Below are 72,089 nucleotides of genomic sequence, written 5' to 3'. Positions count from 1 at the left end.
CCTTGGTCCAGTCTCCAGAACAAAACGTAGCGTTTTTTTTTTCTACTTCGATCCAGGGGGTGTCTCAAGGGGATGTTTACCTTGACATGTAAAAGTAATGGAAAAAAACCGATATTATCAAATCCATAGTTTTCGCTGTTGCTGATATCAATGGTGAAACGCTGATTGCATTAACTTCCAAAATTCACACCATTCGGCTGCGGGCCGGGGTTCACGGGAGGGATGCCGAGACATGTAAAAAGAATCCAAAATGACCGATATTAATATCTAACTGTTTTCGCGGTCGCTGATATCAATGATGGAACTTCCATTAGTGATGACTTTCAAATTCAGCTACCATTGTATGCGGGGCGGCGTCACATGCGGAGGTTACGGAGACATCTAAAAATAATCGAAAATGACTCATATTAGTGACAAATCCATAGTTTTCGCGGTTGCGGAAATGAATGGTGAAATTCCCAATGCCGTTGACTTCCAAATACAGCCCCCATCGGCTGGGGGCCAGAGGCGTTTTTTTTTTTTTTTTTCAAAATTCGAACTAGGAGGTCTCAGGGTGCGTTTACCAGGATATGTAAAAGTAGAAGAAAATGACCGATATTTTTTTCGTTGTTCAGTTTGTTTACATGGATATTTCATGTGACCTACCTTTTTTCAAATACACATTGACATTCTACGTACTGGTGGTGTATTTCAAAGCAATTAAATTTTGTAAATTATGTCTCCAATTCCGGTTCGTTCAATAACAAACAGTCCGTTGGGGATGTTGTGAACACTCCATGCAATCACAAATGTTACAAAGTAGAGCTCGATGATTAAATTTTAATAAATATAAATTTAGTTGGTTTCTTTATCTATCGGGGCAGTGGTGGCTCAGTGGTAGAGCGTTCACCTTAGGTGCATGAGGTCCCTGGTTCGACGCCAAGTGGACTTTCTGGTGGACAACAGTACCGTGCCGTGAGGGGGCGAGCGGGACAACAGTCTTGGGCGCGAAAGTAAGTGGGCGCAAAATTCGGTTGAAAAAGCAAAAAGAAAGGAAAAATTATTTGGAACATATGTATGGGGGCGCCATCTTATACTCTTGCCCCGAGCGCTGATTTTCCACGGCACGGTAGGTCTACTGGTGGACAAACACTGTGCGTGGATTTTCTCAGGTTTTTCCTGTTTCCTCCCACTTGCTTCATTCCACCACTTTATTCGTTTCTCATCATTACAGTCTCCTTTAGTTAGGACCGGATTAACCCATAAGGAGGCCAGGGCTAGAAAAAAATATGGCTCCTGTTGGCTTCACCTAATACATTTCTGTGGAAGTACAGTAGCAAAGATGATATGTTTAATATTTTTGGTCATTTTTATTTTGTGATGATTTATGTTTGATTCTTTTTAGATAGTCAGCTGAGATTTTGATCAGAGTGGAAGCCCCTGTCCACCTGGAAACCCGGGGCTGCAGCTCCCCTAAGCCACTCCCTTAATCCCCTTCCTTTAGCTAGCCACCATAATCGTGGGACGTAAAATTTAGATTTCGTTTGTTTTATGTCTATCGTGAATATCTCGCTTTCAAACTAAATTGTAGTGAAAATTTATGAATATAGTGGTCCTGTCGGTACGAGAATATCAGTTAATGATGATCGAGCAAGTGTAATGTAAATGTTTTTTTCTCACTAACTTTATCATGAAATTGTACGCATGCACAAAGAGGGTTAAAGTATTTCCATAAAAAGGTAACACTACTCCCAACATAATGCCCTAGCCCATGACAAATTTTGACTCACCCACTATATTTTTACTCACCCAGAAAATTTTGACCCACCCACTATATTTCTATTCTAACCCAGGATCTCTACTGTCTGTATGTACAACAGGGCAGGGCTCTGAGCAACACTTGGTCTTCACCTCATTAACAAACGCTTCCAATTTCCATTTTCTGAATAATACTTCACAACATGTGTTTCTGCATCAAAATAAAATTTTCATAATTAAAAGAAAAACTTCTTGCGGCCCATCAAAACACGGGCCGGGACCTACCAATGTGTTGCGACACAGTATGAGAAACACTGAGTCATTACTCGGCACCCTGTATATTATATCGTGTGTATTATTATATTATTAACAAAGTTTACTTTAGACAAGACCAGAAGCATTTTGTGACTCTTATTAAAACGTTTGGGTTGCGAGCGGAGTGAGCATGAAAATTTTTAACAAATCTATTTCTTTGCAAACCGACAATAATATTGATTTAATAGTTGCGCCAATACTTTTTTCGGGATGACGGGTCGTTTACTGATTTCCAACACTTTTCGTTTCTGCTCGCTTGTTCGGTGTCCTCTTGCTTTCAGCGCAGAGTGCAACCGTCCCGCTCGCCAACCTACAGTCCTCTTGTATGTCTGTTCTTGTAGTAGTTACATAGGGCTCACTAGATGGCAGGACATCAGCAGAATTATTTTTCGTTGTGTATTTGTTACTGAAAGAAAGATAATAACGGCTTTTCATGAAGATTCTTAAAAAGATTATTCGGCGACTTAAAAGAAGTAAGATATTTTAAATCTAATGTACAATATATACAATTAATTTTATTGCATATGACAATGCTTGTGAGAAGAACGTTTGTAATTCAAGGTTATACACTCTGTGCGGCGCTAACAATACATCTACATGTAACTATATATTACCTCTTTTTTGAGGTTTACTTTTTGGTAGGAGCATTGGTTGTAGTCATTTCGGTGATTCCTAATTGCTCTAAGGTACATGACATATTCAAAACATAAAAGATTATCGAGAGTTTACATCATATTAGTTGCGTTTTGGAAAGCAGATTATCAAAACACAATTTCAACTTTAGACTAATACAGATTATAATAAACAGTGACAAGTATACTGTTCTGTGAGTTGAACGACTTGGCAAACATGGTAGTAAGCGCAACTTCAGTGAAATTGAGTTATTGTTACGGTTGTGATTGAACCACAGAAGAGTAAGCTGGGCAAAGAGAGGTGGCAATTATAGTCAGGGTTGCCAACTTTTCTTAAGAAAAAATCGAGACGGGACAACCGGCGTTGGAGCCCTCGGGAGACGACTATACATACGGCGAGTTGTTGAAAACAATGTAAATGATGCGCTGAATATCACGAACCTGAATGAATGCGGCACCTCATTTTGTTCTCACCTATTGCAATGGGCGCCCGAAGGGGAGTGGAGAGTGGGGCCTGGCCCCTGGCTCATTAAAATATACACGTAATATAGCAAATCAGGTATGTTAAATACCAGATGTAATATAGCAACAATGGAGACTCCCCTCCTAGAAAATTTTCTTCGGGCGCCCCTGCCTACTGCTCATCACCATCCAAAACAAAACAATTGCAATTTATTTGATATAAACAAAGTTTAGAGAGAAAACTACAGTGGAGTCTCGTTAATTCGAACTTGGATAATTCGAAATATTGGATAATTCGAACAGAAGTCCATTCCCCTTGAAAACTGTATTGAAAACAATAGTAAAAAATCGTGGATAAATCGAACTTTTGAACCTAAGTTTTGGATAAATCGAAGTAAATACAGTTGAAATTTTTTAATGTTGGACAGATGTAAACAGAGAAATACAGTTTTAACGTGTTTTCAGTTATCCAGATGCAGCCATAGGGAAGCGTAATACAAATGATAAATAGAAAATTTATGTAATGATAAAGATGAAGGTGAGTTGGGGAAGAAATAAAGATAGAGAACGTGTGCCAATCTCATCTTGTTTCAGAATTGGTTGAAAATTTAAGATGAATTATTGATAAAGTTAACCAAATGTTATTAATATCCTATTCCACGCAATGCATGAAATTCAAGATTTATTGACCGTACAAAAACAATCAAATTTAAGCAAATGAGGTTTACGACTTCTTAAAAGTGAGAAAAAAATATTCAATTGTTACTGGTATTTAATTGTTTGAGGTATTCAATGTATGTTGTAGTATTCTACGTAAACATATTTTCCATTATACACGTAGTTTGTATTATGTGGAGTCAATGTCGTTTGTTATTTTGCGGTATTCGATCACGCAAATAATAAGCTGCTTTAAAGGTAAAGTCTACACCATATGAATATGTTTATGATGCACAGTACTTTGGTTTGTTTGTTGTTATATATGTGAAAATGAATGTTGTTGAATAATTCGAATTTTGGATAATTCGAAGTTTTTTCGTGTCCCCTTGGACTTCGAATTAAAAAGAGTCCACTGTATATAGAATTTATTTTTATCACAAATGAATGCGTAACATTAAGGAATTATTGACGAAAAGTATTACTAAAATCAAGTCTCATTCTTTGGTGATGATCATACAACAAATTGAAACCCAAACAATTGGAATTTATTTAACATAAGAAAACTACCGTATGTGGATTGTTTGGTTTTCATCACGTACAAATGAATTCCTTTAAAGGATGACTGTAACAGATTATCAACCAAACAAGTACTTTCCTTGGCTATTCCCTTTGGGAATAACTATAAATTAAAGACTAGCTGCTATTTTTTCACGAGTCAAATTAAAATAGGAATTTACCAAATAGATTCTACACATAACACTGTGCGTGTGAAAGAGTAAGTTATTTCTTTGTCAAAAGGGCTCAGTAAAATATTAATTAACTTTGAAAATCGATAAGTTGGGACAATATGCGTCCCGACGAGTGTCCGGTCGGGACACGGGACAAGTCAGTCAGCAATCCGTATAGTCCCGACTGAATCGGGACGTTTGGCAAAACTAATTATAATCTTAAAATTTCCATATCACGGAATCTTTTGATGTTCGACAAATGAAATATGGTCTGCTCTTTTTAAAATAATTAGACACGTCTTTCAGCATATTTTGACATTTGACCTAGAAGGATTGAAAATGGAATAAGGTAAAACGAGGTGTGAACTACAATTATTATTATTATTATTATTATTATTATTATTATTATTATTAAATGTCAATATCTCAGAATCTCTCAACGTTTGAAATATGGAAATGCAGTATTTAGACTTCACATTTGAAATAATTCAATACGTATTTTACTGTTTAATTATATTTGCTCTTGGAAGGAAGAGAAAAGGCTGGAAAAAATAAATGAAGGTGCTACAATTGTTATATATAATTGTATGACTATATCTCGAAATTCGCCAAGGTTAAAGACTTGAAATTTGGTATTTAGAGTTTTCATTATAATAATTAAAGACCTATTTCAGCGTTTCTTTTACATATATATACCCTATATTTTCTACAAGAGGAGTAAAAAGGAAGAAGAAAAAGGGTATGAGTTATAATTTTTATTATAAGCAGTCTAGGAGAGTAACATAACGGAAGTAACGCGTTACTTGTAACATCTTACCTTTTAAGTAACGTTTCCTAGTAGCCCGTTACTTTTTTTCAAACTAATAGTAACTGTAACGCGTTACAAATTTTTTCGTAACATATCTAGTTCGTGTTACTTTTTTTAGTTTCATTTCGGATGAATAACTACAATATATACATTTTTTTTTCGGAAACAAGTGTTTATTTCTTGTAAGTAAATTTCTCAGAATGAAGGAATGGAGCATGAACTATATCAGTGACCAACAGCCAGTTAAGAACACACAGAGAAACTGATAAGATCTTAGTGCCACTTGCTGTTTTGGAAAGTGAGTAAAGCCTCAGGGAAATGATGTGTCTTGATTACAAGCACGTATCGATTTTAGAGTTACTGGTAAGTTTTAATTCACTTCCAGTTCACGTATTCTCATTTTATTAGTTGTAGTGTTATGCTCCTCTGTATTATATATTTGAATTCTACATATTATTATTATTATTATTATTATTATTATTATTATTATTATTATTATTATTATTATTATATAAATATTTTAGCAGAATAATAATAAGCAGCCACTTTTTTTCTAACTCAGTGTGGCATTTTAGTCAGTATTACATTATAAGAAAATGTTCATATAGGTGTTAAGAATTTGTTCTCGCATCTACATAAAGCGATTCAGAACGTAAAATATTGCGTTTATAAAGTCAGGAAAGCACATCAAATATCCAATAAAGAAACTGTCCGCATGAAAGGATATAGCAGCGCCACTATTTTATCAACCTTGAGTTCTACATATTTACGATGTTTGAGGAATATGTGCAACTCAAGGTTGATAAAATAGTGGCGCTGCTATATCCTTTCATGCGGACAGTTTCTTTATTGGATATTTGATGTGCTTTCCTGACTTTATAAACGCAATATTTTACGTTCTGAATTGCTTTATGTAGATGCGAGAACAAATCCATAACACCTATATGAACATTTTCTTATAATGTAATACTGACTAAAATGCCACACTGAGTTAGAAAAAAGTGGCTGCTTATTATTATTCTGCTAAAATATTTATATAATAATAATAATAATAATAATGGTGGTGGTGGTGGTAGTAGTAGTAGTAGTACGGAAAATTGAAGTAATAAGAATATTTTTCTTACATATTCAAAATTTCGGACCTTAAAGTAATGCGTTACTTCCGAAGTAGGATAACAGTTACTTTTCTTGGGCAAGTATCGCCTTACATTTTAATAGTAAGTAAAATAATTTGTAACGTGTTACACTTTTACAAGTAATTTACCCAACACTGAAGATAAGCTATACATTGAATTACCTTAAGATTAGAGATATCATAGGGATATGAGCTAGCCGTAGGTCCAACTGTTCTCTTTCGTTTTGATCATTGTGAATGAAATTCCGCATCTTACATTTCAAAACCTGCATCATGCCTATTACTTTTCTGACACGATATTTTTTTTCTTTTAGTTGAAAGTGTTCGAGTCGTTTTAGTCTCCTTCCTACAGCTGTTCGTGGAAAAGATTAATTCTACACTCAGTCCTTTGAGCTTTCTCGTGGTCGCAAGAAACAACTAGCGTGTAACACTTCGCAAGTGTAACACTCCGATTTAGATAAAATTTGGCATATAGATACTACACATAAAATAAACGAATACGTGTTTTTATTTTCTGCGGAAATACTGTTTTGGGGAGTGGGCAAAAGCCCTACTAAAAATTTTGCAAGTTGAAGCCCAAAAGGCAAGAAGATGTGGACTGAAGTGAATGAAATTGTGCACAGGTATGGTAGACGTAAAATGAAAGAATCTGTTTCGTATTTTTCTGAAAAAAAAAAAATGGTTGGGTGGGGCACGGACCCCTCCAAACCTTTGATCACGAAATGTCAAAAGTGCTAATAATAGTATGTCAGAAGTGCCTGAAGGACATGAAGAAATGCAACGAAATTTTGTGTAGGGACAAGACGCAAAAATATATATATATACACACACACACACACACACATATATATATATATATATATATATATATATATATATATATATATATATATTCATTCAAATTTGGCACATCAACAGTAAACAGAAAATAAATCGATGCGTGTGTGTGTTTATGCAGAAAAACACTTTAAGCGCCTCCAGGAATACAATAAAAAACACTATACCGTTTCTGTTTGCAGATGAAAAAAAACTGTCCCTGGTCTTGACGCGACTCAGTAAGCAAAAAATTTGGATGGCCCGGTGTCAATGACCTAGAGATGTGGCCCCATGTGAACAGCCCAGGGGCACTTAAAACACCCCTTTATATTTTCCCAGGGGTACATTACCTTAACCACTAAATTTTGGCAGCGGTATCTAGGACCACCCCCTAAAATTTTGGAAATTGTCAAATTTTGAAATTTCGTATGGTGGCATAGAACCGGAATATATGCTTCTGTAAGTTTTGGTGGTTCATTTTGTTTCCTTTTCTTGTGTAAAAAGATTCCCAAAAATTTAAATTTCGGAGGTTTTGACCTCTTTTATCCTCTTTGATGAGTTCTTGTTGCCGTACATGGTTATATGGTGTCAGGCATGCAGCCAGGATTTCGTAATGGGTGGTCCGTAATAGGAAACTGTAGTTATCACACTAGGGGCTCGGTCATTCAAAACTATTTTACTGGCAACATAGGCTGGTTTGTTGTGCCACGTTTTCGTAATGGGAAGAAGGCGTGACATGAATTATTGTAGTTATCACACCAGGGACTCGATCAATCTGAACTATTTTATTGGCGACACATACGGATTTTTTAGGACAATATAATTAGAATATATTGGTAAGTATTTTAATAGCGAACTATGAAGAAATCTCGAGTGAAAGAACATTAAAAAAAAAGGTACTGAAAAAGTTTTACAATATCTACGTTCCTTCCTCTGTTCATTCAAATATTACAATTTTCCTTCCATTATGACCTCAATTATAAAAAACTACATGTTCACTATTATAAAAAGTACATATCCAATAATGTCTTGTAAAATATTTTATAATATCTGCGAAAATATATGGAGTGAGGTTTGCACACTACAAACTGCTTAAAGTAAAAACTTGAAGTAAAGCAGTACATAGAATTTGTGACATAAGATAGCACTGTAATGGTAATTTTAGTTGGAAGGGGAAAAATGGAAATGGCAATTACTACAACAAGATGCTCATATCACAGAATCCCATATAATGTTAAAAACATTAAAATTGGTATTTAGGCTTTTCATTTAAACTCTGACTGACCGTTTCTCACTATTCCAAAACGTTGTACTGGCTTCTGCTGCATGCGATAAGTTTTAGGACCGATTTTCACAAATTGTCTATGGCTCCCTCCTCTTATATTTTGACCTTGAATATCTCGGCAACCATACATCAGTAAGTGATGAGACCAACTTTAAAACGCTCTTTATGTCCCACAGAATCGATTGACACCTTAATTGTCCCTCTCAGACAATTTCCGACAAAACCCATCTGCTACCGAAATTTGATGTGGGTTCATAAAATTCAGGTCACTAATTTCTCATTGGAAAGCCGTATAATGTTACCCACAGATAAAATTCAATAAAACAAATATGAATATACTTTTTGGCCAATAGGGATCTTCCTTCAAGCTAAAAATTATTAGTAAAGGGTTATTCAAAAAGCGCTCCGGTTCCGGGTAGCCTGGCAAATTTTTGTTTCTCAGTTGCGAAATTGTTTTGTATTGTTGCTCTACCAACAAACATTCCGATTGTAGCCTTAGTCTGAATTTCTCGCATTTTTTCAGTCTGTCTCTAGCCATGGAACAGTTTACTGTAGCGCAACGTGTGCTAATTGTGATAAGTTCTTATCAAAACGGAGAAAGTTATGCAGCAACTCTCAGGCAACATCGCGCGGTTCTAGAGCGAAATAAGGCACCGAATGAATCAACAGTTTGCAGACTTATGAAAAGTTTATTGAAATGGGTTCAACAGTGAACATCAAAAGTTCTGATCTTCGTCGTACTGGTCGTTCTGAGCAAAACATTGCGGTGGTTCTTGACAGTGTAGCTGTTAGTCAGGTAGTCATAGTGAATTTCACGAACAGAGTTATTGCATGCCAGAACAGTAGAGGAAGTCGTATGCCCGACATCATTCACATACCTGAAATCAAAATGTGTGATGAACATGTTTATGAACTTTGTTGGTGTGTTTTGAAAAACAAAGTTCATAATTTGATGTAACGAAACCGGCGCACTTTTTTGAATGACCATATATTTTCTATGTTCAGTTGTGAGAATACGAACTTTTAAAATGGGGCAAAATATTTGGATTTATTTGAGCATGGCTGTACCTTGAGTTTTCTTCTTCTTAGCTTCGAAAATGTATCCTTAAGGTATACAGTATTTAAATGAGTATTTTGAGTATGCTGTTTTGCACCGAAAAACATTTTCGATTATCGTACTATTCTTCTCGTTTATGCTTATGCCATCTGGCGGGATTTTGGAGAACTGACAGTCTCCCTCTATAGGCTCCGTCGTAGTTCTGTTTTAAGGTCTCCTGGGAAGAATTGAAAATTTACCGGTCCATTACTGTGGTTATGTAGGGTATTATGATATCCTAGTTTCTGAATTCTTGAATTAGGATTGTCATTACGAGTAATATTTGAGAGATTAAATATATGGAAGTTAGAAAAGTCCTAAATACATATAAATATAGAAATGGATGTTTTGTAACTTCAGTGAAGCTACTTGTCATGTTTGAAACCTGCATTGGATTAATACAGCAGAAAATTACGTAAGTAATTCATTTTCATAACTTGTTTTGTCTTGTCATAAGGGTAGTTATGTTCATATTTGCCTAAAACAATTTCCGTAATTGCCGGTAGCTTTTTCTAGTTCAGTATTTGAAACTGTTAGATTCTGCCATATTATGGCAGGGCAACTTAGAACAAGACAGCTGCTTACAGGGCAGAGTGGTAAATACATTTTTTTGGTTAATAATTTGAAAACTCAACCGAGTAAAATCATTATTTGCTTTAATAATTGTAAATACATTTTGTTTAATCTAATATAAATAAAATAAAGAGTTTGTGTGTCTTTGTGCGGCCTTGAGATCAGATGAGTGAACCGAGAGCTTCCACACTTCGGTCACGAATACCTTGGTCCAGGCTCCAGACAAAAACGTAACTTTTTTTTTTTAGTTCGAACCAGTGAGTGTCTCAGGGGCACGTTTACCTTGACATGTAAAACTAATACAAAATGACCGATATTATTATCAAATTCAGAGTTTTCGCTGTTACTGATGTCAATGGTGAAACGCTGATCGGATTAAATTCCAAAACTCACACCATTTGGCTGCGGGGCGTGGGTCACGGGAGGGATGCCGAGACATGTAAAAATAATCCAAAATGACCTATACTAATGTGAAATCCATAGTTTTCGCGGTCGCTGAGATGAATGGTGATACTCCCATAGGCGTTGGCTTCCAAATACAGCTCCCATCGGCTGGGGGCAGAGGTGTTTTTTTTTCAAAATTCCAACTCAGGGGTCTCAGCGGGCGTTTACCATATGTAAAAGTAGTAGAAAATGATCGATATTTTTTTTGTTCGTTTTTCAGTTGGTTTACATAGATATTTTATGTGACCCATGCGAAGAATGTGTATTTCAGCTAGTTGTTATACAGATGGTGATCGGAAAGATGGAAACACCTGAACGAAATTGCAACTTACCAGATTAATATGGTGTCAGGCCATCTTTCGCCTTCAGAACAGCCTTGATGCGACGTGGGATGGAGGCATAGAGGTCGTGAATGGAAGCAAGTGGAATTTTACGCGATTCCTCGTGCAGAGCATCGGCCAGTTCTGTGAGAGTGAAAGGAGGTGGAAATCGTCGCCGGAGTCGTGTTTCCATCACGGACCACAGATGTTCAATTATGTTGAGATCTGGGGATTGGGAGGGCCAGGGGAGGTGTTGAACTTCATCCCGATGTTCCTCAAACCACGCTGCAACAACGCCAGCTGTGTGAATGGGTGCATTATCATCCTGGAAGATGGCGTCATTGTCCGGGAACAACATCCGGACCATAGGATGCAAGTGGTCTCCTAAAATTGCGACATAATCGTTGGCAGTATTCCTCCGCTAAGTGTGACCACAGGACCCAATGAAAACCATGATATGATGGCCCACAGCAACACCGAGCCACCTCCATGTTTCACAGTTGGGCGGAGACACTGCAGATCATAAGCTTCTTTGGGCATTCCCCACACATAAACACGGCCCGTGGTTGTGAATAGGGTGAAGGATGACTCATCCGACCATATCACACGCTTCCAGTCCTCAACGGTCCAAGTTGCATAGTCGCGGCACCATTTGCGGCGTGCGAAAGCGTTATGGTCCCTGATGAGCGGTTTGGCCCGTGCAACACGACCCCGTAAGTTCATGTCATGTAATTCGCGGCGGACTGTGATTGTCGAAACAGGGTGAGGGAAGTGCTGATTGAGTCCCTCCGTCACTTGCTCCGCAATGGCACGACGGTTCTGCGTGACAATGCGCTTTAATACACAGCGTGACCTGCCACTCATGATTTTCTTCCACCCACTGTTCCGCTTTCCCGATGTGGTTTTCCCGTGTGTTGTGTAGGCCGTCATCACCTTCGACACTGTCCCACGCGACACACCTGACACAGTAGCCACTGCCGTCACACTCACTCCACATAACCGCGCACCAACAATTTGCCCTCTTTGAAAATCTGAGAGGTCTCGCATTTTAGACTACCTCCGTCTGCTGCAGCCACTGGACACTGCTGTTCCACTGCGCCTGACGTCGTATGGAGACAGACCTAACACACCACCACCAGCGGTCCGGCGCTGCGGGCGCCACGACACCACTGCCAACCCATACATCTGACGTGTTGCCAACTACAGGTGTTTCCATTTTTCTGATCACCATATGTATATAATTCTTGTTCAGTGAATATTTGGAAGTTAAATATACTATTTGTTCCATTTAAATTGGTTGAAAATCTCGAATATTATTTTACAAAATTTGTCCTACTATAATGTTGAGGTACATTGACTGTTTTTCCGTAGCGACCATATTTGAACATTACGTATCCTTTTCCATATTAAGTTTTTTATTACATATCACTAACACTAAGTCGGGATGAACCGGCTTTTGTATTATCCTCTCCCACACATACAGATGCGCAGCTTTTCGAAGTTTCTAGTCTAAAGAACAGTGGCGGTCGGTGGATTGTGGTTTCGGGTGTTGCAGTACGAATGATGGGAGACAGAAGATATAAACTTGACTCATTGATTAATCAGCATAACTTTTAGATGCAAATTCTATGTGATATGTGAAATTAAATAAAATTCTGTTTTAAAAAAATAAAAGTTGATGCAGAAAATTGTATCCGGTTAGTCGCCTTATTTAATTAGTAAGTCCATTCTCCTCTCTTGGATTGGAGGAAATTTGTCTAATACATGCTGGTTGAACTCTGGTATTATTCCCGTTATCAGGCCTTTTTCGATGGAAAGCATTACTAATGCTGATAACCTTTCTTGGAACATTCAATTCCTTGAAAGTGTCAATTCTTTTCAATGTGCTAAAATGCCTGTCCCCTTTTGCTGACGTCATAGGTACAGTTAATATTAATTTCAGAAGCTTTGTAGATTCACTAAATAATTTTTCTATATAATTGCGAACAATTCATTCTAGGAAACGCAGTCCCTGACAGTGATGCAAATTCCTCTGCAGCGTAGACTGAAGAGAGTTCGTGGCAGATATTAGTATTATAAAATAAGTGTAAATTGAACACACTTATTCACAGTTTATCTAGGAAAATTTGAAACAAATTGTGGAAATATATCAAAGCAAAAGGCATTGCTGCCATAGGCCTACGATGTCCTTAGAATTTAAACATGTTTTTTTTTTTCGAACACTTCTGAATTGCTCCTTGCTTGTTTTGTCTAAGCCTAAATTGCAACTTTTCTTCAGTGGAGAGCTGGGCAACTTGCTGCTCCTTTTTTTTAAAAGTTATTTACAGAAGTCATGGTATGAATTCATTCAGAATTTGTAGGTTATTTACAGAATTACAACACACACAACTCGAGTAAATCTAATAACTAAAAACCAAAACAGCTGATTCAAAAGATATACGGTATATGAATTGCGAGTGTCACATATACACAAACCTACACAGATGCGTAAAAGAAAAACTACATTCCAAATCATCCGTCTTCGTTGTGAGGAATGAACAATGAACACAATATACTTCCACATGAGGCGAAACAATGCTTATCAATATCACACATTCTGGAAAGTAAATTTTGAAACCCGCCAGATGTAGGATCAGCATGTAACAGGAGCCAAAAGTCAAAGAACGTTAAAACAGCACTGCCAGTTCTATACCCAGAAATGTTTGCTGTGAGGGGTCCAAAGCATTTGAGGGGGCCAAATACGTCTATGTAATATCGAATCTTAACCTTCGAGGAAAAAATTGTTTATGTTCTGTCACGAACTATACTATCCATAAGAAATTAAATTTTAATACATTAGAAACTATGTGCTTTTAAAATATTCGAAATGAGTGACAGCATTAATTTCCAGTGATAACTTTAAACTTTCGTAATTTTTTTATGTATATGGCCACACACATAGCATTTTAATTTCGATTTTTTTTTACGGCAAAAAATATTTTGTGAAATGTTACGGAAATTCAGAATTTCTCAATATTGATCAATAGAGGTGAAGAATGTGTTTAATGTTTGTATTTAAAATTCAAAATATAGTTTCGCTACTACATATGTTTGAAATAATATTATTTATTTCTCTAACGAATGAAAGTTCGTAATCTAAGGTTACTTATTAATTAACATATTAAAAATACAATAACACATACATACGAAATTCGATGGGTTAAGTTCTGACCCCTTAACCTCCTACTCTACAACTGCTTGAAGTTAGAATATGTTATTATTCCCCTTGTTTACCTTCATTATTAATATTCAGGCGCAAACAGCAGTTTGCGATGTGTTTGTTCACTCCTTTAATTTTCATACCTTCATTGTCACCGTTGCGATTAATCCAATTGGGTAGAAAAAAGCGTGATTAATTAAGTAAACTCATCCCCGTTACAACTCCGAACATATATTTCAGCCTCGAACTCCTTCCTGGCTAAGCTGTTAACGTACGCGCCTTTGGCATGGGAAACCCGGGTTCGATTTCCGGCGGGAGCTCATGTGGTTCGCATTCCATGTTAATCAGTAAGTCTCGTCTCCTATAGAATCGCTGCTGAAAGGGCCAAAGGCCAACATTTCAGCCATTGGCCGTTTCTGATTTTGAAAATTCTCCTGCGTACACTATAAATAAGTGTTTCTCAAACTTGTTACTGCGACACATATTACAATATGTAAATAAAAAAATATTTTGTGGCCCACCTACGTTTTCTCAAACACACATTGACATTCTACGTAATGGTGGTGTATTTCAAAGCAATTAAATTTTTTAAATCATGTCTTCAATTCCAGTTCGTTCAATAACAGTCTGTTGGGGATGTTGTGAACACCCCATGCTATCACAAATGTTACAAAGTAGAGCTCGATGCTTACATTTTAATAATTCAAAATTTAGTTGGTTTCTTTGTCTATCTGGCTCAGTAGTAGAGCATTCACCTTAGGTGCATGAGGTCCCTGGTTCGATCCCACCTCACGCCAAATGGACTTTGTGGTAGGCAACAGTACCGTGCCTTGAAGGGGCGAGCGAGACAACAGCCCCGGGCGCCGAAGTAAGGAAGCGCAAGATTCGGTAGAAAAAGCAAAAGGAAAGGAAAAGTATTTGGAATATACAGTTTGTATGGGTGCGCCGTCTTATACTCTCGTCCCGAGCGCTGATTTTCCACGGCACGATATTTCTACTGGTGGACAAACAATGTGTACGTGGATTTTCTCAGGTTTCTCCTGTTTCCTCCCACTTGCTTCATTCCACCATTTTATTCATTTATCATCATTACAGTCTCCTTTAGTTAGGACCGGATTAACCCATAAAAAGGCCCGGGGCTAGAAAAAAATGTGACCGCTGCTGGCTTCACCTAATACATTTCTATGCATGTAGAGTAGTAAAATTTATATATTTCATATTTTTGGTCATATTTTATTTTATGGTGATAATTATATCTTTATGATTCTTTTTAGATAGCAAGTTGAGATTTTGATCAGAGTGGAGGCCCCTGTCCATCTGGATTCCCCGGGCTACAGCCCCCCTAAGCCATTCTCTTAATCCCCCGCCTTTACCTAGCCATCATAAACGTGGGACGTAAAATTTAGATTTCATTTGTTTTATGTCTATCGTGAATATCTCACTTTCAAACTAAATTGTAATGTAAATTTATGAATATAATGGTCCTGTCGGTACGAGAATATCAGTTAGTGATGATCGAGCAAGTGTAATGTAAATGTTTTTTCTCACTAACTTTATCATGAAATTGTACGCATGCACAAAGAGGGTTAAAGTATTTCCATAAAAAGGTAACACTACTCCCAACACAATGCCTTAGCCCATGACAAATTTTGACTCACCCACTAAATTTTGACTCACCCACTATATTTCTATCCTAACCCAGCATCTCTATTGTCTGTATGTACAACAGGGCACTGCTCTGATCAACACTTCGTCTTCACCTTATTAACAAACGCTTCCAATTTCCATTTTCTGAATAATACTTCACAACATGTGTTTCTGCATCAAAATAAAATTTGCATAATTAAAAGAAAAATTTCTCGCGACCCATCAAAAGACGGGCCGGGACCTGCCAATGGGTCACGACACACTTTGAGAAACACTTCTATAAGTCATTACTCGGCACCCTGTATATTATATCGTGTATATTATTATATTATTAACAAAGTTTTCTTTAAACAAGAGCAAAAGCTTTTTGTGACTCTTATTAAAACGTTTGGGTTGCTTGCGGAGTGAGCATGAAAATTTTTAACAAATCTATTTCTTTGCGAACCGACAATAATATTGATTTAATAGTAGCGCCAATACTTTTTTCGGGGCGACGGGTCGTTTACTGATTTCCAACACTTTTCGTTTCTGCTTGCTTGTTCGGTGTCCTCTTGCTATCAACGCCCAGGGCAACCGTCCCACTCGCAAGGCCCTGTTGTATGATTTGTAGTAGTAGTTACATAGTGCTCACTAGATGTCAGTATATCGGCAGAGTTATTTTGCGTTGAGTATTTGTTACTGAAAGAAAGATAATAACGGCTTTTTATGAAGTTTCTTAAAAAGATTATTTGGCGACTGAAAAGAATTAAGATATTTTTAATCTAATGTACAATATATACAATTAATTTTATTGTATACGACAATGCTTGTGAGAAGAAAGGTTGTATTAGTTGGTAATGAACTCTGTGCTTGATGCGCCGCGTTAAAATAATGTGCGCGTCTATTTTGAAGTTTATTTCTGGGAGGAGCATTGGTTGTAGTCATTTCGGTGATTTCCAGTTGCTCTAAAGTAGGCCTACATGACATATTCAAAACAAGAAAGATTATGATGAGTTGAAATCGCAATAGTTGCATTTTGGGAAGTAAATTAAAAAAATAAAACAATTTCAACTTTAAACTAATGCAGATTATAATAAACAGACAGTTCTATGAGTTGACCGACTTTGGCAAACATAATACAGTGAATCCACCTTAACGGACACCTCTATAATACGGACACATTTTTTGTCCCGGCAAAAATACATGTTCCCTTATGAAACAAAACCCTCCCTTTTACGGACGCGGACAGTCTTTTCCCCCCCAGACGTTTCAGTAACCTCTTCATAACGGACAGGAATTATTCTCGGTTCTGAGATATATTATTCCTCACAAGCGTATCTATCATGAGTCTAGACCTGGTGAAACATGAAACAGGACAGCTTCAAGCTGAAATTGAAATTATTCTGTTTTTCTGTCCGAAATCAACTGCTTTCTGGTAGAAATCCTAGAAAACTTTCAATACGCGATAGCACTCATGCAGGGTGTCGTATGGCCAAGAATTCAATGAAAACTATAGGGGGCCGCGGTGGCTCAAGGGCAGAGCGTTAACCTCCGGTGCTTGGGGTCCCTGGTTCGATTCCAGCTCGTGCCGTGTGGACTTTGTGGTGGACAAACACCGTGCTCGTGGGTTTTCTCGCAGTACTTCCGTTTCCTCCCACTTTCCTCATTTCACTCATCTCTCATTATCACCGTCTCCTTTAGCCTAACCGGCTTAAGTGTGGGATGTAAAACTTAAAGATTTCATTTCATTTTTTTTTCCAATGCAAAGTATCTCCCCTTCCCTAACAAATTTAGTCCCTTTCCTTCTGGGTTTTCACGACAATTTCATAGATAGCAAAACAAACGTTGTTTTATAATAACATTTTCAGCAAGTAATGTTTTCTTTCTCTCTTTTTTTTAAGTAACATTTTTCTTTTATGATACTGGACCAAGTCTGGGTTGGAGTTTTCCTATCTTCCTTTTCCACTTTCTCTAAGAGGATATTCTTTGTGATTGGGCCTGGGTCAATAAACATATACACTCCCATATGCCTTTTCATCCATTCCGCCAACGAAGATAACGCGCCAGTACACAAACTCGCACACACACACACACACACACACACACACACACACTATATATATATATATGTTTCATCCGCAACCATACTGAGGATCTTCAGAGGACACTTGCTAATGAGTTTTATTATCCTTGTAGAGAAAAAAAAGTATGCCTCTTCTGCTAAACAAAAGAGTTTAGCCAATTAGTTGGTTCCTAACGCATCTTTTGAGGTTCTGAAAATTTGAAATAAATGTGAAACGCTTACAGGGTGATGACATGTACTTAAGAAAATTACCATACATGTATTATCTTTTGCAGTACCGGTATACGAATATATTACCACATCCCCTATAGCAATATTATTATTTAACAAAAATGAATTTCTCCTTCATCCCTCCCAGTAATTCAAATACGGACTAAATAGAGTATTTTCATATTGAATTTTATGTACTTACGTATGTTCATACACAATGTATTTACTGTATATTAGAGCACACAATTACCGTTGTGAGAAATTAAATTTCTGTAACCTCTATGTAACGGACACCTCTCAATAACGGACTAAAATTCATGTCTCATTGGTGTCCGTTATTCAGAGGTTTCACTGTAATAAGCGGAACTTCAGTGAAACTGAGTTGTTACGGTTGTGATTGAACCACACAAGAGAAGAAAAGTTGGCAACCCTGATTATAATTGCCACCTCTCTTTGCCCAGCTTAAAGAAAAAAAATGGGACGGGACAATCGCCTTTGGAGCCCCCTTCCCCTCGGGAGACGACTATACGTACGCCGAGTTCTTGAAAACAATGTAAATAATCCGCTAAATATCAGGAACCTGAATGAATGCGGCACGTTATTTTGTCCTCACCTACTGCCATGGGCGCCCGAAGGGGAGGGGAGAGTGGGGCCGGGCCCCTGGCTCATTAAAATTAGGAATGGGCACGAGTCGAGCCAAAGGTAATTTTCTCGCGTCGAGTTCCGAGTCGAGTCGCTGTTTTGAGGTCGAGTTTCGAGTCGAGTCGAGTTTAATAAATGGCGCACTCGTTCAGCTCGTTTTCAAATCTTGGCCTGATTGAGTGATTAGACAGGAAAGCGATAGCTATGAGAAATGTGAGCACCAATGTGGAATACCTTGTGTTGCTCACGAGAGGGGACATTGCTCGCATCTCGTCTCTTCTCGATAAGGACGACAATAGATTTTATAACGAGACAGCTTCAAATATGGTGAGCATCAATATAAGTATATACTGTAGTTCTTACCATCAAGGCTCAGACCTTCACTGTGGAAGTTTTGAGCCCAAGCAGAAGCCCACCCCGGGAAGTGATGTTAACCGGCTCGACTTGGTTCAACTGAGTGAACAGCTCGAGTCGGCTCGATTGGGATAAGAAATCGGCTCGGCTCAATTTAGCCGACGGCTTGAGCTGGTTTGGTTGCGATGAGCCATCGACTTGACTCAAGTAAGCAGATAGCTCGAGCCGGCTCGGTTGAGATTAGCCACCGACTCAGTTTGACTCTGCTCAGGAGAACCTTCGGCTTGAGAGGGATCGGTTGAAACGAGTCCATCGGCTCTGCTCGACTCGGCTCAACTGAGCGGATGGCTACAGTGGGGTCGGTTAGGGTAAGCCATCCAGAGATGGAGTGGGTCAGTGGGTCAAGTTTTCTGGGTGGGTCAGTGGGTCGTGGGTCAACAGCATGTGACCCACTGTGACCCACCACCCACCATGACCCACTGCGACCCACCAACCACTGTGACCCACCACCCACCGTGACCCACTGCGACCCACCGACTCAGTCTGATCTAACGACCCTCTCTGCTCACTGCATTGTAGACAGTATCTTCTGAGGACTGGTAAATTTGTCTCCCTTTTAATTTCAAGACCTTAATTTCCCTTTCTTTTCCACTTGTTTCTGTCTACTTACCTGAGCTGAGTATATCTAACCAAGTGAAAAAAGAACTTCAGGCACTTTTGGATATTGATATTTTTAATTGTAATAATAGCAATAGGACTTACACTACTACTTGGCTTTCGAGACCTGTGAGTTTTTAGAGCTAACTACTGGAAAAAAATACATTTTTGAATCACTGTAATAGGCTATATAAATTATTATATAAAAAGTTGAATGTAACTGTGTGCCTGATCATCACGGTCAAATTGCAAAGTCAAATGAAATTACTTTTGGTATATAGGTAGGTCTTAATCCAAATTGGGGTGTTAAATTGCTTTTATTAAAATGCATAATATCCTAAGGAGGTAGTGAGGATCGGAAATTTTGCAAAAAAAATGAGTATCTCGCAAGCCGTTAAACTTACGGAGATGAAATTCAGTGTATTAACTCTTTATTGAAAATAAACAGTATGTTTCCTAGCATTTTTTAAAATTCTCCTTTATGTGGGGGGGTTGGCACTTTCTATACATGGTAAATTGGTAGTGAGTTGGTTTGTAAAAATGATCAAAAACGATCGATGTTATTTAAGAAAAAAGATTAGAAACAAAAAATACAGTGCTTGGCTTCATATATCCATTACTTTCTGCTATAATAATTGCTGAAGGTTATGTTTATTATATAGAGCGCTTATAGCACAGGACAAACAACCCTTAAAGTTGTGAGAAAAATAGGCATAAAATTTGTACTGTAAGCTTAATTACACGGAAATTTGAAGTTTGGATTGTACGCTTAATTGTATGGAAAATTTTACTTTTTCTCCCTTTACGTTGATCTACTTACTTTGATTTGGAACTTTGAAAGTTCATCTTTTTTCCACTGAAAAGTATTGATAATTCAACAAGGAAATAATTATACTATGATAATTTAATTGAAATTCATCGTAATTTGGCACATGGCAAACAGCAGTGTGGTAATTGGAGGGGAAGAAGGAGGGAAATTCCCATTCACCTCTGAACACTTTCCAGTAACCTCGTTCCCTTTCGCTTTCTAGACGGGGTAGGGAACTTGGTAATGGTTATCAAACCTTCATGTGTAATTACAAAAATTAATTTTATAAACAAATAAGAAATCATCAGTTTATCATGCTTTAATTGATAATTTATTCACAAGATTCCCTATCAAAGGCGTGGTAGATGAAGTTTCTGTTCTACATTTGTCGACAATGCCAACTGACATGGTCGATATGGAAAAGATGTTGTATGGTGATAGAGAGATGATACTTCTTGCTGAGTATTTCAAACCTGACCAAGAAAAATCGTTATCAGACTTAAGTCTAACAAGTAGATTATCGATGAGAAGTTGCAGAAATCGGGTTGAAATATTATCAATTTCCACGACAGAGTGCGAACGGGGATTTTCCCTTATGAATTTACAGATGACTAATATTAGAAATAGAGTAAGTGCTCAAACATTGCCTAACTTGTTGCTCATCAATGTTAATGACCCACGGCTAGACAAGCTCAAAGTAGACGAGCTAGTTATTTCTTGGCTGAAGGATGGACATCATTCCGCTGCGGGTGATTTACCCCGAAAAAGTTACCAACAGGAAATAAATCCGATTTCAGATTTGTTTTAAGGTGGAAAATTACGAGTTACGGAAAATGTATACTTGTATTACTAATGGCTTATTTGTGTTATTCAACTTTGTACCTAATTTTTAGTAAGTCTCTTCTTTGCTTTAGGTAAACTACTTTGAATAAATATTCATGATAGTTGCAATTATGCATATTTGTAACTTAAATTTAACATGGTGTTTTAGTGATTACACAAATTACAATTATGAGCATACTTTATGAAGATGCTCTCACAGAGGGTACCCGAGCACCTTTATACCCTATGAACAACTGATTTTTCAAGTCTTTTGTGAGAAAAATACTGTGAACTGAAAGACCATAACCTTTTCCATATTGTACAGGGGTATTTTCCTGCGAATAGAAGTTTCTTGTGGAATGCGTTGAGAAATTAACACTTGAAAGAATACTCTCTTAGTACAAGTATATTTTAGGCACACACTAATTTCCCCCCACCTCGAACTGTTTCAATTTCCTCACTGACAAACACTTTACCATTTTATATCGTAAAGGTCAGATCCACCGTTATTGTAACAGAGTGGTGCTTGAGCGATTGACTAGAAATTCAAACTCCGATTAGTGACAATTTCACAGTCTTGTTTTATTACAAGTGTAAACTCTTTAGTCAGTTCAGAAGAGGCCGTGGATCGTGTTCATAGTTGATGACGATGGATTTTGGTGAGTCAGAGTAGGTCAAAGTGGATGAGAGTGGTTCGTGGTGGGTCACCATGGGTGGTGGGTCACAGTGGGTCACCATGGGTGGTGGGTCACAGTGGGTCACCATGTGTGGTGGGTCACAGTGGGTCACCATGGGTGCTGGGTCACAGTGGGTCATGGTGGGTGGTGGGTCAGAGTGGGTCACGGTGGGTGGTGGGTCGTCGGTCAGAGTGGGTGATGGTGGGTGGTGGGTCAGTGTGTCGTGGGTCACGCTGTGTGGTGGGTCAAGTTTTCATTGACCCACGCCAACTCTGAAGCCATCAACTCGATTCGGTTCTGCTTAGGTGAGCCACCGGCTCAAGCCGACTCGATTGGGATGAGCCATCGGCTCGAGTTGACTTGGTTGGGATGAGGTGTTGTCTCGGCTCACTTCTCGGTAAGGATGCGCACGAGACTAGTCGAGATTTAAGACTGTTTCGACTCGTCTCGAGAAAACGCTGTTCGAGTTTATATACATATACAACCTTTACATACCATATATATAAGAGTTTTTTTAATCATTTACATATTACGTAGCAAATTGCGATACAAGTTTTAATTTTTATCGCAATTTGTAAATTTTGTAGATCATTTTATGCACTATAATGAGAAATTATCTATATATATAAAAGAGAACGTACAAATCCTTTGTCCACTCATCACGCTAATACGGCTGAACCAATTTCTTTTATTTTTGGGGGGTTATTAGGATTTGGACCCTAGATGGTTTTTATCATATCACTTTAATTTTCAATTACCAGTGTCTTGAGATAATTGACCATTCAGGTGTCCATTACGTACAAATCCTTTGTTAGTTCATCATAGGTATAAAAATAAACGTATGTATATGCAACCCGCATGACCGTGTCACTCGGCGGGTTAACATAAATGACAGGCGTTATAATGGTTTTTATCATATCACTTGAAAGCGAAAAAGTAAAAATTATCTAAGTAACAAAGTTTATTGCGTTCGGGGGTGACCGCAGCGAAGCGGGGCGGGTTAACATAAATGACAGGCGATATAATGTTAACATTTACTGCAATCTTCTATGGTTTTTATCATATCACTTGAAAGCGAAAAAGTAAAAATTATCTAAGTAACAAAGTTTATTGCGTTCCGGGGTGACCGCAGCGAAGCGGGGTGAACGCTGCTAGTATATTCATAAAGGAAGTCTTATAAATACGAAAGTAATTGACAATTCCATTCATTATGAAGGAAATTGTGAATTACTTTCGTATTTATTGGATTTCTTCTATGAATTTATTATTATTAATTTCTCGATTACAAAGATACAAATAATAATTCCGTCACTAGTAACATAGAAGCGAAAATGACATCTAATTGAAAATAATAGATCAATGCATTTAATTTCGGGGAGAGTCTATAGGGGTACTTTCAGTGTTTCCTCCAGACATGTTTTTTGGGGGGCACTGCCCCCCCTCCCCGGAGCTCCGAGAGTGCCCCCCGGAGAGACCAAAGTAATACATCCATAATATAATAAATAGAATAGTACCAGCAGTGGGAAATATATATTTTCAGAAGACAATAAACAGATAAACAAACGGTTTTAATCTTGCTACTTTACCAAGGTGTTCTAAAGCTCGTGCCGATAGTTTTTTTTTTTTTTTCATATTTAGCGATTACGTGGTATCTTGTGTCTGTAACTGCCAACCTTGAACGGAAGAGTAACAATTGAACGTCGTGTTGCACGTATATCTGAAACGAATAACACATGTAAGTTATTCTGTTTAGGTTAATATTGGCGATTATAGTTTTGTGCTTTCAATTAGTGTGTCTTGTTTACAGGTGAGTGATTTGTTCAGTATGTCTTCTAACAAGAAAAGGAAAAACGAAAGTCAAACATCTATCTTGAATTTTGTTATAAAGGAAAAAAAGTTGGACATTACGCTTGAAGCATCTGTGGACCCTGGCCCATCGAATTCCTTGTCGACTGACTGTACAAGTCTAAGTGATAATACACCAGATAAAAGTAAGTGTAAGGGAAATGCAAACGGACTAGAACAAGAGAAGGATGTAAGTGTTGACGTTGAGCAGTCGAAATGTATTTCAAAGTGCGCAGATGATAGGGCAAATATAAATGAGCAAAACCTTTGTTCTGTTGAGAAGAAGCGTTTGTATAATAAACAGTGGGAACAACAGTATGACTGGCTGTACGAGGACAAAGTACGTGGAGGTGCCTTTTGTAAATATTGTGAGCGATATATGAAGAATGACCCTAATGTGCAGCAGAAAACGGGAGGTGTTTTTGTGACTCATCCATTCACAGCATATAAAAATGCATTAGGAAAAGACGGAAAACTGGAAAAGCATAATCATTCAAAAGCGCACATTGCAAGCCTTGAGATGGACAGGCTGCGAATGCAAGTAAAAAATAACCCTGTGTATTTTCTTCTCTCAAGTTCTTCGTCAAAGTGGACCCGAAAAAGATCGAAACTGCCAATCGCTGGGAATGCTTGTTCGTGGATTGGTCATTTTTTCACCTTTGTTGACTAAGTAGAGACAAAGTAAATGACCGAAACAGCTGACCTTATCTTAATCAAAGTTGGAAAACAATTCAGTTGGTGTTCGACTCTGGAAAATCAAAGTTTCGGATACTCAAAGCAAGAACAAACAGCAGTAAAATAACATAATATCAGTTTCAGCAAATGTTAAAAGCATAGGCAAAATGGGCCAGTAATGGATTTATATATCACTATTTACAAATATTAAGTTTTGGCAATATTAAAATTTCAGAACAGAAAATTAGCAAACAAAACTGGTATTAATCCAATAACTTGTATTAATGCAATAAATGATTTACATGTTCATTTTCCACTAATCATAACATTATAGGAAACAACAAGCAATTTTTTTTCCAAACATTTAGTTCCAGTGTTATACGTTAAGCACAAAGACTAGAACCATTTCTGAAAAATCTGAAACACTCTTCTAGTTTGCTGTTTGGGTGGATGCCTCACAGCATCTTGATAAAGCACAGCTGAAACCGTTGCTTCAACTTGTTGAATTTCATGAATAAGCTTCCAAATAGTTGCGTGGGACATTCCTACTAGATGTTGAAACTTCTAGTTCCACAATTCACAAATATTATTTATCCTAGAATTGCTGTTAAAGGTAGCTTGGTGAACATTCCAATTGTCTGGGGGATATATACGGGGCAAATTACGCAAACAAATATTCCCAAACCGAGCTTTAACACGGCGATACGTGTTTGACACGTAAGTGCTATCAAAATAGTCCAGAAGTTCCAGCTCTTCCTCCGAAGTCACTTGTATTAATCGATGCACATCTGCTATTGGAAGAAATGCAAATCTGTTTATTTTCTCGCAAAATAGACGAAAATTTTCATTGCTCTTGTACCGTTCTAAGAGTCCAAGCTCTTGGATCTTCCTCCATGTTGACTGAGTCAGGTGAAAAAAGTAACGCTATGAACGAGTTGAATCTCCAAAAGTTGCATTTACAGCCAGCATTTACGCTATATCAAAATCCATTACCATAGTTACAGGTCCGGATATTCACTAAATTCACTGCATTGATGCACCACCGCACGAAACAGTTCTTCATATGAATTTTGTGTCTTGGTCTACATTAGGGCGTATACCTAGTAGGAAGTCTCACCTCAAATAACACTTTTTTTTTGAGCCATTGAAAAGTTGGCGTTCACCATCTATGTTTCACTTTTTAATACCTTCATAAGGCTATATTTAAAGGAAACATCCAGAAATATTTATACGTTTTTCTTCCTTTATAGAAATTGTTCTCTTCACATATATCCAATAACAATTTGCCAATGTTTACTCAAGAGTTGAAATATAATTCTTTTAATAGCTCCTAAAAAAAAAGCCCACTCTTTTCAAATGACTCTGTTAACTTGGAAGGTCCAAGAGTTTGGGCTCAGAGAACGGTACTAGAACGATGAAACTTTTCGTCTATTCTGCGGGAAAATTACCAGATTGGCGTATCTTCCCATATTTGTTTGCTATTTTCTGTTCTGAAATTTTGATATTCGCGAAATTTAATATTTGTAAATGTTCATATTTCATAAATAAATCTTTAATTAATAACCTGCAATATGGAAACATCCACACGAAGCAGTCTTGAAGATGAAATGAAATGAAATGAAATCTTGAAGTTTTACGTCCCACGGTTATGCCGGTTAGGCTAAAGGAGACTGTGATAATGAGTAATGAATGAAAGGGTGTAATGAAGAAAGTGGGAGGAAACAGGAGAACCCCGAGAAAACCCACGAGCACGGTGTTTGTCCACCACAAAGTCCACACGGCGCGAGAAGGGATCGAACCAGGGACCCCAAGCACCGGAGGTGAACGCTCTACCACTGAGCCACTGCGCCCCCTAGTCTTGAAGATGAGTTTCTACTATGTTCAATATGTAATGTCTATGAAAAATATACACTATTAAGTAGCAGATCGCATCAATTATGTCAATTCTCCTAATAATGATGCATATACTACTTACAAACATAGTAAAACGAGTGAGTTGTTCGTGAAATAAATTATTTAAATGACAACTATTGAGTGTTACATAATATTTTATGGCAATATACCTTAAGTTGACATTTATCTAGGAAGGTTTCATAGTACTCCCAACACTGAGATTGAGAAATGCTTTAATAAGTTAATATAAATTTATGAGTGTATTTCCTGTAAATGGGTGTAATTTTCAATTCTGGTCTTAGTTATGATCTCTTTTGGGCTTACATCTATTGTACTTTTCAGGTAAGTGTTCGTAAACATCCCCATCATGATGAGATATAATACAATGTTGAAAAATATTCAACATGGCCGGTACCTCGAATTGAACCAGAACTTTTACGGCTGGGAAGCAACCACACACAAAAAAGGTGTATAACGATTTGCTATTTGACTTAGTATGTTAGCATTAATGGTGAAATAGGATTATTATTAGATTTAAATATTTGCAGAAACTGAGATTTGGAATAATATACGAAGAAAGAAACATTATATCTCGTGGTTTATTAATTCTTTTTTTACGAGTAATGTCAAGATCGCGTGAAAAAATAGTTACTTTCTGAACCTATTTCGCTATAAATTCTGGTCAAGTTGAGAAAGTACTTAAAATAACAAGCAGCACATTGTCAAAATGGCAAGAATCGTAATCGAATTTCGATATTCAAACTCAATTATTTGCTCCGTGTTATCAGGGAAATATCGGATAGTATCTTGTTCAAGGTCAGGATTACTACTATTTAAACTTACTTCGTAGATAGCTATAGCTTTAATGCTGCTGATGCTTTCTTCGAACAATTTTTTCAGGGAAGCGTCGGGTAATATATATATATATATATATATTATCCGACTCTTCCCTCAAAATATATATATATATATATATATATATATATATATATATATATATATATATATATATATATATATATATATATATATATATATATATATATATATATATATATATTTTCATTAGTTGTGAAGGAGTGTCCTGCACAAGAGTGAAATGTAATTTATCTTTGTTATTGGGATCAGGTTTATTTGTGTTCGGCCGGAAAGAACCAAGTTCCTGAGAGTATGCCTGGAAGAAACATTGTTGCTGGTTGCGGTAACCTTATCTTTCGCTTTTCTTTTCTTTCTTTTTCTTTTTTCGTTTTTGTAAATAGCGTGGCATCATTTATTTATTTATTTATAACAGGTTTCAGATACAGCACTAGCCTATTTTACTCTGAAACATTTTAACAATTTGATAACAATTTAATAACAATTTGAGGTCAAGATGGTACAAGACAACAGCGACATTACAAAAATAGCTTATTTATAGATGATCTGAAAGTATACTCACTTGAAAAAACGTCTACAATTTCTGGTAACTGATTATAGGTACTGTGGCCATTTACAATTTTTTGCAAAAACGTTAGGTCAGAAATTTTGTTTCTCACTAGGAAAGGTTTGATATTGAGGGATTTTAAAACGTTATTTTTTGGAAGTGTTCGGAGGTGAGGTATTCGGTAGGATACAATGGCTAAAAAGAAATTAATTACGGAATTTAATTTTTTAAATGAGTAGGGCAGGCCATAGACCAGATAGGAGAACAATACTCAATAGTAGGAGCAACATATGATTTATAGATAATTTTCAATTCGGCAAGAATTGGCCAAATGCTATTGACAGTCATACTTTTTTTAAAAAAAAATATCACAACAAAGGGCCACAGCGGCTCAGTGCTAAAGCACTTACCTTCGGTGCGTGGGGTCCCTGGTTCAATCCCCGTGCAAATAAGTTTGTGTGGGCAACATCATGTCCGTGGGTTTTCTCAGGGTACTCTCGTTTCCTCCCACATTTCATTTCACCAATTCTCTCACCATCATTCACTTGTCTTAGTTATTGTATCCTTTAGTCTAAAGGGCATAATCGTGGGAAGTTAAACTCAGATTTCATTTCAGTACCACAACATGGGTAACTCTGAAGGTGTGGCTTCATCTTTATATGCGCCTTTACCTGGGTGAAAAAAAAAACTAATGTCCAAATATTAAATTAAATCTTAAATTCCTAGTCGAAAGGCATCAGGTTCGATAAGTTTAGCGAGCCTATATGAGAAGCAGTACCTGACTCGCATGAGCTCCCCCCTAGAATCCAACAGGGTGCCCCGTACCGAGGACGCGTACGCTGACTATTTAGCCACGGAGCAGCCCTCATAATTTGCGAATTCAGGTTAGGAAGTATTGGATTTAAATACCTTTTTCTCTGTGCATTCAAAATTAATTATGACTTTTAATTAAGAAATAATGTCTCGTTTTGTGCAATAAGAAATATTAGTTTAGCCGAAATCTTATCTTGTATGGAAAGACTGAAACTAGATTGGAATGATGATTTCTAGTGAGTCTACCAGCAAACCTCAGCAACAATTCGCGAGGACAACACAAGAACAGGTTTTCTCTTCTGAAAACAATAAGACCAGACCAGGGAGACGGCCGTGGAAAGGGCAAGAGACCACCAGCTGCTCGGAAACCCTTTCATCTGAGCCGTTTTTACGCACCGTATTTACGCTCGAAGTTAAAAGCAGCCAGACTTTTCCAGCGTATAAAAATTCGGTTCGTAAACGTACGCCAAGTCCCATACACTAACGTATTGACAGCTGCTAACAAGACTAGCGCATGAAATTTTATGGCTACAGCGGAAAAATACGTCAGTGTAGGGCTGGTATTACACGATGTTATAAACAGGATGTAATTATGTGATATCTTCAAATAGATAAAAGATAATCGAAATGTGGAACAAGAGCGCCCTAGACAATATTATTTTACATGAGAAACCGTTATCACGACTCACTTATCTGCTTTCGATTTCGAGCCATTTTGAAAATCGGCATTTATTTTCGTGTTTCTAAACAGCTGAAAACGGAAAGCCACTAGGTGACTTGTGATAACGGTACCTCACGCAAAATAATATTGTCTAGGGCGCTCTTGTTCCATATTTCAATTATTTTTTTTTTATCTATTTGAAAATATAACATAATTACTGTAAAATTAGCGGTATTTTAATTTCGCTGGGATGATGACTCTTAAAGTAAGGTGTTTTTACTTTAACAATCGTAAAACACATTTACGTCTGTTACTTCCGATGTGAGAAATGGGATTTAGGCGCTCTATTTCAAATAATGCAAGAGCTGTACATTTTCAAGAAATAAAGTCTGCCGACATCAGAGATCATATAGAATGATCTAAAGATCTTCCCTATTTTCCCTTTCCTATCTCAATCTGTGCTAGTGCTACCTACTAATATATAATATAGGGCGAGAGTACCTACTAAAATACAAACATTTCTTCAACAGTTGACAATTTCATGTTCTGCCAAACTCGGTCATAGCGTTAAGAAATACAGGTTTTATTGACTATTTGGTATTCTACCTTAGATGTTGCATGTTTAATATTTATATAGAATGAGTCTGCGTCATTTATATGTATATTGAGAGATCGGATTTCGTCTGCACGTGCATGGAAAGAAAAACAAATAATTGGGTGAATTAATTTCTACATTTTGTGACTGAAATTTTGGGAGTTTCTCCGGGGGGGAATGGATTTTCTTCGGGGGGAATTCCCCCCGGGCTACCCCCTGAATTCATCCCTGGTGAGGAGTGCGTGACGTGTGCTTTTTTGTACATATAGGTCTGCATCTACTTAGGATGCAGGCGGAGGCCCACTAAAGAAATTTATCGTCCAGGCCCACCGGGAAATTTCCCGGTTTCCCGCCTGGCCAGTACGGCCCTGGATGAAACCGAAACAATTTCAACAGATTGATCTAAGGGGCGATTCTTACGAAACAGTAACATTATGCTTGGTAATAGCACAAGACTCTTAGAATAGTATTAAAAACAAATATTACGATAACTTTAAACCAGTATTTTCTCTTCTATCTAAAATCGTTTGATGCATTTTAATACTTCCTCGCTCAAGTCCAGTGATGGAACGTGCATTTTTTTTTTTTACAGGCAACTTAATGAAAACTAAAATGTGGGAAAATAACTACATATCAAGATATTGTTTTCGCGTCTACCTACAAGTTGAATGAGAAAAAGGGTAAAAGTTGACATATACGGTAGTCGGGAAAAGGAGAATTAAATAAATAGCAATAATTATAAAAAGAATGAGTACTTTTAAATAATATTTGTATTTATTTTGTCATAAACAGAAAGTTTTTAAAATTACATTATCTGTTTATTACAAAATAATACAAATACTATTTAAAAAGTAGTAAATAAGGAACCAAGACAACATGATCAGTCATCAACTACCGTTGAGTTCATTTTTCTAATCCCTGCTTTAACATAGATTTTTGGGTAATTCATATTCTGGTCACATTGCAATTCCTATGGATGGCAACGCTAAAAATTCTTTTGTTGTCGTTGTTGTTGATTTGGGGCTTAACGTCCCGTTCAGCAGCGAGGCTATATGAGACGTGGACCCTACTGATTAACGTGGAATCCGAACCACATGATAAAAATTCTTTTGATTCGTATTTTCGGGTGTACCTACGTAAAATATCATTATCTATTATCGTGGTAAGTTACATTTCATAAGTTACATTTCTCTGTTTTTACTTATGAAAACCGGGCAAAATAAACATAGCTAGCGTGTGTATCATTTGTAGTAGTCTGCCTCCTTAAGTTAAAAACAGAAATTCACTCACTAAATTTCTGTTCTGAAACTATTGATTCCATGAAGAAAATCGAAGAAGGAAACTTTTTTGTGTAAAGTTTTATAAATATTTATTCCTAAAACTATTTCCTTTTTTAAAAAAATACACTGTAGGGAACTTTTGAGATAATTACAAAAACCTAGTATTCCTCTTCTCCCTCTCAAAACCAGAAAACCCAAGGCTCAAATTAGGGATGCTTTTCAAGATATGCTCAAGAAATCAAAGAAATGCATGTTAGTAGGATTTCTTTCGACATAAAAGTTTAATTTCACTGGGCTAAAAATGTTGTAGTCACATTGTCTACATAAGGTTGTATTCTAGCCAATAGACCAGCAAAAGATACTTATAAAACAAATTACGGAAAGTAAATAATTATGGAACATTATTACAATGTTAATACGAGAATAAGTCAACGGTACCAATCTGCTTGTTCTGCAGTTCTGGAAAAAAAAAAATAGAACTTCAACATCTCTGTTTAAATTTAAAACTAAGCAACTCGGAGAGTAATAAACAGTTATCTGAAATAGAAACTGGGATGTAAGTCTTGTTTCCATGAACCTCCCAACTTGATGCATTATTAACCGCATATTGATACTCATATACATAAAAGTATTTGCAATAACACAGTTAGTTGTGTTTCCTGACTGGTCACCGCAGATACAAGAAACAATTCAAGAAATGTTCTTAAATTCCTGTAAAATATAAGGTTCTTACAACTTATTCCATAACATAAGTTGTTGACCAAGGCTGATTTTCATGTACGCCATACACTGGCATGTTGTACATAGAATAAGACACTTATTTTGTTGCTTGAGGGACTGTCAATTATACCTAGGTACAACATTAGCGTCATTATACAACACTAGTTCATAATGAAATAGATTAGAAACAGAATCTCAAATATCTGTATATTCTCACTAGAATTCCATGACATGTCTCACCTGAAGAAATTTCGAGCGCAATTTGATACTCATATATGTAATAGACATGTGCTCTGCTTTAAAATAAGTATTTTCGTTCTTAATTTCGAGGGGGTCACTGGAGATATAGAATGAGATTCACGAAGAAATGTTAATAAATATATGTAAATTATGGCTACGATTCTATGACCATTTCTACCTGATGCACTATCGAGCGCACTTTGATACTCATATATATGGTAGATATACGCTCTGTCCTTCAAATAAGTCTATTAGTTATTAATTCAAAGGGGGGTCACCGGAAATATAGAATGAGATTCACGAAGAAATGTTAATAAATATATGTAAATTATGGCTACGATTCTATGACTCTTTCTGCCTGATGCACTATCGAGCGCACTTTGATACTCATATATATGGTAGATATTTTATTTTATTTATTTATTTCGACTTATTTTACATGTCGAGGTTAAGGCTATATGTAGCCTTATCTACCACCTAAACATGACACAAAATTGAAAAATCAAAGAATATAGCTAACAATAGCAAAAGAAAAAAAGTTAGAAAGACACCACACACACATAACACACACAAATATAATATTGTGCTACACGAAAGTACATACATGTTACAATTTGTAATAAATGTTGAGTTTCATACTTTTATGACCAGCTTCTCTATTGACTCTTCTGTCTCTGTGTCCATTTAACTCTGCTTCGATAACAGTAAATTATAAACTGCTCTTTTAAAAGATGCTAAAGATTTTGACTCACGTACCGAGGTTGGCAAAGTATTCCAATCACGACATGTTGAAATTATATATGATTTGGAGGAATAAGTTGATCTATGAATAGGAATTGCAAGTTGGATCTTGTGTCCCTCTCATGGAAACCGTTTAAAAAATTAAGGTGTTTTAGAAGATAGGAAGGTTCTGTAAAAGTAAGTGTCTTATACAGCAGTACCAACGAGTGCAATTTTCGCCGTTGCTGCATCTTCAGCCATTGCACCTTTTTAAAGAATGGCGTAACATGATTTGAGAATTTTAAGTTAAAAATAAAACGTATACAAGCATTTTGTACTCGCTGCAAACGCTTTTGTAAATGTATATCAGCGTCAGTTAAGGCGGTGTCACAGTACTCCAAATATGGTACCACTAGGGTTTGAACAAGATTTTTTTTCAACTGTGTTGGTAAAAAGTTTTTTAATTTGCTGAGAGAATGAAGAATTCCAAAAGCCTTCTTGCATGATGCGTTAATTTGATTGGACCAAGTTAAATATTTGTTAAGTATGTCGCCAAGATTTTTCACAGAGGAAGAGAAGGGAATATTTACGCCTTCTAAAGTTATATTGAACAAATGAAGCATCTATTAACGTCGTTGCACGTTTAGAAGTAATTAAAATTGACTTTGATTTGACTGGATTTATAATCAGACAATTATTTGCTGACTATTTAGCCAAATTACTCAAGTCTTCGTTCATCTTTGTTATACAAATATCTATTTGCTTTGGTGAAGAAGATAGATACAATTGAACATCGTCCGCATACATGTGATACTTACAGTGTTTTAGAGATTGTGCTAAGTCATTAATATAAAGACAGAAAAGAAGAGGCCCTAAAACACTACCTTGAGGAACCCCACAAGGGAGGTTACGCTGACCAGAAACTAAGTTGGCAACCACCACATACTGTTTTCGGTCGCCTAAGTAATTTTGAACCCACTTAACAGCTGAAGTAGAGAAACTAAATTTTTGTACAAGTTTCTGTAGCAAAATGTCATGGTTTACTGACTGGAATGCTTTGCTATAATCCAGTAAGGTAAGTATGGTTATCTCTCTCTTGTCCAAAGCAGAACGTATATCATCAGTAATACTGGTAAGGGCTGTAGAAGTGCTGCAATGTTTACGAAACCCGGATTGAAAAGTGTCTAAAAGGTTATAAGTTCGAAGGTGCTCACATATTTGATCACTTACAATATATTCAAGAGCTTTAGATAGGGCAGGCAATATTGAAACAGGCCTTAAGTCTTCTGCAGATCGGACATCCTTAGTCTTAGGGAGAGGCAGGACTCGTGCTGTCTTCCACAAGACTGTGAATGTTCCGGTAGTAAGGGAAAGATTAAATAAATTGGTAATTGGGAAGAGGACGAAAGGTAATATTTTCTTGATCAATATTATACTTATTTCATCAGCACCTATAGCAGTGGATTTTATCCTCTTAATCGCTTTCATTACATCCTGTGGGGTAACACAAGTGAAAGAGAAAACATTTTCTTCAAAATTAGGGATTTGTCCTGTATTATCAGATCTTGCATTTATCTGTGAGCTAGAACTATTAATTCTATAGAAATAATTGTTAAGATAGTCGGCAGAGAAAGGAGCAGCTACATCCGGCTAGACTGTTTTGCTGCTACGAATGCCAAGTAGCTTCAAATTTCTCCAAAGATGGGAGGGATTCTTGTTCTCAAACAGGGTGTAGGAAAATTTTAATTTCGCATTACGCACAGCTTGATTACATCTATTTCTAAGGATCCTATATTCCTCAAATTTGTCATTTAAGTTGGGTAGATTCAATTTACGTGCTTTCTTAAATTTACTATACGCTCTGTCGCGACAAGCCATTAAACTTCGAATTTCATCTGTAATCCAGGGCGAAGGAGAACGAGAAACACGTTTTTCTCTCAAGGCGGCATGAATGCTCAGAAGATAAAATATTAACTCATTGAAATAAGATAGTTGGTCATCCACAGAAGGAAAAGAACTTATTAGATGCCAAGGCAATAACGCAGCATCACGCAAGAGTGCTTCATTGTTAATGTTGGCTGAATCACTGTATAAAACAACTTTGCTATTCTATTAAGACTCCCAAACTCAATCCTAAACAAAGATAAGATCATGACGCGAAATGCCAGGTACTGAAAATTGAACGAAATGAAGAACTCTACCAATGTCGGAAGTTAAGATTAAGTCGAGAAGTGAATCTGAGGTGGTAGTATGAAACGTAGTATTCACTCACGGTGGTACTAAATACCACCACCACCACTGAGGAATTTTAAAACGTTATTTTTTGGAAGTGTTCCGAGGTGAGGTACTCGGTAGGATACAATGGCTAAAAAGAAATTGATTACGGAATTTAATTTTTTAAATGAGTAGGGCAGGCCATAGACCAGATAGAACAATACTCAATAGTGGGAGCAACATATGATTTATAGATAATTTTCAATTCGGCAAGAATTGGTCAAATGCTATTGACAGTCATACTTTTTAAAAAAAATATCACAACAAAGGGCCACAGCGGCTCAGTGCTAAAGCACTTACCTTCGGTGCGTGGGGTCCTTGCTTCAATCCCCGTGCAAATAAGTTTGTGTGGGCAACATCATGTCCGTGGGTTTTCTCAGGGTACTCTCGTTTCCTCCCACATTTCATTTCACCAATTCTCTCACCATCATTCACTTGTCTTAGTTATTGTATCCTTTAGTCTAAAGGGCATAATCGTGGGAAGTTAAACTCAAAGATTTCATTTCAGTACCACAACATGGGTAACTCTGAAGGTGTGGCTTCATCTTTATATGCGCCTTTACCTGGGTGAAAAAAAAACTAATGTCCAAATATTAAATTAAATCTTAAATTCCTAGTCGAAAGGCATCAGGTTCGATAAGTTTAGCGAGCCTATATGAGAAGTAGTACCTGACTCGCATGAGCTCCCCCCTAGAATCCAACAGGGTGCCCCGTACCGAGGACGCGTACGCTGACTATTTAGCCACGGAGCAGCCCTCATAATTTGCGAATTCAGGTTAGGAAGTATTGGATTTAAATACCTTTTTCTCTGTGCATTCAAAATTAATTATGACTTTTAATTAAGAAATAATGTCTCGTTTTGTGCAATAAGAAATATTAGTTTAGCCGAAATCTTATCTTGTATGGAAAGACTGAAACTAGATTGGAATGATGATTTCTAGTGAGTCTACCAGCAAACCTCAGCAACAATTCGCGAGGACAACACAAGAACAGGTTTTCTCTTCTGAAAACAATAAGACCAGACCAGGGAGACGGCCGTGGAAAGGGCAAGAGACCACCTGCTGCTCGGAAACCCTTTCATCTGAGCCGTTTTTACGCACCGTATTTACGCTCGAAGTTAAAAGCAGCCAGACTTTTCCAGCGTATAAAAATTCTGTTCGTAAACGTACGCCAGGTCCCATACACTAACGTATTGACAGCTGCTAACAAGACTAGCGCATGAAATTTTATGGCTACGGCGGAAAAATACGTCAGTGTAGGGCTGGTAGTACTCTCAGGTGTAGAGTACCCTGAGAAAACCCACGGACATGATGTTGCCCACACAAACTTATTTGCACGGGGATTGAACCAGGGACCCCACGCACCGAAGGTAAGTGCTTTAGCACTGAGCCGCTGTGGCCCTTTGTTGTGATATTTTTTTTAAAAAAAAAGTATGACTGTCAATAGCATTTGACCAATTCTTGCCGAATTGAAAATTATCTATAAATCATATGTTGCTCCTACTATTGAGTATTGTTCTCCTATCTGGTCTATGGCCTGCCCTACTCATTTAAAAAATTAAATTCCGTAATTAATTTCTTTTTAGCCATTGTATCCTACCGAATACCTCACCTCCGAACACTTCCAAAAAATAACGTTTTAAAATCCCTCAATATCAAACCTTTCCTAGTGAGAAACAAAATTTCTGACCTAACGTTTTTGCAAAAAATTGTAAATGGCCACAGTACCTATAATCAGTTACCAGAAACTGTAGACGTTTTTTCAAGTGAGTATACTTTCAGATCATCTATAAATAAGCTATTTTTGTAATGTCGCTGTTGTCTTGTACCATCTTGACCTCAAATTGTTATTAAATTGTTATCAAATTGTTAAAATGTTTCAGAGTAAAATAGGCTAGTGCTGTATCTGAAACCTGTTATAAATAAATAAATAAATGATGCCACGCTATTTACGAAAACGAAAAAAGAAAAAGAAAGAAAAGAGAAGAAAAGAAAAGCGAAAGATAAGGTTACCGCAACCAGCAACAATGTTTCTTCCAGGGGTTCCGTGCATGTAGCGCCCGTAGACTTAGCGCCCAGTGTTTCTGGCTCACAGAAGGAATTTTATATTGATTTTATCTCACAATCAGGGATGTCCAGTTCATTTTACCACTTTTTCCACAGGTCGTTAATTCCTGTTATTTTCTTACATCCATGTTCCGTGTACTTAGCGTCCACTAAGTAAAACTGTTATGAAGAGGGAGAGAGCGAGAGACAGAAAGACCAGCCAATAGCACTGATTATGACGCTTCAATGAATCATAACCTCCGGGGGAAAGGGTGAAACGCAGAAACATAGTTATATATAGTATGTGTGTGTGTGTGTGTATGTATGCATGTATGTAACTGTACTCCGTGGTATGCAATGCTCTACAATATTTAAATGTACTATAAACTAAGGTTACATATTTAGCTTTTAATGTGAAAACTATGTAAAACAGACGTAATCTAGAATACCGCAATGAGGATAAGGCATACAAAAAACGGTGAACATATTCTCACGACTGAAAACCGGGACAAAATGTAGACTGGCGAAACACCGGGATAAGAGTCTTCATGGAGGTCACGGTGGTTCAGTGGTAGAAACACTCACATTTGGTTCATAGGATCCCTGATTTTATCCCATCTTGCGTCAAATGGGCTTTGTGGTAGTCAGACGCTGCGTGCATGGATAAACTCGGAGTTCTCTCGTTTTCTCTCACTTTCTTCATTACACCATTTCATTCATTCTCACAATCACCGTCTCCTCTATCCTACTCCTATCTCCTTAATCGTGAGATGTAAAATCCAAAGATTTCATTTCATTTCAAGAGCTTCCAAACCGGGACTGTCCCGGTAAAAATCTGTCATATGGTAACTCTGACTATATAACAACATCGGGTTTGATACTAAAAAAAAAAAAGTCATATTATCATATGGTATTACACAGTTTCAGAAAAAAAAAATCTAACAAGCTATCCGCATTAAGTCTGATACATATTTCACAGATTTATGTGTAATATAAATCTATATAGTTAAGCAATTGATATCATACACTACAAGCACTGAAAAACAACGTAACGTTCTATAATAAAAAGAACGTTGCTTTACGAACCAATAAGTAATCGCTCTACGAACCTTATTGCACACATTATACCCTAAAGTTACAGCCTTATGCAGTAATCAATTCCAATCAGATATTGAACGAGTATGGTGTTTCTTTGAGAATAATCCATCACTAAGTTGAACAAGCGCCTTTGAAGGCTAGTCGTCTTCCATTTTACCCTCTTCTTCGGTAATTCATATCGCTGCTCTTGTTCGATGCAGTTGAAACCATGGCCTCATCCTTTTGTAATGTCCATCCACAAGGAAGGATGGACAGGTTCAACCTTTTGGAATTTCAAATTCGAAGCTTCTATCAATTTACTCATTCGTGTCTCTTTCTGTAATTTTGCTATATGAACGGGTATGTTGCGAGGAAACAAAAGAGGTTAGCAAAGAAATTGAATCGTAAGATCACCGTAAGATGAAAGTCGCATACTCCAGATACTACCTGATGCGTAATGTTGATCAAAATAAATTAGGAATTCTTCAGTTTCTTCTGGTACGATTTGCTGTAAGTAATCCATCACTTCTTACCCTTGTCAGAGAGAAGGAAAACAAATCCGTCCACCATTCCATAGAAATCGGATTTTCTCATTCTCCCTGTAAAAATTCGCCAATCCCAAGTGCTGCAGTATGTACTTCGTGTTCGTGAGATTTGTCTGGAACGCTTTGGCTTACGACTTCCCTCACTAGCCACGTCTGGTTGTGAGTTTAATTTACATATTCCTATATATATTTGTTTTATCCCTCCTCGCTGGTCTAGTGGCAAGAACGCAAGCCTTTGGCGTATGAGGTTCAAGACTCGATTCCTGGTGGGAGAGCATTAAATGACCAAAGTGGTTCGGATTCCACTATAATCAGTAAATTCAAGTCTTCTTTAGCCTACCTGGCAAAACCATGGGACATAAAACTAAATACAAACCTATTTATTTATTATTTTTATTTATTATTATTATTATTATTATTATTATTATTATTATTATTATTATTATTATTATTATTATTATTATTATTATTATTATTATTATTATTATTACTATTATTTTATTTATTTTTTTATTTTTTTATTTTTGCAAAAGGGAGGTTTTATTATGAAGTAAAACACTATTCAGAAGTATAATATTGAAATTTGCAAGAAGAAAACTTATTTCTACGTAACAAAATTTAAAAATTAATTAGTCACAGGTAATTGTTTTACAATTCTCCATGTCTTTTTAGGTACTTTTCACTACACTAATTAGCACTTTGATAAGTCGTGATGAAATGTAAACATAGTTTCGTTGCAATTCTCCATGTCCAGTAGGCATTTTTGACGTACTGTTATTAGCGCGTTTGATATTTCGAGATCAAAGGTTTGAAGGGGTCTGTGCCCCACCCAACCATTTTTCCCAGGAAAATACGAAACACATATTCCATCATTTAACGTTTATAATATCTGTGCACAATTTCATTCACTCCGGCTAACTTCTTCTTGTCTTTCGGACCTCAAATTTCTCCAAATTTTGGGTGGAGGCTTTTACCCTTAAAACAGTTTTCCCCAGAAAAGAAAAAACACGTATTCGTTTATTTCATGTGTAATATCTACCTGCCAAATTTTATCAAAGTCGGAGTGTTACACTTCGAAAATGTTACATGTCAGTACATTCATGTAGCTTGCATTTGCGGCAGAAAGTTCTTGTTTTGTGCTCCCTCTTTGCTGGAGAGAATTTCTTAGACTGTTCCTCTTCAGTATGCAGGGAAGCTTCCATTCTCCGTGATTTTTTCTCAACGTTGGCGAACTGCTAACCAGACGAAATGAAGAATTTACGGCATTTCAAACTTTTTTAATGTCTGTTTCTCTTTTGAAATTACGCTTTGATGACACAATACCATAAGTGTTGAGTCCACTTACATCAGTTATGTAAAATACTGTCATAGGCCATTTTGTTCATTGTTTTGTAATCTAACAGCGAGCCATATGATTGTTAGTGTGAACGTGTGATTTTGTTGTGTTGTAATATATGATAACTTTGAGTTTTTCCTCCGCTCTAGAAGTGACCACTTCAGGATAGTTGTGCATTGTGTTTTGCAATGGGTGATCTTACTGGGTATATATTGTCAAAAGAGACAGCGCACCCAAAAAATGAGAAATTGTTCGTCTACAGTCATATTATATGTGAGAATAAAATTATATTGCAGAGTGTGTGAAGAATCTGCAACTTCACAAATTAGGAACAGTTCATCATCAGGTATTCTAATAGCGCCGATGTTGTCATCAAAACATAAGGCAGCCCATGTAGGATCGCTTTTCTCCGGAGTTTTGCTTTTTGCATTAGCTATAGGTGCTACGCTTCAAACTTCTAACCAATCCTCTGGATAAGAAAACTACTCAACGTCTCATTTCAATATTGGTACCTGAACAAGAAACTTCAGTTGCATTTGTATATAAGTCTGCTAATATCTTATCGTCTGTCGGGAATCAATTTCTTCATTGTTTATTGATTTACCAAAAATATTCCTCCTCTACCATCAATAGTGACGTGTATTGTTAGTGATCTGTTTGTCTACCACGTTCAATGATCAAAACACACTAACAATAAACAAAACTTTACATACAATCAGTGGCAAAACCAGGATTTCTATTCGGGGGGGGGGGGGGTCAGTGTCCTACTCCGGAAAACTTTTTTGTTAATGTGGAGACTGAAAGCACAAATTTAGATTTTATTCTAGCAACTTTTTAAAATTTTGGTTCTTGGGAGTTCATATCCCGGGAAACTCCCCCTGGATACGCAACTGCATACAATGGAAAAATTAATACAGTTTGATAGACAAAAACAACTATTATGCTTCTGACAATGGACTTATATAAGTGAATAAATAAAGAAAAGCTGCTACTAAAATAAGCAAAATTGCAAATAATTAAATCAATCAAACTAAATAATAATATATAAAGTTGCAATATGTTATATCTGACTTCATTATGACAGAAGATTATCAGAACGTTCACTCCGCTACGAGCCACAACCGCAATCTATTCTGAATCTATCCTCATATTTCTTCATTAAGGCTCGAGTTTAATGGACCCACTCGGTACCCAATGCTATAAATTTTAAAAACTATCACTTAACTCACGGAAATGAAAAAAAAAATACTTAAATAACATAATACAAGAACACAACCAGTGAAATGTCATAGAATCTCAATACTTACTAAGCCTTAGTAATTATTAAAGAAAGTATGCGTACGAGTGCAATGGACCCACCTGGTAGTCCTAGGCAGTGGCGGCGGTTGGACGTTAAAAGTGGGGAGGCAAGACATGATCTGAATACAGTATTTGTATGTCAATGTTACTTTTCCTGGTTGCTTGTAACACTTTGTTAGACTAAAGGCTGTATAACTATTAGGAGGCTGTTATATAGACTAAAGGCTGTATAACTGTATAACTATCTTTTTCAGTTAAAATACCGTATATCTTGTTTCATATTTTGTTACGTAAATTGACAAGAGCAACACAAGATACTAACTCTTTGTACTCTTATATAACGAAGGTGTAAGAAGAGATCTGATTCCTTGCTCATGAAATCAAAAAATCATAAAATCATGCATCTTAAAATTATGTCTGGAAAATTGTGTGATCAGATTAGGGACCTATTTAATAACAAATTTGCAAAACAAATAAATAGAAAGGATAATATTAATCAAATAATCATAGTAATGGATAATAAGGCTTGTTCTGCAAAAGTTATATTGAAACTGGAAATTAATGAACAACTTATATTTTTAATTCCACGCATGTTATTATATGTGTTATTACTCTTAGAAAGACAGTGAATACTACAAGCATATGCTACGACATTCAAAGAAATATTTTTGCAGCTTCCCGAAACATGTTCGTTGCCATTAGATACAGTTTTCATTTTCTTGGAATACATCAAAACTCAACAATACTTAGTCACTCCACATTCCAGTTATACAAAATAATCCTAAAACCTAGAATTATGTTGAATTTACTAAATTTTATTGTATAACAAAACTGTATATATACACCCCTAAACTCGTATATTACACTGCAAAATTATATATTCCTTACTGAGTTCCTTCGTGGCTAAGCGGTTAACGTACGCACCTTTGACGTAGGAGACCTGGGTTCAATTCCCGGAGGGAGCTCACGTGGTTCGGACTCTACGTTAATCATTAGGTTCACGTCTCATATAGCTTCGCTGCTGAACAGGATGTTAAACTGAAAAAAATCAAATCAAAATATTCTTTACTATAAGAAAGAAGAAAAGAACTGTCAATTTTTCAAGAAAAGAACTGTTTTAGGAACTGTCAATCTTTGTGCAATTAAAGAATAACTTGTGAAGGACTTCTTTTCTTGCGAAATGATATCTCAATTAGATCCAGAGCGGCTTACTAACATATCGAGCCCTTGTAAGATGAAATGAAAGTACGCTCGAATTGTCTCGCTCCAACAGCTTAATTTTTGGGCCATTTTTAGTGTCATTTTTAAAACGCAATTTCTGTAGCTTTCTTAACTTCACGGAAAGATAACCAATACGTACTCATGGAACGGCAAATATTTTATGGAACCATTTGTATTCTATGAACCAATAATACATACAAAACTTCATATTTCCAAATGAAACTATATACATTAATGGGTCATTTCAAAAAGTGGAGGGGCAACTGCCCCCTTTGCCCCCCCCTAATCGCCGCCCGTGGTCCTAGGGTTAAAAGTGTATCCTTGTATGGATATTTAGATAGAGGAAATACTAGTTCTTGCCGAATTTCTTTAACTACTTACGATATGTTCCATTATTTTTAAACTAGGGTCTAAAATGTGATTGATTGCGTTTAGGGCGGCTTGTAACACTTGACACATGTTCATTAGAACGTTTTATTTTCATTTGATATAAAGAATTACCCAGCAAATTTTGGCATTTGAATTTTTTGACACCCTGTATTTACGATAGGAAATGAAGTTATGCAATGTGCATAAATAATTGCTGTTTTCCATGCAGTAGTATTTGCATTAAGGTGCGTGTAATTATTATTATTTAAAACTATATAAATTTTAAAATAACGCTGGCACATGAATTCACATCCATATATGAAAATCTCATAGGTGATATGGTAATGCTCTTAAGTCGTAATTAAATTGTACGTAATTACAGATGTGGGTCTAGGAAAATTCGGTGTAGGAAAATTCGGTGTAGGAAAATTCGGTGTAGGAAAATTCGGTGTACAGAAAATTCGGTGTACGGAAAACTCGGTGTGGGGAAATTTTGGTGTACGGTAGATTCGGTGTAATACATATTGAATATTACTACTTACAATAATTTACGACATTTCATATTGTGAAAACGAAAACCATATAATGTAACGAATAAAATGTTATTACCTATTTCAAGAAAAGCAAATTTATTTTTCTGCCTTGAGTCCAATACCTCTTGCAGTCTTTTGCGGGGTATTACTATAAACTACTTTTCATCACACAATGAAGCTGACGCTTTTTGTCAGAAATAAAACAATTACAACTATAAGTTCAGAGAATAGTTATAGGAACAACTAAAAACACCTTTCCTATATAGTACATCATAGAACATATACAAGGTGATTCTTTTAAAACTCACGGATTTCATTTGGGGGTCTAGATTTTCTAACTGAAGTCCGATTTTCATGCGATTTGTGGCAAATGATCAAGGAACGTTGGAAGATTTATGGAACTATGCTTCATGTTTACATTCATTTGGGGTAATATAGGCCGCGCCTCTAGAAAAGCAGCAAATATTCGCCACTGTACCGAATTGGAATTAGGTGAGGTGCGGTATGGGGATTTGAGTTTCTTCGTTAGATGGTAACCTCGCGACGGTCAATAAGAAACAGGAAACTGGGCCTTCGTATTGAGAATTATGCTGTGCTACTGTACCAATATGATCAGGACGCAGTTACAATAATGTACTCTTTGGAGCAACGTGATTTTATCGTTAAAAAGATTTTAGAGGCCGGGATCTGTTGTTGCTACGCAAAGGGCAGCTACACGCAACTTTGCCTCACGTTCTGCCCCAAACAGGAACATAATATGGTCGCTAGTGAATAAATTGCAGGAAACAGGATCTCTTCTGAGTAAGGCAGGGAAGCATCGGACACCGCTGGCGGATGTTGTTGGACATAAAACTTAAAGATTTCATTTCATTTCACTAACACTTAATTTGTATTCTCACTAACACTTAATTTGTATTCTTCAATTTCGCTTCAAATATCCAATATCTCATTCGAACTGTAACGTACAATGGCGAATATTTGCTGTTTTTCTTGCGGCCTGCTCGATATTACCCCGGATGAATTTAAACCAGTAAACATAGTCCCATAAACCTCCCATTCTCCCTTGATAATTTGCAACAAACCGCATGAAAACCGGACTTCAGTTGGAAATTCTAGAGCCCAATGAATCCGGGAGTATCACTCTGCATATACATATGTAAGATGCAAAAATATATTGATCAAAAAAGTCTTAGTGGAAAGGGCAATATAAAGCAGGATGGTTTTATCATATAATATTTGTACAAATAGTTTAATTCTCCTCCAATCAGACACTTTAGTTTGTTTGCCTTAAGTTAAGGTAAACAAGTACTGCAACCCTATTGACTCCTTATTGACTTCTCCAATCAGGCGTAGATACTTTAGTTGAGGCATTTATTTTTACACCTTTGAGTAACAAATAAACTATGTCGTTTTTGAAGAATTTAAATTTAAATATTTATTTATAAATTATACATAAAATCGTCAGAACATTTTTGAAAAATCTACAATTTTCAACTTTACCCGTCTAGTAACCTACTTTTTTTTTTTTTTTTTTTTTTTGAAATATAAAATTTTAGGAGACATCCTCCAAAACAGCATAAAAACTTAAGTTTTAAATGAAATGTCGATTGGTATCGATGATCGCTTCGCTAAATCACACAAACGGACATCAATAAATAAATTTCTCGTCATGTAAGGGCCATGAAATGCTAAAATCCGTCGAAATCTAGAATTCAAATTATTTCACGATCACAATTTTTCAAAATTTGGTATAGCAGACAGTAAAAGTACGTTCTACACAAAGTTTGAACTTAAAACTAATACGCTCATTTATGCTCAAAGTTAAGTTTTTAATAAATACTACTGTCTACTACAACGAATCTTTCTTTACACCGAACATTCCCCACACCGAGTTTTCCGTACACCGAATTTTCTGTACACCGAATTTTCCTACACCGAGTTTTCTTACACCGAGTTTTCTTACACCGAGTTTTCTTACACCGAGTTTTCTTACACCGAGTTTTCTTACACCGAGTTTTCTTACACCGAGTTTTCTTACACCGAGTTTTCTTACACCGAGTTTTCTTACACCGAGTTTTCTTACACCGAATTTTCCTGCTCCCTACAGATGTACATGAAAAGTCAGAGTGTTAGAGCTGACGGTGATGAACAGAAGAGGAAGAAAAGAACACATTTCTTTCAACTTGCCTAAGGGGTTTTAAAAGTGACATGACAATTGTGCAGGAAGTTTTAAAACCCCTTAGGCAGGATCTTTCAAGTGAAAAATTTTTGTTCTTTAGTCGTCAAAAGAGAGGGGATGGGATAGATGATTTGAGTACGAAACTACACTAGTTCTCTCTTTGGTCAACCCTAGCACACTGATAAGCATCAAATATTTTCTGGGCGCTAAGTATACGATATTATATGTGGGCGCTAAATCTACGGGCGCTAAGTGCACTCCACGCTTCCAGGCATACTCTCAGGAACTTGGTTCCCTCCGGCCGAACACAAATAAACCTGATCCCAATAACAAAGATAAATTACATTTCACTCTTGTGCAGGACACTCCTTCACCAACTAATGCAAATATATATATATATATTACCCGACGCTTCCCTGAAAAAATTGTTCGAAGAAAGCATCACCAGCATTAAAGCTATAGCTATCTACGAAGTAAGTTTAAATAGTAGTAATCCTGACCTTGAACAAGATACTATCCGATATTTCCCTGATAACACGGAGCAAATAATTGAGTTTGAATATCGAAATTCGATTACGATTCTTGCCATTTTGACAATGTGCTGCTTGTTATTTTAAGTACTTTCTCAACTTGACCAGAATTTATAGCGAAATAGGTTCAGAAAGTAACTATTTTTTCACGCGATCTTGACATTACTCGTAAAAAAAGAATTAATAAACCACGAGATATAATGTTTCTTTCTTCGTATATTATTCCAAATCTCAGTTTCTGCAAATATTTAAATCTAATAATAATCCTATTTCACCATTAATGCTAACATACTAAGTCAAATAGCAAATCGTTATACACCTTTTTTGTGTGTGGTTGCTTCCCAGCCGTAAAAGTTCTGGTTCAATTCGAGGTACCGGCCATGTTGAATATTTTTCAACATTGTATTATATCTCATCATGATGGGGATGTTTACGAACACTTACCTGAAAAGTACAATAGATGTAAGCCCAAAAGAGATCATAACTAAGACCAGAATTGAAAATTACACCCATTTACAGGAAATACACTCATAAATTTATATTAACTTATTAAAGCATTTCTCAATCTCAGTGTTGGGAGTACTATGAAACCTTCCTAGATAAATGTCAACTTAAGGTATATTGCCATAAAATATTATGTAACACTCAATAGTTGTCATTTAAATAATTTATTTCACGAACAACTCACTCGTTTTACTATGTTTGTAAGTAGTATATGCATCACTATTAGGAGAATTGACATAATTGATGCGATCTGCTACTTAATAGTGTATATTTTTCATAGACATTACATATTGAACATAGTAGAAACTCATCTTCAAGACTAGGGGGCGCGGTGGCTCAGTGGTAGAGCGTTCACCTCCGGTGCTTGGGGTCCCTGGTTCGATCCCTTCTCGCGCCGTGTGGACTTTGTGGTGGACAAACACCGTGCTCGGGGGTTTTCTCGGGGTTCTCCTCTTTCCTCCCACTTTCTTCATTCCACCCTTTCATTCATTACTCATTATCACCGTCTCCTTTAGCCTAACCGGCATAACCGTGGGACGTAAAACTTAGATTTCATTTCATTTCATTTCATCTTCAAGACTGCTTCGTGTGGATGTTTCCATATTGCAGGCTATTAATTAAAGATTTATTTATGAAATATGAAATATGAACATTTACAAATATTAAATTTCGCGAATATCATAATTTCAGAACAGAAAATAGCAAACAAATATGGGAAGATACGCCAATCTGGTAATTTTCCCGCAGAATAGACGAAAATTTTCATCGTTCTAGTACCGTTCTCTGAGCCCAAACTCTTGGACCTTCCAAGTTAACAGAGTCATTTGAAAAGAGTGGGCTTTTTTTTAGGAGCTATTAAAAGAATTATATTTCAACTCTTGAGTAAACATTGGCAAATTGTTATTGGATATATGTGAAGAGAATTTCTATAAAGGAAGAAAAACGTATAAATATTTCTGGATGTTTCCTTTAAATATAGCCTTATGAAGGTATTAAAAAGTGAAACATAGATGGTGAACGCCAACTTTTCAATGGCTCAAAAAAAAAAAAAAAAAAAAACAGTGTTATTTGAGGTGAGACTTCCTACTAGGTATACGCCCTAATGTAGACCAAGACACAAAATTCATATGAAGAACTGTTTCATGCGGTGGTGCATCAGTGCAGTGAATTTAGTGAATATCCGGACCTGTAACTATGGTAATGGATTTTGATATAGCGTAAATGCTGGCTGTAAATGCAACTTTTGGAGATTCAACTCGTTCATAGCGTTACTTTTTTCACCTGACTCAGTCAACATGGAGGAAGATCCAAGAGCTTGGACTCTTAGAACGGTACAAGAGCAATGAAAATTTTCGTCTATTTTGCGAGAAAATAAACAGATTTGCATTTCTTCCAATAGCAGATGTGCATCGATTAATACAAGTGACTTCGGAGGAAGAGCTGGAACTTCTGGACTATTTTGATAGCACTTACGTGTCAAACACGTATCGCCGTGTTAAAGCTCGGTTTGGGAATATTTGTTTGCGTAATTTGCCCCGTATATATCCCCCAGACAATTGGAATGTTCACCAAGCTACCTTTAACAGCAATTCTAGGATAAATAATATTTATGAATTGTGGAACTAGAAGTTTCATCATCTAGTAGGAATGTCCCACGCAACTATTTGGAAGCTTATTCATGAAATTCAACAAGTTGAAGCAACGGTTTCAGCTGTGCTTCATCAAGATGCTGAGAGGCAACCACCCAAACAGCAAACTAGAAGAGTGTTTCAGATTTTTCAGAAATGGTTCTAGTCTTTGTGCTTAACGTATAACACTGGAACTAAATGTTTGAAAAAAAAATGCTTGTTGTTTCCTATAATGTTATGAATAGTGGAAAATGAACATGTAAATCATTTATTGCATTACTACAAGTTATTGGATTAATACCAGTTTTGTTTGCTAATTTTCTGTTCTGAAATTTTAATATTGCCAAAACTTAATATTTGTAAATAGTGATATATAAATCCATTACTGGCCCATTTTGCCTGTGCTTTTAATATTTGCTGAAACTGATATTATGTTATTTTACTGCTGTTTGTTCTTGCTTTGAGTATCCGAAACTTTGATTTTCCAGAGTCGAACACCAACTGAATTGTTTTCCAACTTTCATTAAGATAAGGTCAGCTGTTTCGGTCATTTACTTTGTCTCTACTTAGTTCAACAAAGGTGAAAAAATGACCATGACAAAATTTCCTGCATGCTAATATTTTGGTGACAAAATTACAAAAGACGAAATTACTATGTCGAAAATTCCGGTGACGAAATAACCTACATGCTAATATTTTGGTGACAAAATTACCGGTGACGAAAATTCCGGTGATGAAGTTACCTAAGTCCGCTAACACCCAACCTTTCAATAAATAAATATTTAAATGATTTTTAACAACTAAATAAAAACTAAATGGCAAGATAAACTTCGAAATAAAAAAGGTAGATGGAAGCAGCGAGGAGAATCCCTTCAACTTACAACAGCCGAGCTAACAAGGATCAAACTATTTCTAAAGAATGGGGCTGGAGGTAGTTGTATAAGTCTTGTTTTTTCTTTCTGGCCTATTTTTGAGCTGTGGATAAGGTAGTGAAAATTGGTATCCCCTGAGGGGATAATTTATTTTGTTACTACTATATTCTTCGTTAATTTTGTAAGAAAGAAAAAAAAAAACGAAAGCTGCAACCATTAATAAATCATATTTTCTTTAAATTGAATTTATCATTCAGTAGCCCACTTTTTAACGACCAAAGTCAACAGTCTAAAACATTGTATAACAAAAAAAAAAAAAAAATCAATCAATTATTCAACTATCGGAACACTCCTTTACTCCCTTATTCTTTGTAAACTGCAGTTCCAAACAATAGGCTTATTTCGTAAGGTAAGAGGAAACCACACATCAAGCTCGTTCAGATTATATTAAATCATCATTGTGTCTGTTTAGAAATTTAAATGTTTGCAATCTACATCGTAAAAAATTGAATGTAACTTTTTCCCTGTCCTGTGTCCTCCTCCTTCGAAGTACGATTTATATATATATTTAGTGATCTCAGATCACTAAGTACAATGATGTAAGATTGTACCAAAAATAGACCAAATGGATTGAGCTGCTTGGACGTAATATAGATAAATGTGAATTTTTAATCCTCTACGGCGTGGCTCCCAGTCTGTTTCTTCTATGCTTTCTTTTTATTCTTTTACTTAACAACACAATGTTTATAGCACCTGCACTTAAAACCATGGCCTTAGATAGATCCATCTTGTTCAAGCAACTTGAGTAAACTGGAAAACGACCATGTGCTCAAACAACAGGCAAGAAGAAGAGCGAAAAATGACCGCTTCTTTTTCTTCTTCTTTTACGCGCCTATTTTTACGCTAGGTGTATGGGCCAACTTACGGACCGAAATTTACGACATCATTTTACGGACCGAAAATACGCGCTGAAAATACGCTAGTGTATGTTGGCCTTTACTGGCTGTCCCCTGAGGCTCACCTCCCTACCTTCTCAAGTTTTAAATTGAAAAAGGACAAACATTCTTGATAACTACACACTCAGATTTCAGTTGACAGTAATAAAAGTATGGGTAAGTAGTAAACTGTTTTTTGTAGAATCACGTTCTCCTTATTTTTTTAAAATTTCTGTGAATTCAACAATACGACAGCGGAAATACTGACAAGTTTTATTGCTCCAATCATCGCTTCAACTAAAGAGGATAATTCTCGACGGTCGTTGAACTATCTATTTTTTTTTCTGTTCTCCAAGATGCTAAGATGCTAAATGCGTGTGAATTATGCAGGGTGGAAAAATCGTGATTTTTAAAAATTATTTTTGTTGATTTTTTTTATTTAAATCGTTTTTTTTTATTTATTTATTTAAACTAAATCTTTCTCCTCCTATACTACAAGTCGCGAACTGAAGAAAAAACATTAGGAATTAGTATTAAATGTTAATCATGCCATTTAAGTGAAAGTATTGGAGTTGAATTTTGAATTAATCCCCAATCGCTAACCTGTCTTAATCCCAGACAATGTTTCTTAAGCATTACCGAAAAAAGCATAGCAACGTTTATCAACATTTTTTTTTTCACAAAAGTTACTGATATTTGGTAGGGCATATTAAAAAAAAAAAAAAAATCAGAACTAGCTTGCGGCACGAAATACATATAACATCCGTAAATTTCGCCTCAAGTTAAAAGAACAGAAACGGGATTTTACTTATTTTCACTTCAAATTAATTTATTTCGGAATTTGCAAGGTAACTAGAGAACCTTGGAAATTTGATTTTAATAATCACTTCATTATTTTTAAAAAAATCCAGTGATTTAAATCAGAATTAATCCAATGCTCCAGATATATCACTTGACTAACTTCTTACTAAGTCCAATAAATTATTATAGACTAGCAACTGCTCACCTAGACAATTTACGAAGTTCACTTTAACGCAACAGTTTTATACAAATTATTTATCTGGATAGATACTTAAGTATTGTTAGCATATTTAAAGTACTATGAAATATCATGACATGTAATTATTAGTTTTAATTAACTGAAATGAGAAGAAAATCAAAGCCTGCTGGCGAAAGGTTAACTATTAACTTTTAAAATACCTATACCTTTTCAAAGTACTAAATGCTGGTACCGTACGGTATTGGTTTCAAGGCAAATAGCTGTTTCTGTGTGATTAGTTATTTCAAAATAATTTTAAAAAAGAAGAAAAGATTTTCGAGACATTCGAGTCAAATCAAGATTTTTACGAGCAGTCTCGACTCGAATTCGAGTCGAAATTCGAGACATGTCTCGACTCGTGTGCATCCCTACTTCTCGGTTCGGCTCCATAGTGAATGAGCTGCGAGCAGAGCCGCTCGAGCCGTTGACAACCCTAAACCCGAGCCGAGTAGTTTTGAACATGTTTGGGAAGCGCTTTATAACTTTTAATAAATTTTGGCTCTAGCCCAAATACTTGCTCCTCCGGAATTCAAATTCCAACCTTATGAACAACGTTCTTGCCTTCTAGACTTCACGACTAATGCTTTGGAATGAAATGAAGTATCTAGTTTAACGTCCCACAATTGTGCACCAAAGCTAAGGAAGACAGACAGTGACGATGAGAAATAACTGAAACGGTGGAATGAAGAAAGTAGGAGGAAACTAAAAAATACCGAGAAAACCCATGCACACGGTGTTTGGACACCAAAAAAGGCTCACATGGTGCGAGATGACACCTGTGTGGCTTGAAAACTAGTAATATCTACAGAAAACGCGAACAACCAATTCAGAAAACGGTATATTGTTGCCATAAGCTACAGGGGCAGATCGACTCACACGGATTGCATAAACTACTGGGAAGACAATCACTGCAGCAGTATTTTTACTGAAGCCAAGAAATCTCCTTCCTTTTTACATTATATAAAAAATTCAAGTAGTGCCGTTACTTGTGCAAGACTCTTGCGCAGGAGTCTTGGCCTTGGTCTTATAGGTATAGTCTTAGTCTTGGTCTTGCATCGGGATTCCTCTTTTTGGTCTTGGTCTTGATCTTGCATGCAAGACTCTTGCAAAAACTGCAAGACCAAGATTCTTGCGCTCATCACTAGCTCTGAGCAACACTTGGTCTTCACTTCATTAACAAACGCTTCCAATTTCCATTTTCTGAATAATACTTCACAACATGTGTTTCTGCATCAAAATAAAATTTTCATAATTAAAAGAAAAACTTCTTGCGACCCATCAAAAGACTGGCCGGGACCTACCAATGGGTCACGACACACTTTGAGAAACACTGCTATAAGTCATTACTCGGCACCCTGTATATTATATTATTAACAAAGTTTTCTTTAAACAAGAGAAAAATCTTTCTGTGACTTATTAAAACGTTTGGGTTGCGAGCGGAGTGAACATGAATATTTTTTTTTTTTTTAACAAATTTATTTCTTTGCAAACCGACAATAATATTGATTTAATAGTAGCGCCAATACTTTTTTCGGGGTGACGGGTCGTTTACTGATTTCCAACACTTTTCGTTTCTGGTTGCTTGTTCGGTGTCCTCTTGCTATCAACGCTCAGGGCAACCGCCCCGTTCGTAAACCTACATCCCTGTTGTATGAATGTTCTTGTAGTAGTTACAGAGTGCTCACTAGATGGCACAGCATCAGCAGAGTTATTTTGCGTTGAGTACTTGTTACTTAAAGAAAGATAATACCGGCTTTTCATGAAGTTTCTTAAAAATATTATTTGTTGACTGAAAAGAAGTTAGATGTTTTTAATCTAATGTACAATATATACAATTAATTTTATTGTATATGACAATGCTAGCGAAGAGAAAGATTGTATTAGTCCGTTATGAACTCTGTGCTTTGTGTCAATATCTATGATGTTAGTACGTGTAATTTTTATATTTATTTTTGGGAAGAGCATTGGTTGTAGTCATTTCGGTGATTCCCAATTGCTCTAAAGTACATGACATATACAAAATAAAAAATATTATGAAGAGTTGAAATCGCATTAGTTGCATTTTGGAAAGCAAATTTTTAAAACACAATTCAACTTTAGACTAATACAGATTATAATAAACTTGTAAGTTAACTGTTCTGTGAGTGGAGCGACTTTGGCAAACACAGTTGTGATCGTACCACAGAAGAGTAAGCTGGGCAAAGAGAGGTGGCAATTATAATCAGGGTTGCCAACTTTTCTTAAGAAAAAATTGGGACGGGACAATCGGCCTTGGAGCCCCCTTCCCCTCGGGAGACAACTATACATAAAGCGAATTGTTGAAAACAATGTAAATAATCCGCTGAATATCACGAACCTGAATGAATGTGGCACCTCATTTTGTTCTCACCTACTGCCATGGGCGCCCGAAGGGGAGGGGAGGGTGGAGCCGGGAACCCTGGCTCATTAAAATATACACGTAAGATAGCAAATCACGTATGTTAAATACCAGATGTAATATAACATCAATGGAGACTCCCCTCCTAGAAAATTGTCTTCGGGCACCCCAGCCTACTGCTCATCACTAGGGATGCGCTCGAGTCGAGACACACTTCATAAAAATTCGAGACGAGTCGAGACAAACGTGTTTCTCGACTCGATTTTTCGAGTCGAGTCGAGACTGTTCGTGAAAATCTCGAATGTCTCGAAAATCTTTCTATAAGTTTTAACATTATTTTGAAGAAAGTATTCACTCAGGAACAGCCTTGAAACCAATTGCAGCATTTATTACTTTAAAAAATTATAGAACGCATAAACTTAATAGTTAATCTTTCGAGGTCAAGATTTAATTTTCAGCTCAATTCACTTAATTAAATCTAATGTCGTGATATTTATTGTACTTCAAATATAATAATAATTGATTATCTACTTTGTATAAAACTATTATCCGAAGCGTATATGTAGTTTGTGTAAAACTATTGCGATAAAGTGAACTTCATAAATTCTCTGAATGAACAATTGGCAATCTACATTAATTTAGCATAGTTATAATTATTATGTTTTCTTTCCCATGAACGCAATAGGACTACATGACCTCTGGATTATTCGCTTTCCTAACTATTTTGAAGCTTTAATGTGTTGCAGCATATCATACGATTATTATTATTATTATTATTATTATTATTATTATTATTATTATTATTATTATTATTATTATTATTATTAGGTATTCTGCCTTTCGGCAGGTCCTGGTACTAATGAGGGTTTTTTTATTCAATTTTAGATTTTGGCCTGGAAATGTTTCTACCACTTTTGTCGATCTTCAGCTTCCTCTTTTAACTCCCAATATTTTCTCCTATGTTTCAAATCTTGGATCAGCTGTGTTCTTCTTCCTATTCCTCCCTTCCTTTCCATCTTTCCTTCTATGGCGGTGTTAAGAAGACAATTTCTTCAAGATGTGTCCAATCCAATTGGCCTTTCTACGAAGAATGGTGGCTAGAAGTGTCCTCTTCTCTTCTATCCGTTTCAAAACATCTCCGTTTGTTGCTCTCCCTGTCCATTTTATCTTCCCATCTTCCTCCAACACCACATTTTGAAGCTCTCTAAATATTTCTTATCTAATTTCCGTAATGTCCATAATGTAACATTTGTTGTATACACAACTCCAAAAGTGCATTACCACCTGCAATTCTGCTTTTCCTGCAATAGCAGGCAACCCAAAAAGCTCGGCGGTTGGGTTGGTTGCGAATTCGAAAGGCGTTGGACAAAACCTCAATTTTGTCACAAATATATCAGTGTGGCAAACTGCAAATAAGGGAATAAAACAAATTGTTAAGAATGACAATTTTATTATTGTGATGGAGTTGGATGACATCAAAAGTTACAAAATAACTTACTTAAGCAGTTCAAACAAGATGAATGGTAAGAAACAGATATCAGAAGAAAGAATTTTTCTCTTTCCCCCCGCCCCACCCAAAAAAGAAACTCATAAAAAGAAAGAGTTACATAATATAAAAGTTTCATATGAAAGCCTAACAGCACAAAAACAAATATCTATAAGAAACGAAAAAGAGACAAACACAGAATAGGGGACACCAGTGGCGTAGCAGACTTGCGGCCTTCCCATGCAATAAAGAGACAAGACCCTAGTTGTAAACCCCATTGTTATAATAATAATAATAATAATAATAATAATTATTATTATTATTATTATTATTATTATTATTAAAAAGTTGTTTCCTTTTCTAAATCTCTGACTCTGCCTCAGAGCATAAATGCATATAGCGATCATGTGTGCACCTTTTGTCAATTAGCGGTCCCAAAGGCCAAAAGGCACGGGAATCTCCAAGGAAGAGAAACAAAAAACTTTTTTAAGGTAAATTCTAGTTCAAAGTTCGAAGTACTTGCTTTTCCACGTGATTTTTTGTTTCTTTCTTCAGGGAACAAAAAAGTTCTAGCTCCTAAGAAATTACATCATATAATATTGCAAATTTGCAAGTGGATGTATTTACATTGCAATGTTTGGTAATAAAGATATTATGATTAGAAAACAATCTTGCAAAAAATAAGTTTAATTTCTTCATCCATCGCAAGTCTTAGGTGACCTTTATATTTCGCATCCCCACTCCCCGAATATCGATATCGAAAATTTAGAATGATTATATTCATGTCCATATATTTGCGATATCGAATGTTGATATATGATAATATAGATATCGATGATAGCGATATATCGACATATCACAGGCCCAGATTCCGAGAAGTGATGCTTGAAATATACTGGAATCAACAATCAAATTCTAAATAAGTTTTTAATTTCCGTATCCAATGTTGAGGGGGAAGGGTGGGAGTCTACTTAGCTACAGAGGCCATATCGATTGTGTTCTCAAACCAGCCATTACACCAGCTATTATCAAAGTTTTAAGTCAGCCATTGTCTGCGAGTTACCCCAGTTCCATTTGAAGTTTGAATTGAAAACCTGAATTACAAAACATCCCAAGTCCACTCTTTTTCTTCGTATTTTTCGTTTTCTGTTTTTTATGTTAGCATCTATGTTTCAGCGCTATTCACTTGCATAATACGTAAGTCCAAGTCAAAACTTTTTAAAAAAAAAAAATCAAAATAATTTCAGCTAAACAGAATAGCATTCCAAGTATAATCTTCTTGTCTTTCTTCTAAAAACAAAAAAGTACTCCGGTGGACTTCGGATGTTCTGTAATTCAGATCTTCAATTTTATTTACGGCCTTTAACCATCTTTAACTCGCAGGCTCCTTGCTTTCATAAAAAGCATTTGTTGTGTAGATTAAAATCAAAAATGAATTAATCTATATTCTTGGGAACTTATTGTTGCACCAACACACATATATACAGGGTGTAACAAAAAGTTACGGCTAAATTTCAGAGGTGGATTCCTTATGGATAGACAAACAAAATCGTTCATATGACCATATGTCGGGAAATGTATCATTACAGAGTTAAGGCCATTGAGCCGCCTAATGGTGGAAATAGTCATATTCTGGTCGCTCCTTAATGTGACTCAATTTAAACCTCAATAACTCAGACCCTAATTAACCTAGGAAGACATTTTTGATATCTATGTATTTCTAAAGGACGATGCTTTCCGCCTATATATATATGGTGAGTCAAAAGTCTTGGACACCTGCATAAGTTTTAAAAATCGACGGGAAAAGTAAAAAGTGATCATGGGAAAAGAGGTTTGATAAGGGGCTGCAACTTTTGGAGTGTATGTCATTGATGGCCTCCATCTCGAAATCTGCCATTTTGGATTCAAGTCTTTTTTTAAATGGGAAAGTGTATGTCACATCAAATAACACTAGCTTGAGCTCAGAAATTTAGTGGTGTAATTTGTTTTTTTTTTATCTTGTACAGTTTAGAAGTTATTAATGTTCAAAAGTGTGAAATTACCTTGATACTGACCCAATTCTCTCTGTTCCAGGTGATCTAAAATAGGTCTGACACGTGAACAGAAGATCAAAATCATCCTTGTATCAGTGGAACGCAGCTACCGAACAATAGCAGCTGACTACAACCGACGGCACTCAGAGAACCGGTATCGCACAGCACGGTGGCTCACGTGATCACCAAATTCCGAGAGACGGGCTCTGTTCAAGATAGGGCACGTAGTGGGCGACCAAAGACTGCCACCAATGACGAAACTGCAACGGCGGTTGTTGCGTCGTTTGTGAAAAGTCCTACACGAAGTACCCGTCGTGTGTCCCTAGCATGTCCAATAAGCCAATCCTCCGTTATCCGGATATTGCACACCAATCAGTGGCATCCTTACAAGCTGCACATGCAACATAAACTGAACGAGGATGACCCTGATCGCCGGTTGGAGTTCTGCATGTGGGCTACTGAACAACACGAACTGGATCCTGCGTTTGTCAAGGGCATACTGTTCAGTGACGAGGCGTATCTCACTTTGAACGGGGAGGTTAATCGACATAATTGTCGACACTGGTGTGACGCAAATCCGAACTGGGTTGACCCGAGTCGAGAACATAGTCCAGCGAAGGTGATGGTTTGGTGTGGCATATGGGACACCCGCATCATTGGGCCATTTTTCAGTTACAACTCCTTAACTGCACCACAGTATCTGATGCTGTTGCAGGACTTTGTGTTCCCTGCCACACTGAACGCTGACGGCATTTTCCCATGTTATTTTCAGCACGATGGACCCCTCCACACTATAGACTCGGTGTCCGTCAATGGTTGGATGAACAACTGCCACGGAAGTGAATTGGTCGCCGTGGTCCCGTGGAGTGGCTGCCCAGATCCCCTGACTTAACGCCCCTTGATTTTTATCTATGGGGACATCTTAAGCAGATAGTGTATGCTGAGACAATCCGTGATTTGAGACAGCTGGAGGAACGCATCCAACAAGCCTGTGACCAAACTTCAGGAGACATCTCCTCCGTGTGAGACTCCAGCCAGAGTGGTTGCAGGGACTACAGTTGTGCATTGCACGAAATTAACAACACGTAGAACATGTGTTGTAGCATTCAGTATCAAGGTAATTTCCCACCTTTGAACTTTAATAACTTCTAAACTGTACTAGATAGGAAAAACAAATTACACCACTAAATTCCTGAGCTCAAGCTAGTGTTATTTGATGGGTCATACACCCCCTTCCCATTTAAAAAAAATGACGTGAATCCAAAATGGCGGATTTCAAGATGACATACACTTCAGAAGTTGCGTCCCCACATCAAACCTCTGTTCCCATCATTACTTTTTACTTTTCCCGTCGATTTTCACTTATGCAGGTGTCCAAGGACTTTTGACTCACCCTGTATATTTTATGTATGGGTGGGAGTACCACGGTGGACATGGGAGGGTAATTACTTGTTTTTTGTTTGATTTTTGCATCAGCATTTTGGAGATGGCATTCCTTGGGGATACACTCATAAAATGCATATCAGCGGAAAGCTTAATTTTTGCAGAACACGTTCCTACTAAAGTTACCTTCCTATCTTAATCAGAGTTTGATATATTGAGGTTTAAATTGAGACACATTAAAGAGCGGCCAGAATGTGACTATTTCACACCAGTAGTCGGCTCAAAGGCCGTAATTCTGGAACGATGCATTTCCCGACATATGGTCATCGGAACCTTTTTGCTTGTCTACCAATAAGGGATCCACCCATGAAGTTTTGTCGTACCTTTTAGTTACACCCTCTATATACAAGATCTGTTTTGTTGATTTACGAAATCACTCTTTTTTCCTCAAACAATTTACAAAAAGGGTCTTGAATGAGGTGGTCGCAGTAGTAATGACATCCCGTAGCGTCGTTACGTAACACACACAGTATAAATAAAGCTTCAAAACCACAAATTGCAAGTTCTGCCGCAGATAATTCGGTAAGGTGTCTGCTTGTTGAGTGCGCAACCCAGATTCATATCACGGCTGGTACGGTTTCCTTTTTTTCCCTTTCAAAATACGTTTCTATATGTTTATATTCCTTCTTAATAATTACTTTCTTGCAATCTTAAATTAGTCGGGGTTAAGTAGTCAGAAGATTAAAATACATGTATGACTACTTTATCCGTGTGTGTGTACTCATATATGTATCTTTACATATTTGTTTCTTTCTTGGGGCCGCGGCGGCTCAGTGGTAGAGCGTTCAACTTTGGTGCTTGGGGTCCGGATTCGATCCCAGTCCCCGACAAGTGAACTTTGTGGTGGACAAACACCGTGTGCGTGGGTTTTCTCGGGGTTCTCCCGTTTTCCCGCTTTGTTCATTCCACCATTTCATTCATTACTCATCATCACCGTCTCCTTTAGCCTAACCGGCATAATCGTGGTACGTAAAACCCAAAGATTTCATTAGTTTCTTTCTTTCAACTAGTGTTGCCACGAGACCAGACAGAAACCTTTGATACGAGACGAGACAGACTACTTGTCCCGTCTCGTTTCGGAGACGAGACGAGACGTCTCTTGAAATTCCTCGTATCGTCTCATATCTCAAAAATGAAAAGACAGTTTTTGAAATTGTTTAAAAATTTATTAACTCGGAATAAATTATTGCCTTCGAAAGTATACCAGCGTTTATTATTTCAAATGAGGACTATCCTAAAAGAACAAGGAAGACCTAAAGTTATTTTTAAATGATTCTTACAAACAGCTTTCATTTCTATTTTCCAACCGATTCAAGTTTAAATATTTAGTGATACTCTTCCAGATTCAAGTAAAATGTTAAACCATTCTTTGAGATCAGTGTTTCAGAATATTTCATTCCGAGGGCTGGTGGTTATATCTATGTAGAAAAATCCTTTATAGAAATACAAGTTCTCTTAATGCCAGTTTCATCAGCAACTAACCACTGTTCATGAGTTTTCTCGTTCCGAACAAAGACAGAAACGTGCAGGCCTTTTCCTGTACTGAGTTTGAAAGGATGCTGGTTTGACAATAAAATTTAGTTTCGTTTTATTGTTTTATGATGTTATTCGAACCAAAGTCATTTTTGAAATCAGAAAATCACATGGGCCTTCTTATATTTTGAAGTGGCGCCAGAGGTTTTGAAAAAAGGATTTCAGAATAAGTGAGGAAGGCTTGCCTTTCGACTGTACCGTCGATATTGACAAATATTCCTGTCGTAATAATTCATTACTGGAAACCCTTGGCGCCCGAAGAATTTTTAAGGGAGTCATCTCCTTGATTGCTATATTACGCCTGATATTTAATATACGTAGTTTGCTATATTACACATATATTTTCGTGAGCAAGGGCGGCTGGGCGCCTTCCCCCTCCCTTCGGGCGCCCGTGGTCGAAACTAAGTAGTCGTTGTTTTAAGCAGTGTTTCTTCCAGACATGTTTTTGTGGTGCTGCCCCCTGGAACTCGAAGAGTACCCCCCACGGGGAGACCAAAATAATACATCTATAATAGAATAATACCAGCAGTACCCCCGGAATCCTAAATATACCCTCCCACTAACATTTTTCTGAAAGAAACACTGATTGGAGGATTGTAGTCGTGTTGTGTGTTGTGCTGATAACCAAACAAAAGTGGTTAAAAGCTGTAATTTTAACCACTTTGTATAACAGCTCCTTTTTGTGGACCTCATCCGCTCTAGTGTTGCTACGACACGAGACATTTCTCGTGTCTCGTCTTACGAGACTAGACAGCTTGAAGTCTTCTCTAGTCTCATCTCGTGGAAACACTACTTTCGACCATGTGGGTTACTGCCTCGATCTTGGAAATGTCCTCGAAGGGATTGTGCTATGAATAACAGATTTTATTCGAACTAATTGACTGACTCCGATGCAACATTGTTCCAATTTCGCCTATTCGCAATGTAATGGAATAGACAAACATACGTTTATATGGTTACATGAAGGCGGTCCCGTGTTCGATTCCTGGTGGGGGCACTCGGTCGAAAAATTTAAAAGTTTTTCAGGCCAGTCACCTTAAATGAGATTTTCCTTGGTTTTCCACATTCACACCAGGAAGATGCCAGGGTGATACCTTAGGTTTCAGATCACTTCCTTTCTACCCCAATCCTTTCTTCCTTCCCTTTCCCCGGAAAGTGTGTTCGCCTAGAGATGTCATCCCTCGAACGTGACGGGTTAAATGGCCTCAGATGCCGAAAGTCCAGAAATCTAAATCCTAAATCCTAAATTTACAAAGTTACTTCTGGGAAACATTGTTCTTTCATATTTCAATTTATATTTCAATATATATTTCTATATATTGATATTTATTATTATTAATTGCTTTCTTGCATCTTTCCTACATTATTATAGATTAGTTACCATCGGTTAGTTTAGTCACATTATGTATAGTTAAATACGGTTACGTATGTTTACCGTTTCTTTTCTTTTTTTTTTATACATTCCTATCTGATCACGTGTATTGTTAATAATTTATTTGTTGCATTTTTTAATAATTTATTTCATACACACAACAGATAAAACAACTCATACATTTTAATTACACAGCACATAGTTCTTTGACATGGAGGGAAATCTCCTTTGGCTATAGGAGCATATAGTTTTACCAATGGGGATTTCCCTCATCCGCCTTGTAATTCGCACATCGTCAACAGATATAGAACATTGTTGAAAATTTCTTGAACCACTTCATCACACTCCTGGCCTTGTGACATGGTGCATTATTTTGTCGAAAAATGCCACTACCGTTGGGAAACATGGTCGTCATCAAGGGGTGTACGTAGTCTGCAAGCAGTGTGCGATACGCGTCGGCCGTCATTGTGCCTTGCTCGAGCTATACTAGATACATGCTCACGTGTATGTCCCCCAGAGCATTATTATTATTATTATTATTATTATTATTATTATTATTATATTTGAAGTACAATCAAATATCCCGACATTAATTATTAGTTTTAATTAACGGAATTGAGCTGAAAATTAAATCTTGATTTCGAAAGATTAACCATTAAGTTTATGCGTTTGGTACCTTTCTAAAGTAATAAATACTGGAATTGGTTTCAAGGCTGTTTCTCACTGAATACTTTCAAGACTGAATACTTTCTTCAAAATAATATTAAAAATTATAGAAAGATTTTCGACAAATTCGAGTCGAGTCGAGATTTTTACGAAAAGTATCGACTCGACTCGTGTCTCGGCTCGAAAATTAGAGTCGGGAAATAAATTTGTCTTGACTCGTGTCGAATTTTACAAAGTGTGTCAACTCGAATTTCAGTCCAGATTCGAGACATGTCTCGACTCGTACGCATCCCTAAATATTCATATTTTAAATGTGCAATACTACCTCGCGAAAAATGACCCCGAAGTTAATTTACCAAAGTCTACTTTCTTCTTGTTAGATTAGTGATCGTGGTTTAGGATAGATTATGTAAAGTCAGACATGGTTATGTATGTTTACAATTTCGTTTCTTTCTTTCAAAATGCATTCCTATCTGTTCCCATTTATTATTAATAATTTATTTCTTGCATTTATTAATAACTATCAGAAAAACCCATTATTCGCATGGTGGCTGTATTTGGAAGACAACGCCTCTATAGTATCACCGTTGATTTCAGCGAGTGCGAAAACTTTGGATTTGACATTAATATCGGCCATTTTGGATTATTTTTACATGTCAGTTATCATCTCCGGTACCCCGACCCTCAACTAAGTGGGGTTAATTTGGAAGTTAATGCAATCGGAGTTTCACCATTGATCTCAGCGACCGCCAAAACTTTGAATTCGACACTAATATCGATTATCTTCTACTACTTTTACATGTCCCTGTAAACGTCTCCTGAGACTTCCTGGTTCGATTTAAAAAAAAACGCTTCGTCTTGATCCGTAACCTGGGCCAAGGTACCCAAGATCAAAATTTGGTAACTCTCGGTCCTCTTGTTTGGTCTCCAGGCAGCACACAGATACATGCATACACACAGACAGACACACAAACAAACTTTTTATTTTATTTCTATTAGATTAGGTGTATTTCAAACAGTGCTTCTTGCAGAAGTGTTTTAAGGGGTACTGCCCGCCCGGAGCTCTGGGAGTGCCCCCGGAATACGAAGTGTGTTCCCCCCCCCCCGGAACATAGTTTCTGAAAGAAACACTGATTTCAAACACACCAGGTAGAACCAACGGCGCCGACTTTCCAAAATGTATGTGGGTGCATATAAATGGCGGGACGAGCTATATGTTTTCAGGGGAGTCTCGATTTTTTTTTGATTGATTTCTTTTTAGTTAAAATCTTTTATGAACACTGTCATAAAGGGCTGTGCTGTGATAAAGTAAAATATACCGGTAATATAAGGATAAGTTGGGACTGTCCTAGCTCAGTCGGTAACACGGCTGACTTAAACATAAAGAAACAGGTTGAAACCCGGGTTCAAGTTTAATTCCTGTAATGCATATTCCCAACATATATAATCGTGGTATTTAGTGTATATTTTCAACAACTTACATGATGCACAATGAGTGCAAGAGGCAGTGATATTATCAAACGTTACTAAAAGAAAATACTACATTCATACAAACTAAAATGAAAATATCATCATAAAAGAAAATAATTTTAATGGTACTGCAAAAAGAACTTGCAAGGATTTTGAAAATGAAATCTTTGAGTCTTGCGTCCCACGGTTATGCCGGTTAGGCTAAAGGAGACGGTGATGATGAGAGATGAATGAAATGGTGGAATGAAGAAAGTGGTAGGAAACGGGAGTGCCCCGAGAAAACCCACGAGCACGGTGTTTGTCCACCACAAGGTTCACTTGGCGGGGACTGTGATCGAACCCGGGACCCCAAGCACCAGAGGTGAATATTCTACCACTGAACCACCGCGCCCCTGGAAGGATTTTGTTGTGGACATAAAGTATAAAGTGACTAACTTAGTGTGTTCCTTGGTTGCCTTTGCAAAAACACATTTGAAACAATCAATTATGTTTTAGAGGTTAGAAATTTTAACTCCCATCTCTATGTTTTAATTGTTTATTTTTTAATAGTGTCAAGCGAGAAATATTTATTTTATTATGTTTATTATGTTTCGAAACTAAAAATCTTGCCTGCAGCGCCCTGACAAGATTATTTGTGTAAGTGCTTTAACCAGGGAACACCAAGGAGGCGGCCCAATAGACAGAACAACCCCTAGCATTTCTTACACAGTACAACGTTGTTTGGCATATAACGTTGCTCCTGTACTAGCGAGTTCCAGCTAGTTAAGCCTTTTATTAACAGCCGGAGGCAGCATTCTGTTATATCGTTGTAGTGAGTGGCGTGTTAAAATACTTCTAGTATCACTTTTTCATTGTTCGATTGACCTTGAAGGACCAACAAATGCCTTTCGAGGAATTTGTTCCCTTTAATTCATGAAGTTAATATAGAAATGACCTTCAAACCTATGCTGTGCATAAATGCTGGAAGCCTTATAAAACTGTTTTATCCGTGAGTCTGTAGACCAGAGCCCTGCAAAGCCAGGCCCGAAGACGGCCCGGATGGATCTGTATTCTGTGTCCGTCTCGACCCGATCCGGCCCGAATCTCGAGCCGGGCAGAGAATGGGCCGGACTCTAAACTGGCCGGGCACAAAGGAGCCGGGCTCTAAACGGGCCGGGCGTAACCGGCCTGAGAACAATTAAGTTGATAAATCCAGTCAATCCTTCAATATGTAATGGAAAATGAGAAATATGTCGTCATAATATTGCACTGTCTATTTGTCCTTCTCAAATAGGAAAATCGTGTGAAAAGTTACCCAAGGTTTGTTTTCTATATCTCTATACTGTCTGTCTATTTGTTATTTGTGCTTGCTCTGTCCAGCCATGTTTATTATACAATAATACAGCTCATGGACGTAAAAGTCTTATACTACACTCATTAATGCATAATGCATTACAAGTAACAGAGAAGATATGTAAAACTTCTACACCGTATGTGATACTAATACTACAACTACTACTGCTAATACTATTATTATTATTGCGATTACGAATGCTAGTGCTAATTCCACTATTGCCGCCACTGCTACTACTGTTACTATTACAACTACTGCTACTACTTATTACTATACTAATACGACAGCGAATACCACTACTGCTATTACTAGTAATACGAAAACAAAACAATGCAAATGAAATCTTTGAGTTTTACGTCCCACAAGTATGCCGGCTAGGCTAAAGGAGACGGTGATGGTGGAATAAATGAAATGAAATGGTGGAATTAATAAAGTGGGAGGAAACAGGAGAACGTCGAGAACCCCCACACACGGTGTTTATCCACCACAAATTTCATTTGGCGAGACCTGGGATCGAACCAGGGACCCCATCCACCAGTGGTGAACGCTCAATCACTGAGCCACCGTTCCAGGAACACCTAATCCGCCCTGGCGTCTTGGTGATTTATTTTATCATAATATTTTGTTATATTTGTAGTATCATACTATGATATAAAGAATACAGGAACATGTAACATCATTTGGTATTTGACTTGCTAATTGAACATAACTACAAATTGCACTGATCTTATGAGCACGCCAGTTCACGGTTTTGGCCTCCGTGGTCTAAAGGTAGCGTACCAAATTCTACTTAGTACGTCAACGGTAGATCCCATACGTAGGTCCCATACGTTCTTTAGGTAACTACGGCTTAGGCTGTATGGATGATGATGGAATGAATTGGTGGAATGAAAACAGTGGGAGGAAGCGGGACCACCCCGGAAACTCCCACGCACACGGTATTTGTCCACCACAAAGCTCACATAGCATCTGGGTGGTAGTTCTGTACGGATCCAATGAACTACGGAATAACGTAGCAGAAACTCCCTACTCTGTAAATATATACTGCTAATATTCGTAAGTTTCAAGCTTGTAAAAGAACGTAGCTGTTTTGTCTTTCTATTAAGGTTTACGATATTTCTATCGTATCTTGTCTGAGCTGCAAAACGAGAAGTAATACGTTTATCGATTTATGGTTAGGGATTGGTACTTTAAAACATTTAATTAAATCGAGAGGTGATAGAAACATACTATCCCGCGAAAAACATACATTTTCTTTTGTGACAGATGATAACACTACTTCAAGTTTCACTATTGAATTCATATTGTTTGGAAATCTTCGTTTCATACTGACTTCTTTTAGTTTGGTATTGGTACTGGTAACTCCTCTAATATATGCAACAAGTTGAAACTCTTAGTCCTAGATTAAAAATGTAGCAATACACGTTGAAACCGAGCTTGGCTAACTTCAGCTACTTCTTTTTTGAATAGGAATTGGTGGAAAGTATTCTTGGGATGCTGAATTCTTGGAGGAACATTTCCTTACGACTCTGATATATTTAAAAAGGCCGTATCTTGATATCTCCTATTGTTTTGATTCCTGGAAACAAGAATTCAAATAGGAAATGATAGTTAATTGGAACCACTTCCTGTTCCGGTAGGGTGTTGACAATAATTATGGTATGTTGCCTAGAGACGGTAAATCGTTTGGACAAAAATGTTCTATCTGTTACTGTTTTTGCTCTATGGCGAGGAACGTTCGAACATAATATGACTAATTTTAACAAATTCTGCTTTGATCAAAGCTGCCACGGAAATGGAGGAGGCTATTCTTGAGACGATGAATCGATTGCAAAAAGCCACTTTTTAATATCTTTTACCATTTTTGCTCTACGGAAATCAGTATTGGAACAGGAAGTACTAGTAAATTTGAATTTCCAGTTTTAGTAGAGTTAATGGATAGTAACGATATGTTTGTTGAGAGGCTGAATCGTTTGCTTAAAACTGTTTCTAGCTATCTGCTGCCGTTTTCATTCTATAGCGATAAACGTTGAAACCGTTATTGAAACCAGAAGTTAAAATAAATTCTAACTACAGCCGAATTTAGTATTGTAGATATTTGTCTTTAGACTCTAAATCGTTTGCAGAAACCACTTCTCACTATCCGTTATCATTTTCTTTACATATCGACAAAAGTTGAAATCGGAAATGGCTAATTTGAAGCAATTTCGTTTTGAGTAGAAGGTTAACGGAGGAAATAAAATATATTCTTTGGATACTGAATTAATTGCAAAAGACCACATCTTGAAGCATTTACTATTTCTATTAGGCGGAAATTGGAAATTGAAACCGGAAGTAATAGTAAATTTCAACCATTTATAATTTCGGTAGAATATTTTGTGTACCCACGATGTTGACTCTAGATGATAACTCGGTTTCAAAAATCAGTTCTCGCTATGTTACCGTTTTATGCTATGGCGATGAAAGTTGAAACTGTTGTTGAAACCGGAAGTAATAATAAATTTAAACCATTTTCAATTTTAGTAGAGATTGTGAATGACCATGATATGTTGCCTATACACGCGCAATCGTTTACAAAAAAAAAAAAAAACGTTTTCATGTATGTTACCGTTTTCATCTATGGGTTAAATGTTAGAACCGGAAATTGCTAATTTGAACCACTTCTGGGTTCAATATAAAGTTAACGGATGAGATGGAACCTATTCTATTCATTGGATGAAGAATCAATAGCAGAAAACCATTTCTCTATACAGGGGCGGATCCAGGACCGACTTCTGGGGGGGCGGTGGGTTGTCATAATGCTACTTTTAAGGGTTCCAAACTCTGGGATGGAATTTATTTATATATAAAAAATAAGAAAGTTTCCTCTTCTGGGGGGCGATCGCCCCGATCGCCCCCCCCCCCCTAGGATCCGCCCCTGTCTCTATATCACTTTCTGTCTTTGCTTTGGTATCTGTCAACAGACACACGGATGAAACCACTCTATAAGATTTCCGACTTTATGCACAGCACAGTTTGGTAGTTTAAAACCTGTCTTTGGTTCCATAAATATTATTAACACTAACATATCAATGATACTCTTGTGTATGATTCAAAAAGTTAGCCGTGAAATTTAATCTAGATTGGAAGTAGTTGTGGAAAGGCCTCTTGCTATAACAGATTTGTGGGTGTTCAGATAAAACCAACATAATATTTCTATTTCACAACGGGTGAGTAATGCATAGGTCATTTCTACTGTATATCAACTTCACGGACCAAAGCGACTTGTGACTTGATGTGAAACCATTTGTTAGTTCTTCAAGGTCAATAACAACAAAATAGCTAACACTAGCACTACACGCGACCCATTACTTCGATAGAAGAGGCAGATTCAATAGACGTGTTTACGTATAAAAGAAGCCCCCCGGCACTTAGGCTGGGTGGAAGCAACAACATTCTATGGGAAAGAACGCTCTTTGTTCTATCTGTTCGAGTTTGCTTGTGTGTCTGTTTGTGTGCGGGCTGGGGATCAGACGAGTTGACAAAAAGTTACTAAATTTTAATAACGGATACTTTTGTCCAGGCCCCAGACCAGGACCAAGTGGTTTTTATTTTAAAAAATCGAACCAGGGGTCTCAGGGGAGGGGGACGTTTACCGAGACATGTAATAATATTAGAAAATTGCCGATATTTGTGTCGAATTCATAGTTTTCACGGTCACTGAGATCAATGGTGACACTTCAATTAACGATGACTTTCAAAATCAGCTACCATTACGTGCGGGCCGGGGTCACCGGGAGGGGGGAGATGTACAGAAACACGTAAAAATAATCCAAAATGACCTATATTACTATCAAATCCTTAGTTTTCACGGTCGCTGAGATGAATGGTGATTCTTCCAGAGGTGTTGAATTCTAAATACAGCTCCCATCGCTTGAGAGCCAGAGGCGTTCTTTTTAAATTTTGAACCAGGGGGTCTCAAGGGGCATTTCCCGCGATATGTAAAAGTAGTAGAAAATTACGGATATATTTTCGTTTCGTTGTTCAGTTTGTTTACATAGATATTTTACCTGACCCATGCGAAAAGTGATTATTTTCAGCTAGTTATTATTAAATGCAAGAAATAAATTATTAATAATATACAGGGTGGCCCAAAAGTACGTATACAGTACCGTACTGATCAGCTCATTGCATTTTATATAATTTCTTATTTTTATCCATCAGGTAGACTTAGTTTCTTTATAATTTGTTCTTAATATGTTTTTACTTACATCTTAAGCTCAGAAGAGCCGAAGCAAATAAACTCATACACTAGAACGTTATAGTTGATAAATACAGAGGTGTATGCCTACGTTTGGACTACGTGAACAAATAGGAGTGCATTTTGAAAGAAAGAAACGAAAATGTAAAAATACATAACCGTATTTGACTTTACATAATCTATCCTAAACTGCGGTCACTAATCTAAGATAATGTAGGAAAAAATACAAGAAAGTAGTTTATAATAATAATAAATATGAACATATAAAAATATATTTTGAAAGAAAAAAATTCCCCTGGCAGAACTTGTTTACTCCAGACGCCGAAACGTTAACCAGAGTTGGAGTGGGTGAGTGGTCAGTGGGTCGAGTTTTCTGAGTGGGACGTGGGTCAACAGCATGTTACCCACCACCCACCATGACCCACTGCGACCCATCACCCACCATGACCCACTCTGCTCACTGCATTGTGAACAGCATTTTCTGAACAGCATATTTTTTTCACCCTCGACTCTAGCCATAGAAAGTAAAAACTAAAAAGAAGAAGAACATTTGAAGAAGCAGTTGAAGTTAAATTTATATCATGGCAGTCACGGTGGTTCATATCAAGTACTGCCTAGTATCAATATTAGGCAGTCAACTAATATCGATCGTTTTCGATTATTTTTAGAAATCAATCCTATATAAAGAAAATGCCCCCCTCCCCAACAAAAGGGAGTTTTAAAAAATGATATTGAGATTAGGGCCTAACTATGTATATGCCAAATGTAATTTCAGTTGACTTTGATGTTGATGATCACACATACATAGTTATATTAAATTTTTATATAATAATTCATACATTATAGGTGATTCAAAATAAAACAAGTAGTTAGCTCCTCTAAAAGCTCTTAGGCTGTGTCTGAAAAGCCAAGAAGTAAGTCCTATTGCTATTATTACAATTGCAAATATGATCAATTTCCTAAAGTTCTGCAAGAGTGCCTGAAGTTCTTTCTTCAATAGAAACAAATGAAAAAGAAGAAGAAAGAAGGCCTTGAAAGTAAAACGTAGACAAATTCACCAGTGCTCAGAAGAAGCTGTCTACAATGCACTGAGAAGAATGGATTGGTGAGTCACAGTAGTTCGGTGGGTCAGCGTGGGTCAGAACAGATTGTTTGGTCAAAGTCGGTCACGGTAGATTGTGTGTCGCAGTAAGTCATATCCTGTTGACCCACAACCCACTTAAAAATCTTAATCCAATTGACCCACTGACACTCCATTATTTCAGTCATTTTTACCGAAATCCAGAATATCACCATCTTTGGTTACTTTCAAGTGGCCTGGTTGTGGCCAAATGCTCAGTGATTATTGGCTGTGCCCATTAAGACTTTCCCTCAGAATCACAATATTTACAACATATCACAGTTTCAGTCATTTTTAGCGAAATCCAGAAAATCAACATATTCGATTACTTTCCAAAAAGTGGCCCTGTAGTGGCCAAACGTTGAGTGATTAGTAGTTGTGCCCTTTTCTCAGAATCACAAGATCTACAACATATCACAGTTTTATTTTTTCGAAATCCAGAACATCATCTTCGATTACTTTCAAGAAAGTGGCCTGGTTGTGGCCAAAGGTAAGTGATAAGTTTGTGTGCCCATGGAGACCTTACAAGATCTAAAACATACCACTTTTCAGTCATTTGTACCTAAATCCAGAACATCACCATGTTCCGTTACTTTAAAAAAGTGGCCCTGTAATGGCCAAACTGTCAGTGATTAGTGGGTATGCCCATTCAGACCTTTTCTCGGAATCACAAGATCTACAACATATCACAGTTCCAGTCATTTTTACCGAAATCCAGAACATCAACATTTTCGATTACTATCCAAAAAGTGGCCCTGTAGTGGCCAAACGGTTACTGATTAGGTGTTGTACCATTTTCTCAGAATTAAAGATCTACAACATATCACAGTTTCAGTCATTTTTACCGAAATCCAGAACATCACCATCCTCGCTTACTTTCAAGAAAGTGGCCTGGTTGTGGCCAAACGGTCAGTGATTAGTGGGTGTGCCAATTGAGACCTTTTCTCGGAATCTCAAGATCTACAACATATCACAGTTTCAGTTATTTTTTTAAGAAATCCAGAACATCACCATGTTCCGTTACTTTCAAAAAAAGTGGCCCTGTAGTATCGAAACGATCAGTGATTAGTGGTTGTGCCTATTAAATCCTTTTCTCAGGATCACAATATCTGCAACATATCACAGTTTCAGTCATTTTTACCGAAATCCAGGAAATCAACATTTTCGATTACTTTCCAAAATTGGCCCTGAAGTGGCGAAACGGTCAGTGAGTAGTGGTTGTGCCTATTAAATCCTTTTCTCAGAATCACAATATCTACAACATATCACAGTTTCAGTCATTTTTACCGAAATCTAGAATGTCACCATCTTTGGTTACTTTCAGTTGGCCTGGTTGTGGCTAAACGGTCAGTAATTTTTTGGTTGTTCCCATTAGGACATTTTCTCAGAATCACAATATCTACAACATCTCACAGTTTTAGTCATTTTATCTAATTCCAGAACATCATTTTAGCTTACTTTCAAAAATGTGGTCTCATAGTGTCCAAACGGCCAATGATTATTGGCTGTACCCATTAAGACTTTTTCTCAGAATCACAATATCTACAACGTATCACAGTTTGTCATTTTTACCGAAATCCAGGCCATCAATATTTTCGGTTCTTTCAAGAAAGCGGCCTGCTTCTGGCCAATGGTCAGCGATTAGTGGTTGTGCCTATTAGGACCTTCCCTCAGAATCA

This window comes from Thermobia domestica, chromosome 10 (assembly GCF_964235325.1).
Source record: "Thermobia domestica chromosome 10, izTheDome1.hap1.1, whole genome shotgun sequence".
NCBI lineage: Eukaryota > Metazoa > Arthropoda > Insecta > Zygentoma > Lepismatidae > Thermobia > Thermobia domestica.
Note: the sequence above shows the minus strand (reverse complement) of the source record.